We start from the raw sequence: 72,089 nt of genomic DNA on the forward strand, positions 1-72,089 counted from the left end.
ACTTCATCATTTGCTCCCGGGGATACATATGCAGAGTTATAGCTGACAGAATTTTGCCTCTCTCCTAACCATTATAATTCATAACATTATTGCGCCTTATTTTTTTCTCTGTGTTTCTAAGACACCACATACTCTTCCACTCGGTCGTGATGAAGGGACGTCAGTTGCTGTAAACTACACAGCACTTATGCTTAAGAAGCTGTTTAGATTACAACGAATCTGTATCACAGGAGCTCTGTTCATAAGTAAACTACAATACATATTCTGATTAATGAAGTCTTCGATTCCACCCGTTTTTCAACTGTGTGTTTTTTAATCTAATAATCAACAAGTGAACCTTTGGTATTGTAACCTGTTGTAACTGCGACCAGAATGGTCACGGGTGGCTGAGAAAGCGCAGGGGACCAAATGGAGAACGGCCCACGAACGGAAAAGACGAACACGAAACAACAACAGACGGCGGAGAGAGACCTTATGACGACAACACGCAAGAAGCAATGAAGTGACAGAGACAACCAAACGAATCCAAGACGTTCACTAATAATGAAAACAAGGAACAGTAAACACGCTGTCTACTGTTCAGGTGATATGTCAAGACTCATGCAACGATTAGACTGGCTGCTGAGCGAGAGGCAGGCCATTAAATACTCTATTGGGGGCGCTGCAATTGGCCGCTGGAACCACGTGTTCCACTTTTTTTTTCTTTATTGTTATTTTAATCACCTTATGCAAAGGTGGGCTGTCAACAGCATAGTATGCTGCTCTTAAGCCGCGAGTGGTACAATAAATATGACAGAAAGGTGGTACAGGTAATACAATAAAAATGGCGGGCAAAAACGGCAGACATGAAAAACAATAAACATGAAGCCGTTCACACTGGATGAGAAAAAACACTAAAACCCGTTGACACGGCGCACAAAACACGGACGACTGCGACGGCACAGGTGAACAGTGGTGGCGTGACGGCGAAAGAACACTAAACACAAAACGAAGGCACATACACGAGACACAGATGGCGATGATCTCCAGCGCGCGAATGTCCACTGAGCGTGCACGAGTCTGGGGACCTGCCAAGAGAGGAGGAGGGGGGTGTGAGAGGGAGAGGGGAGAGCAGAGATGCCAAGGGCAGGGGAGATAGGGGAAGGGAGGAAGGGGGAGAGGAAGCCCAGGCGAAGAGGGGTGGAGGAAGGGTGGATGGGGGGAAAAGGAGAGAGAAGGGAGGGAGTGTGCCCAAAGGAAAAGACACAGGAAGTGGGAGGGGAGGATCAAAGATGATAGGAGGGATAGATGGAGGGGAGGAGGACATCATCAGGGAGGGGGAGCTGGCGGAAGCCACCTTGGGAGACGGTAAGGAGGGTGGAGAGATGGAGACCGGGTGGGACGTGGGAATACAGTCGTGGCAGCGGGCGGGGGTGGGAGAGGATTGGGGAGACAAGCGGGTGAGGAGGATCGAGTTTTCAGGAGGTCTACAGGATCCATATCCGTTCAAGGAGAAGGAGGAGGCGGGGGAACGGAATGAGGTCGTACAGGATCCGAGTGGGGGAGGGGACACGGATGCGATAGGCGAGGCGGAGAGCATGGCATTCAAGGATCGGAAGGGATTTGTAAAAGGTAGGGGGGGGGGGGGGCGGAGATCCAGGCAGGATGGGCGTAACAGAGGATGGGGCGGATGAGGGATTTATAGGTGTGGAGTATGGAGGAGGGATCCAGACCCCACGTACAGCCGGAAAGGAGCTTGAGGAGACGGAGTCAGGAGCGTGCCTTGGCTTGGATTGTCCGGAGATGGGGGGCCAGGAGAGGCGACGGTCGAGGGTGACGCCAAGGTGAGGGCGATAGGACGGCCATAGATGGTGAGATAGAAATCAAGGAGGCGGACGGAAGGGGTGGTTTTGCCTACAATGATCGCCTGAGTTTTGGAGGGATTGACCTTGAGCAACCACTGGTTGCACCAAGCGGTGAACCGGTCGAGATGGGATTGGAGAAGGTGTTGGGAACGCAGCAGGGTGGGGGTGATGGCAAGGAAGCCGGTGTCATCGGCAAACTGGAGAAGGTGGACGGGGGCGGCATGTCTGCCGTATACAAAAGGTACAGAAGGGGGGAGAGGACGGAGCCTTGGGGCACACCGGCGGAGGGAAAAAAGGTGTAGGAATCCGTGTTATGGATGGTGACATAGGAAGGACGGTGGGAGAGAAAGGAGCCGACGTAGTTAATGGGAAGGGCGAAGGTTTGGAACTTGAAGAGGAGACCGGAATGCCATACGCGGTCATAGGCACGTTCGAGGTCCAGGGAGAGGAAGATTGCGGAGCGACGGGAATTTAGCTGTTCGGAAAGGAGATGAGTGAGGTGGAGGAGAAGGTCATCAGAAGAGCAGGACGGTCGAAAGCCACACTTGGTAACGGGAAGGAGGCGGTGCTGGTGGAGATGCTGGTGGATGCGTCGGGTGAGGATGGACACGTGTTCCACTGTGGCGCCCTCCCACTAAAAGCGGGCCAGGAGACGTGCGCCGCCATAGCTTACGGCGCGACGGTGTAGAGACCGCTAGGGGTCTTCGACGTCCATGACGTCTGGCGGGGATTCAAATTCCGCGGCGCACGGTACCAGATTTGGCATCGATGTATTGTTAAGAACATTTATTAGAAATTTGTTTCTTTTTCATATTCTCTGTAATGTTTTGGAAAGCCATTTTTATCTTTCACTTTCAAAAAAGTTAATATTCCTATAAATTTCAATTCTTTCGAATGAAAACTGGCAAGTATTTTACATTATGAAATACTTAATTACAAAAGTCCATGATAACATTTCACTATCCATAAAAATAAAAACTGTAACAATTTTCATTAACACCAGAAAAGATGGTAATGTTAATATCGTAAGAATATGTCTTTGATGCTTTGCACCAACTGGTTGTGTTAGCTTGGTTTAATCCCAAGTAGTGGTCTTTGGGAGTGATGGGCAGGCGACAGTCGTAAAAAGTCAAGTGTTGGACTAATTTTCTTGTAAGATGGAGTAATACATTATTTCATGAGCCGATAATTGTGAATACCGTGCCTAACAAAAATTTCAATTTTTATAATTGTACAAAGAAGAAAAGAAATGCCATATTATCAATTACGAAATCAGTGATTATTAAGAAGAGACCGTCTGTAACAAGATTTGCTTTATTTCAAAAAGGGAAGTGAATAGTCGGATAAATTTAACTTGGCAATAAATAACGATGCTTTATTATCCGCTAGTTAATATCTTTGCTGAAACTTATGAAACTTGGGCGTCTTGAAGAATCATGCCCCAAAATATACTGGATGACGAACTGAGCCACGAATTTATTCGAAATATCTGGATGAGTATTATTATTGACTTCTAGTTTATGCAACAACCAACACTGGAACTTCTATTCTACAGTGTCATTTCCCATCGCATACTTACATACATTTACATGTCTCATAGCGCAGACGAAATGTTACTGTTAAAATTAGAGAATTTCAGTAATTGCTCTTTGACTGGTCTTTGCGGCGAAATTGTTTCCATCCGCCACCATTCGAAACTTTCCGCGTCACATTGACGTGCGTTTTTGTAGTCACTCGGCTCACAATATTGTTTTTAACACAATTAATGTAATAAAATTCTCTACACAACAAGATATGCTTATACTTGCGTAGGTCTTTCTATCACTATTTTAATTAATCCAATTATTGATACAAGAACTAAGCCCATACTCAGTGGACAGACATACCACTACCACGTGTCAAGGATTTGCATAGTTGAGTAAAATTTTGAAAACTTCAGTTGGTAATGCACGAGACATGAAAAGCAGGTCAGCACGGAACTGACAGGCAGAGAAGGACTGTTGATGTTGCAAGTAATACAGCCGCAAGGCAGAGTTAACTGCTACACACCATAAGAGCTGGATGTTCAATGTGCCACTGCAGCAGAGTGACTTCATAGAGAGAGAAGGACGCCGTCATTGCGTTGCCCAGACCATGCAGAGTGGAAGAATAACCATTCAGTATACTGACTTCGCAGAATCTGTTCGCCACTGCTCCTGGACGGTGAAGTTCAGGAACACTTCAGCTGCAACTAAGGTAATCAGAGTGGCTCACCAGATGAAAAAAGCATACCCAGTGATGTCATGGTTGCCCCACAGTGGCATATCACACGGTAATTTATACATATTACTCCTGTTGCAGTCGAACAATGCTAATCTGCAGCCAATGAGCCCAGAGGCGGGACCTGTGTCGGTCTGGAATGTACTCAGTTCGCAGCTGTCCAGCCTGGTGGTTGGACATGTCGGTATAACTCCTGCTCACCTAGCTGTCTGAAGTCTTCGATGGAGCAACAAGTCCTATCTGAGGATCACAGCTGCCGTGAGCGCCACAGCCGTCGACCGAGTCAAGACTAATGGGGTGTTGCTATCCGCTTGGCTTTCTGGTGGCCTAACCAGCAGGCCCAAGACCAACATCTGTCATTATGAGGGCCCCTCACCTGTCTGGAGGCCACAGGATAACTCATGACGAATACACAAACTTCTAGCAGAGTTTGTAAGTCTCTTCCTGGATGACATCTACAATGTGATCGAGCATGACCCCGTGTCCAGCCTGGTGGTTGGACATGTCGGTATAACTCCTGCTCACCTAGCTGTCTGAAGTCTTCGATGGAGCAACAAGTCCTATCTGAGGATCACAGCTGCCATGAGCGCCACAGCCGTCGACCGAGTCAAGACTAATGGGGTGTTGCTATCCGCTTGGCTTTCTGGTGGCCTAACCAGCAGGCCCAAGACCAACATCTGTCATTATGAGGGCCCCTCACCTGTCTGGAGGCCACAGGATAACTCATGACGAATACACAAACTTCTAGCAGAGTTTGTAAGTCTCTTCCTGGATGACATCTACAATGTGATCGAGCATGACCCCGTTACCCACTTTCTACGGCTGCTTGCGACCGTGGAGAGCACGGATGACAACGCCAATACGGCATCGCCAGAGCAGCCCCATGATGTCACTGGACGCTGTCCAAGTGGCTCCCTCTGCCGTTGCATTCGAGGCAGCGTGTCTCATCCTGGTGTCACCATATTCCGATGAGGCATGTCCCACCTCTGCCCCGTCATTGCTGCAAGCAGCCCGTAAATAAAGTCAACTGTGTATCTTTGAACAGTAAATGTCTACTACGATAACGATGTTTCATTAGTGGTTCCGGGTGCCAGAAAGGCGATCTCACACATAGCCAGTGTTACCCGACGTCCAGGGGTGGTGGTCCATCAAGATCCTGACCTCGACGACCTACCACCATCATCAGGGCCCCGGCCGTTACAGTTTTCTCATTTAATGAGGTTTCATACATCCAGATTTGCAATGGACTGGATTTGCGGGCAGTTTTTGAGATATGCCTCAACATTGCAGTTTGAAGAGCAGTCGCAGTTAAAGGTACAGATGTGGATCCCAAAAGGGTTTCGGTAACCAACATCCAGACTGTATAAACATTCACATCATCTTACTCAGCATTACTGCCAAAGATAACTTAAATAACAGTAGTAAAATTATTTGTTTCTCGTGCCAGGCAACACTTGCCGAAGGGGCAGAGTTATAGTGTTCCGTTATAGAGTTTATTAATACAGTCAAAAACATAAATGTACAAAAACAATTAACACAAAAGAAATTGTAAGGCAAAAACTTGATTTTCGAACACAGTGTGAAAACAAAGTGATGGAAAAGAAAAGGGTACGCGTAATGAGCGATATGTTTGTGCCACTTCTTCCTACTGAAAGGTTTCAGATTCGTCAGAAGAACACATGAGTCCATATGAGATGAATAGCTGCTGCTGAAGCACATGTGATATAATGTCTTCGTGACTAGCTCCGCTTTGTCAGTTTCAGCTGTATGCCGTCAGCAGAACCCAGGTTGAAGGATTTCGCGCTGAAGCGCAGATTCGCTCTCGTCTTGTCGCAGGTCTCAACGTTGAACTTGGAGAGTATCTGCACTAGGCCTACTTTGGTTTGTAGCAGACCAAATCGCATTCCTGGAACAAAAAGATTATTTCAGCACAGTTATTTGAGCATCCCATCGATCTTAACCGCGATTTTTCGCTATGATATGGAACGAGACAGTTTCACAACTATTGGTTTATAGCAGGCTTCTTAATTTAAAAATATGGCATAATGCTTACCATTTACATGATCGTCCGAAGTAACTTTTTTAGACACAGTAATTTACACTTAACAGTGTTCAAACTCGCTCTATATCTCTCTCAAACATATATTCAGAAATTCTTCAGTGGAGCAGAACGAGTAATCAAGAAGATATTACTTCAATTTATGTGTGAAGTTAATTTTTTATCTACTAGCTTACAAACTCAGCATTGCCCGAGTATTCGTTTTGGCAATTTAGTATTAGAAACTAAAACAAAAATTAACTGTGTTTCTAGTGAAGTACCGAAAAAATTTCGTTTCCATTTTCGCCTACAACCGTCTGCGCTTAGCAGTTGAATACAGTCAGAAGCACTGCCAGGTGTCAAGAATTTTCTTTATTTGACTCGACTGTCGAGTGTCTTAGTAGTGAAGAATAAATCTATTCAAACTTCATGCATGCTGCGGCAATTTTTCAAGATCTCAGTGCTCATGACGTCATATCCGCTGATCTATGTCTTATATAATGATATAATTTTGTGGGTATATTCAGCAGCATATGCGGATACTGTCTGCAAATTATGTTGTGAATGGAGTTGGGAGCAAAATATTTAAACGTCAAGCATGATGCGGCAGTTTCTCGCGCATCTCATAGTTTATGACTTCATACTTTTGATCTATATGTCATAGAATGATGTAATTTTGTAGGTACATTCTGCGGCATATGTGGATACTGTTGGAAAAATGTGTTGAGAACAGAGTTAGTAGAAAAGAAGAAATAAATGTAAACATCATGGACGATGCGACTGTCTTTTACGCATCTCTTGAACTATTTGTGGTACCATGATATACTTTTGTAGGTGCATTTGACGGCATATGTGGACACTGTGAAATTTATTGCGAATACAGTTGGTAGTACAGAAGTAATACGTTTAAAGGTCATGCACGATGCGGCAATTTTTCGTTATTTATGACTTCATGTCTCTTGAACTGTTTTAGGTAGCTGGTTCTTGCCCCACAACGATTGTTCCCTGGCAGTGAAGGATAAGTTTGGTTGAAATCGCTACACACACACACACACACACACACACACACACACACACATAATATGTGTGGATTAACCTATTAAATTCTTTACATCAGTGGATGGGTGGTCAGAGTCTTATTGCTAAATAGTTCATTCTTGCTGTGTCATGCTAAGACTACGTGAAGGGCAGTGTAAGTCATCTGCCGTTCTACAATTATAATTACTTATAAATGTTGCTGTTATCAAACTGAGGGACTGTTGACAACAAGCTTCAAGTGGGTGTAAATGTACAGTAAGGCTGCTGTAAGTATGCCCAGCTGTTAAAAGAGTTTTCTAGAGAATTTTGCAGATTGGACACCACTAAGGGCTTCAGTGGACACGAGAGCATAATAGTTAATCAAACAGGCTGTTCGACGATGATAAATCTGTGGTATGTTTAGAAAAGAAAAGCTGAAGCCGTCACAAAACTATGAAATCATTGGTTGTGCACAAAAATTTTATACACTACTGGCCATTAAAATTGCTACACCACGAACATGACGTGCTACAGACGCGAAATTTAACCGACAGGAAGAAGATGATGTGATATGGAAATGGTTAGCTTTTCAGAGCATTCACACAAGGTTGGAGCCGGTGGCGACACCTACAACGTGCTGACATGAGGAAAGTTTCCAACCGATTTCTCATACACAAACAGCAGTTGACTGGCGTTGCTTGGTAAAACGTTGTTGTGATGCCTTGTGTAAAGAGGAGAAATGCGTACCATCATGTTTCCGACTTTGATAAAGGTCGGATTGTAGCCTATCGCGATTGCGGTGTATCGTATCGTGACATTGCTGCTCGCGTTGGTCGAGATACAATGATTGTTAGCAGAATGTGGAATCGGTGGTTTCAGGAGGGTAATACGGAACGCCGTGCTGGATCCCAACGGCCTCGTATCACTAGCAGTCGAGATGACAGGCATCTTATCCGCATGGCTGTAACGGATCGTGCAGCGAAGTCTCGATCCCCGAGTCAACAGATGGGGACGTTTGCAAGACAACAACCATCTGCACTAACTGTTCGACGACGTTTGCAGCAGCATGGACTATCAGCTCGGAGGCCATGGCACCCCATACCATCACGCCAGGTGATACGCCAGTATGGCGATGAGGAATACACGCTTCCAATGTGCGTTCACTGCGATGTCGCCAAACACGGATGCGACCATCATGATGCTGTAAACAGAACCTGGATTCATCGGAAAAAATGACGTTTTGCCATTCGTGCACCCAGGTTCGTCGTTGAGTACACCATCGCAGGCGCTTCTGTCTGTGATGCAGCGTCAAGGGTAACCGCAGCCATGGTCTCTGAGCTGATGGTCCATGCTGCTGCAAACGACGTCGAACTGTTTGTGCAGATGGTTGCTGTCTTGCAAACGCCACCATGTGTTGACTCAGGGATCGAGACGTGGCTGCACGATCCGTTACAGCCATGCGGATAAGATGCCTGTCATAGATATAGACTGGGACACTCAGATGTTTAGGACGGGTGGTAGGGACAGAGCATCGAGTGACATTATACTGAGTGCACTATCCGAAAATTACCTCGAGCAATTAAACAGAGAACCGACTCGTGGAGATAACATATTGGACCTACTGATAACAAACAGACCCGAACTTTTCGAATCTGTATGTACAGAACAGGGAATCAGTGATCATAAGGCCGTTGCAGCATCCCTGAATATGGAAGTTAATAGGAATATAAAAAAAGGGAGGAAGGTTTATCTGTTTAGCAAGAGTAATAGAAGGCAGATTTCAGACTACCTAACAGATCAAAACGAAAATTTCTGTTCCGACACTGACAATGTTGAGTGTTTATGGAAAAAGTTCAAGGCAATCGTAAAATGCGTTTTAGACAGGTACGTGCCGAGTAAAACTGTGAGGGACGGGAAAAACCCACCGTGGTACAACAACAAAGTTAGGAAACTACTGCGAAAGCAAAGAGAGCTCCACTCCAAGTTTAAACGCAGCCAAAACCTCTCAGACAAACAGAAGCTAAACGATGTCAAAGTTAGCGTAAGGAGGGCTATGCGTGAAGCGTTCATTGAATTCGAAAGTAAAATTCTATGTACCGACTTGACAGAAAATCCTAGGAAGTTCTGGTCTTACGTTAAATCAGTAAGTGGCTCGAAACAGCATATCCAGACACTACGGGATGGTGATGGCATTGAAACAGAGGATGACACGCGTAAAGCTGAAATACTAAACACCTTTTTCCAAAGCTGTTTCACAGAGGAAGACCGCACTGCAGTTCCTTCTCTAAATCCTCGCACAAACGGAAAAATGGCTGACATCGAAATAAGTGTCCAAGGAATAGAAAAGCAACTGGAATCACTCAATAGAGGAAAGTCCACTGGACCTGACGGGATACCAATTCGATTCTACACAGAGTACGCGAAAGAACTTGCCCCCCTTCTAACAGCCGTGTACCGCAAGTCTCTAGAGGAACGGAGGGTTCCAAATGATTGGAAAAGAGCACAGATAGTCCCAGTCTTCAAGAAGGGTCGTCGAGCAGATGCGCAAAACTATAGACCTATATCTCTTACGTCGATCTCTTGTAGAATTTTAGAACATGTTTTTTGCTCGCGTATCATGTCATTTCTGGAAACCCAGAATCTACTATGTAGGAATCAACATGGATTCCGGAAACAGCGATCGTGTGAGACCCAACTCGCCTTATTTGTTCATGAGACCCAGAAAATATTAGATACAGGCTCCCAGGTAGATGCTATTTTTCTTGACTTCCGGAAGGCGTTCGATACAGTTCCGCACTGTCGCCTGATAAACAAAGTAAGAGCCTACGGAATATCAGACCAGCTGTGTGGCTGGATTGAAGAGTTTTTAGCAAACAGAACACAGCATGTTGTTATCAATGGAGAGACGTCTACAGACGTTAAAGTAACCTCTGGCGTGCCACAGGGGAGTGTCATGGGACCATTGCTTTTCACAATATATATAAATGACCTAGTAGATAGTGTCGGAAGTTCCATGCGGCTTTTCGCGGATGATGCTGTAGTATACAGAGAAGTTGCTGCATTAGAAAATTGTAGCGAAATACAGGAAGATCTGCAGCGGATAGGCACTTGGTGCAGGGAGTGGCAACTGACCCTTAACATAGACAAATGTAATGTATTGCGAATACATAGAAAGAAGGATCCTTTATTGTATGATTATATGATAGCGGAACAAACACTGGTAGCAGTTACTTCTGTAAAATATCTGGGAGTATGCGTACGGAACGATTTGAAGTGGAATGATCATATAAAACTAATTGTTGGTAAGGCGGGTACCAGGTTGAGATTCATTGGGAGAGTGCTTAGAAAATGTAGTCCATCAACAAAGGAGGTGGCTTACAAAACACTCGTTCGACCTATACTTGAGTATTGCTCATCAGTGTGGGATCCGTACCAGGTCGGGTTGACGGAGGAGATAGAGAAGATCCAAAGAAGAGCGACGCGTTTCGTCACTGGGTTATTTGGTAACCGTGATAGCGTTACGGAGATGTTTAATAAACTCAAGTGGCAGACTCTGCAAGAGAGGCGCTCTGCATCGCGGTGTAGCTTGCTCGCCAGGTTTCGAGAGGGTGCGTTTCTGGATGAGGTATCGAATATATTGCTTCCCCCTACTTATACTTCCCGAGGAGATCACGAATGTAAAATTAGAGAGATTAGAGCGCGCACGGAGGCTTTCAGACAGTCGTTCTTCCCGCGAACCATACGCGACTGGAACAGGAAAGGGAGGTAATGACAGTGGCACGTAAAGTGCCCTCCGCCACACACCGTTGGGTGGCTTGCGGAGTATCAATGTAGAAGTAGATGTAGATGTAGATCTCGACTGCTAGTGGTACGAGGCCGTTAGGCTCCAGCACGGCGTTCCGTATTACCCTCCTGAACCTACCGATTCCATATTATGCTAACAGTCATTGGATCTCGACCAACGCGAGCAGCAATGTCGCGATACGATAAACCGCAATCGCGATAGGCTACAATCCGACCTTTATCAAAGTCGGAAACGTGATGGTACGCATTTCTCCTCCTTACACGAGGCATCACAACAACGTTTCACCAGGCAACGCCGGTCAACTGCTGTTTGTGTATGAGAAATCGGTTGGAAACTTTCCTCATGTCAGCACGTTGTAGGTGTCGCCACCGGCGCCAACCTTGTGTGAATGCTCTGAAAAGCTAATCATTTGCATATCACAGCATCTTCTTCCTGTCGGTTAAATTTCGCGTCTGTAGCACCTCATCTTCGTGGTGTAGCAATTTTAATGGCCAGTAGTGTAATAATTTTACTTCATGTTTAGTTCTCGTGCGGTATTACGCTGATAGCCTTAATTGAAATGTGAGTACTCACCTATGCAGTTTCTCGGGCCCTCTCCAAACGGAATGTAGACGTAGGGATGCCTCTTGGCCTTCGCCTCTTCAGTGAACCTCTCGGGGTCGAAGCGCTCTGGGTCCGGGTAGTGCTCGGGGTCTCGGTGAAGCCCAAATACGGAGATCATCACCGGCGTGCCCTTGGGGATGACCATGTTGCTGCCGGCGAACTTGTAGTCCACGCCGCACTCGCGATTCAGTATCGGCACAATGGGGTACTTCCGCAGCGTCTCTGCGATTCACATATACAATATTTATTGTTATTAGCAGCCACTAACTAAAAACCAATTTTGGGACAAACTCACTGGAAACAACAATGACCATAGAATACCTAGGAGTAACCATCCGGAGCGACCTGAAGTGGAAAGACTTCATCCACAGTTGTAGGTAAAGCAGTTGTCAGGCTAACATTCATTGGAAGAATCTTCAGGAGTTATAATTCATCCACGAAAGAAATGGAGTGTAAAACATGTGTTCGACGAATTCTTTTACTCATCAGTATGGGACCCTTATTATATTGGACCGATAGGAGATGGTGAAGATCCGAGGAATTGGGCACGTTTCGTGACGGAAACCTATATTCGGTGCGAGAGCGTTATGGGGATGCTCAACAGACTCTAGTGGCAGATGATACAAGAGAGACATTGTGCATCACTGGGAGGTTTACTGTGCGTATTCTGAGAGTGCTGTAATCCCCCAACTCCTTCCTTCTTCCAACTATTGTCCACATTAAACAACGCCCAGTCCAAGTAATGAATACGCAAAGTCTTTTATGAAGATTTGAGACGAGCGAAGGTTACAATGAACTTTCAAGTTTAGTTGACTTGTCATGTTGAGATGGCTCCAGTTCTACTTGTCTAGGCGTCTGATTCTTGAAGCTGAAAATCTATTATTAGGTCCTCACGGTTGGTTTGGACTAGATAAATTGGAAGACTGCGGTTGCAGAATTTTCTACATAAATGTTTTTTCCGCTGATTTTAGTATGTCATAACAGTATTTTGATTTCTCACATTAACAAAGCCGAAGTTACATTGTTCGCACCTAGTATACAAAAAATACGTCCGATCACATCAGAGGCAAGCTTACGACTCCCACACTATGTGGAAATAAGAATAATCCAAAGGATTTACAATTTTTCTTCACAAATGAATTCCTGCTAGCTTTCGTTACATTATTGATTTCGATTATTATTTCAGAAATGAATCCAGAAGTAAACATAGCAAACAGTACAGGATTGCGTAATTAATAATAGAAATTTTAAGTTTGCAAAGAATTCGTAATTTCAAATGTTTGTAAAATAAATAATTTTAACTGTACATTCAGAACTAGTACTTACCGATTATAACATCGAAACTAAAATATTTTATGAAGTAATTCCTTTTCATAAATTTTAGTTGAAATATAACATACCGTGTATAAAGTTTTCAGAAAAGCAACTGAGATAATAATAACGTGTCCAAAATTCTAAAAAAAAAATAATACTGGTATCGGCAAGTACTGTTGAGGAAAAGTAATGCTAGAGGAGGATGTCACGTTACAGAGTACTTTCGAAGAATAGTAGAGCATATTACCGTATTTTAATGTACAAGCTTCCGCTTCGCAAATTCCCCTCTCCTACGATTTTTTATTTATTTTATTAATATCGCGCTTAATTCCCTCTCCTGGTTCGTTCTTCCTGGAGCGGCCTTCAAATGACTTGACAATGAACAACAGTGGACACAGCGATACTCGGCATAAAAGTATTTCCGTTGTCACAACATACAGTAAATTTTAAAAGTGAGATTGCAGCCGTATTTCTAGGTCAGTTTGTTACAAGTCGTCATAATGTCGAAACAATTTTTAAACTACACGGCAAAATTTAAATTTAATGTGTTATCTTACGCCGATACAAACGGAGTGAAAGATGCAGGAAGACATTTCTCCGTTGATCCTAATTCAACGCGGTGTTGGCGGAGACAAAAAGATACATACGTGGCTGCAAAGAAAAGCTCCAAAACTTTCCGTGGGCTTAAAACAGAGAAATATAACAAAATTGATAATGGTGTAATTGCTTATGTCAATGAACTTCGGAATGATGGTTGTGCTGTCACTTGCGAAATGATTCAGAACAAAGCTCGCGAGATAGCTGCCACGCTAAACATTGACAGAAAGGATTTTAAAGCAGGTATTGGTTGGGTTGATTTGTTTTACAAGAGAGCAAAATTTCAGTCAGGAGAATATCTTTGTGCCAGCGTTCACCTCGAGACTACACAGATAAGGTAATCGAGTTCCATTGTTACGTAATACAAGTGCGACAGCAATATGACTATTCGCTCTCCCAGGCTGGTAACGCTGACCCGACACCAGTGTTTTTTGATATGCCATATAATACCACCATTGCTCCAACTGGCTCCAAAAGTGTCCCTGTGAAGACGACTGGGGAGGAGAAACTAAGATGCACAGTGATGATGTGCATTACAGCAGGTGGCAGTAAACTTCCACCGTATGCCATCTTTAAAAGGAAGACATTATCAAAGGACACCATCCAGTAAAAAATTCACTGACGAATTCAGGAAAAAGTCAGGATGACAGCAGATTTGATGGTGGATTGGTTGGAGAAAGTTTGGGGATGACGACCAGAGGCATTATTGCAAAAGAAGTCCCACCTCGTCCTGGTCGGTTTACGGGGTCATCTGGTAGACACTGTAAAGCAGAAAATGAAACGGATGAATTCCCATCCAGTCATCATTCCTGGAGATTTAACGTCCATTCTTCAACCTTTAGGTGTCAGCTTCAACAAACCTTTCAAAGAACATCTGTATTCAGAATGGATGGCGTGGGGATCTAATCAGCTGACTCCAAGGGTCGAGATAAGGAAGCCATCAATACCGAAGATGTGAGTGTATAATAGGCGCATGGCAGAAAATTAGTGTAGATGTTGTTAAGAAGAGTTTTATAAAAACTGGAAGTTCTTGTGCCATTGACGGTTCTGAGGCCTACATGTTGTGAAATAGTGAAACTGGAGAAGATGATGTGTTATCTGAGCCTGAAAATAGTGACGATTTTGACGAAAGCGAGGCCGCAGAATAGTGAGAGAAAAGAAACAATGAAACAATGCACTGCTGCTCTTCATTGTAGGCATAATGAATCCGTAGTATGAATCCAGTTATTTCGTGTTAATCGAAAACAAATACCCGTAGGTACCACTTTTCACAAATTACCGTAAATATAACTTTTACCAACCTAATGCATCAATTCCCTTCCTTTCTAGATTCATAGAAGCACCATTCTACTACTCGCATAATTTTCTCCCAATTTTTTATAAGAAAATGCTTCGAGAAAAAAAGGAAGGGAATTACCCGATAAGATACCGTACATTGTCCCTCATACCATTCGTGAAATCGGAGAAAGAAGATGCAGTAGGCGAACATGGAAAGTCGGCAGTGGCTGAACGTTGCTGGAGAACAGATATAAAATACAAATTTAAAAGACGAATATTATGGCCTTTGCTTCTTTATAAGAAGACTTAATTACAAAATAGGCACGCGAGATTAGATTAATTTGCAATATTTTCAAAGGAAACCGAGGTACACGGCTTGGGGGCAAGCTCTGGTCACAAATGGAAACAAAGGCAAACAGGGAGGTGGAAGAGGCAATTTCAGTCGTGGCACCGGCCCCTCGTTCCAACTGACGTCACGAATTTTCACTGCGCGCTTGAGCTGCCAGAAGCTGGAATGCTCCAGGCACTGCTTACATGCCTATACAGGGTGGTCCATTGATAGTGACCGGGCCAAATATCTCACGAAATAAGCATCAAACGAAAAAACTACGAAGAGCGAAACTCGTCTAGCTTGAAGGGGGAAGCCAGACGGCGCTATGGTTGGCCCGCTAGATGGCGCTGCCACAGGTCAAACGGATATCAACTGCGTTTTTTAAAATAGGAACCCCCATTTTTATTACATATTCGTGTAGTACGTAAGGAAATACGAATGTTTTAGTTGGACCACTTTTTTCGCTTTGTGATAGATGGCACTGTAATAGTCACAAACGTATAAGTACGTGGTATCACGTAACATTCCTCCAGTGCGGACGGCATTTGCTTCGTGATACATTACCCATGTTAAAATGGGCCGTTTACCAACTGCGGGAAAGGTCGATATCGTGTTGATGTATGGCTATTGTGATCAAAATGCCCAACGGGCGTGTGCTATGTATGCTGCTCAGTATCCTGGACGACATCATCCAAGTGTCCGGACCGTTCGCCGGATAGTTACGTTATTTAAGGAAGCAGGAAGTGTTCAGCCACATGTGAGTCAACCACGACCTGCAACAAATGATGATGCCCAAGTAGGTGTTTTAGTTGCTGTCGCGGCTAATCCGCACATCAGTAGCAGACAAATTGCGCGAGAATCGGGAATCTCAAAAACGTCGGTGTTGAGAATGCTACATCAACATCGATTGCACCCGTATCATATTTCTATGCACCAGGAATTGCATGGCGACGACTTTGAACGTCGTGTACAGTTCTGCCACTGGGCATAAGAGAAATTACGGGACGATGACAGATTTTTTGCACGCGTTCTATTTAGCGACGAAGCGTCATGCACCAACAGCGGTAACGTAAACCGCCATAATATGCACTATTAGGCAACGGAAAATCCACGATGGCTGCGACAAGTGGAACATCAGCGACCTTGGCGGGTTAATGTATGGTGCGGCATTATGGGAGGAAGGATAATTGGCCACCATTTTATCGATGGCAATCTAAATGGTGCATGTATGCTGATTTCCAAAGTAATATTCTACCGATGTTACTACAAGGTGTTTCACTGCATGACAGAATGGCGATGTACTTCCAACATGATGGATGTCCGGCACGTAGCTCGCGTGCGGTTGAAGCGGTATTGAATATCATATTTCATGGCAGGTGGATTGGTCGTCGAAGCACCATACCATGGCCCGCACGTTCACCGAATCTCACGTCCCTGGATTTCTTTTTGTGGGGAAAGTTGAAGGATATTTGCTATCGCGATCCACCGACAACGCCTGACAACATGCGTCAGCGCATTGTCAATGCATGTGCGAACATTACGGAAGGCGAAATACTCGCTGTTGACAGGAATGTCGTTACACGTACTGCCAAATGCATTGAGGTTGACGGACATCATTTTGAGCATTTCTTGCATTAATGTGGTATTTACAGGTAATCACGCTGTAACAGCATGCGTTCTCAGAAAAGATAAGTTCACAAAGGTACATTGGAACAACCGAAATAAAATTTTCAAACGTACCTACGTTCTGTATTTTAATTTAAAAAACCTACCTGTTACCAACTTTTCGTCTAAAATTGTGAGCCAAATGTTTGTGATTATTACAGCGCCATCTATCACAAAGCGAAACAAGTGATCCAACTAAAACATTCATATTTCTTTTCGTACTATACGAATATGTAATAAAAAATGGGGGTTCCTATCTAAAAAAAAAACGCAGGTTATATCCGCTTGACCTATGGCAGCGCCATCTAGCGGGTCAACCATAGCGCCATCTGGTTCCCCACTTCAAGCTAGACAAGTTTCGTTGTTTGTAGTTTTCTCGTTTGACGCTTATTTCATGAGATATTTGGCCCGGTCACGATCAATGGACTACCCTTTATAAGCGGAACGTCATGTCAACTATGACAGTCTGTGGTTTTTTACTACTGATGGCGAGGGCAGAGACAACTGTCGAAAGCTCGAGATTCTTATTGAAAAAGCTCCACTCGAGGAGTTTTTTCTTGCATCAAGTTCTCACACTGAACTGCAAAATGACTTAGACTACTTTTAGCTCATTTTTACAGACCATTGTGCTAATACTGGGGCGATTTCCAGTTTCTATTCGAATTAAGCAAGCTACTGTAACACAAAACAATATATAACACTTATTGCACAATGCATGGGCAACGTATGTACTCGATTTTTAATGTAGTTTCAAGTCCAGGCAATAATAAAGCTAGTGATTCAGTTTCGTGAATCCACCACTTTTTTATATTCAGAATTCGGTAATAAGCACACGATAACTAACTGACCGATTACTTTAAATATTATGCTGTTTGGTTTGTAACTTAAATTTATACATACTAGAAGATGGTTCTGATGTAGCATGACATGCACTGTCGACTGCAGCGAGCAACTGTTACTAATCATCCTGAGGTTGAAGGTCTTCTACTGTGTTTGCTTTCAAACACATTTGATTTTGGAGAGGGTCCGCCTTGAGCAAAACACAATTTTTATCTTTTCTTTTATTTCCTAGAAATGTTTCACTGAAGTTTCAGCATCATCAGTAGGCTTTTATTTTTTTCTGGTTCCCCATTATCTTCACTGTGAAGTCCTGCTCAAAGTAGCTTTCACTGTGACTGTAATTTGTAAACAGTGACAGTGAAAGTTACTTAGTGGAGGTCTTCACAGTGATGAAAATGCGGGAACCAGCAAAAAATGATAAACAGTGAAAGAAAACAACTGCAATAAAAAACTCAAAATTCCTGGATAACCACAGCGTGTGGTAACAAGAAAGGTAATAAAAACACCCTAATGATGCTCAAATTTCGATATTACATGTCTGGGAAATAAAAGAAGGTATGGGGTTGAAGCTTGCGACGTGATTTGTAGGGCTCATTTCAATAGTGGTACAAGTCCATTTTTGTTCATTCTGAGATACAGAGTCCTAAAGTTGAATGAACGCTGAAAAATCCGCAGTTGAGATACCAGAAATATTCAAGTATATATAGCTGAGTATTTCTGGTGTCTCAACTGCAGATTTTTCAGTACTCATTTAACTTTAGGACTCTGTATCTCAGAATGAACAAAAATGGACTTGTACCACTATTGAAAGAAGCCTTTCATTTGTGCTAGGCGCATAACTCGAGTACCTGTCAGATTAACATCTGACAGTCGAAGTTTTTAAGTAGAGATGGGTAGACAGTGACTGAAGCAAGGCTTAAAGTCTAAACGTGAAGTGAAGAAGAAAAAATGTTGATGCTGCACTTTATAAAAACATTGTGCCTGTTGCAGTCCCGCGTTAGACAATATAATTTTCGGAAACAGTAGAAGAAAAAACTAATGTAATTCAATAAATACTACTTACTGCAAAATGTTTTCTGTATTGCAATACTGTTCACGAGTACTATTTCCGTAAAAGTAAATTTTGCATCGACACATTGTTTTTAGGAGACGGAAGTAAAAGGTTAAAACAAGTTTGTATCATTGATAAAGAAAGAAAACTTAAATTTTATAAAATAGTACCAAATTGTACAAAATTCCAATATTTCTGTACTGTGTTTGATCCATGGATCGTCTTCAAAGCTGATGAAAGTAAAACTCATGCAGTAGAAACGAAATTTATGAATGTCAAAAGACGTACGCTGTTACATCATACTCGCATTAATATCAAAATTGAAAAAATTAGGGTGAAATAATTGCTAAACCAGATCTAAGCAAATAAAGTCACGCTCCCTACCTACAACATATATGAAAGTTTGAAGAATAACAAAGTGTCGACTACCTAGAGAAAGAGGAATAAGCAGACACTCAAGCAATGGAGTGAGTTTCTAAAGAGGAACACCCTAATCCTTGAAGGAAGAAGATGCATAGAATGATGATGTATGTTAAAGATTTATAAAGCATTAATTCGTATAAGGATTGGGCATGTATTAGGCAAGGGCAATTGTCCATAAGGAGATCTATGTCTCTTACCAGATACGACCTTCTCGAGGTAGCTCATCTGGCTGATGGCATCATACGTCAGGCCCTGTCCCCCCTTCTCCAGGACACTGTCGATTTCCTCCTGTAGCTTCCGCTGGATGCCTGGGTTGACCGCCAGCTCGTGCAGGGCGAAACTCATTGTGGTGGATGACGTCTCGAAGCCGCCGAGGTAAAACGCGAAAGCTTGGGCCGCTATGTCGTCCAGTGTCAGCTCTGAAATAAATGTGCTTCTTTGTAACTTCATTACTTTACTGGTAATTGCTCATGAGTTGAAAAACTATAACATTCCATAATTGCTGTAGGACGAGATTTGTGGCTTAAGCTAGAAACAAGAACGAAATTTTCCTCTGTAATTAATCTGCTTCTGACTGGAAATAAATTACTACTCGTGTCCCACAAGGTTCAATACTGAGACCATTCTTGTATGTAAATAACGTTCCATCTTACACTGATAAAGTAGAAATAGTGCTCTTTGGTGAAGATGTAAACCCTCTACAGGTTTCACAGTACAATAGACAAGAACTGAAAGAATCAGAAACTTTTTTATTTGTTCTTGGTAAACGGCCTCTCACTTAGAAAAAACACAATTCATTGAATTCTGTATAAAGCAGGATGCATCACCATCAGCCACAGAGCATGGGGAAAAGGAAACATATGAAACCGAATGTACAAAGTACCTTAACATGCAAACCGATCTTATGTTGAACTGAACACCACACAACAGATCTTTTCAAATGTTGGAGTTCAGTAATATTTGTCTTACGTATGACTGCTGATTTTAGTGATGAAAGCACCATAATAAAGTTCTCTTTTTTGTTTACTATGCTCAGTTCCGTTCATAAATATCGTGTGGATTGATTTTCTATAGAAATTCCAGACGTGGCAAAAAGTATTTACTGCGTAGAAAAATCCTGTAAGGACAATATGTAGCGTCCATCCTGGAACATCATGTAGGCAACTGTTTGAAAAACTTGGCATCTGAACAGCAGCTTCAAATATATGAGATTACTCTCTTACGAAATTGGTTATGAAGAACTCATACTTTGAAAAAAAAAATGACAAAGTCGTAAATATAGCACAAGGAATAAAAAATGATTTCCGCTGTAGACGAAGTAACATTTCTCCAATAAAAAAGTTCACAACCATAAAAATACTGTAGCTGCCCTTGTGGATTAAAGTTAGTGGCAGCTATGAAAATTTGGAAATCAAATTGATTTAGTATTTATTCGATGCTCCTTATATTCAAACATCTATGAATGGATAATATCTGTTCTTGTAGGATTATATTTCTTAAAGTTTATTGTTGGTCAAGATTAAAGTAAAAATGCAATTATGTAACTATTCAGTGTGTATTCATGATTGATAACATCCGTATATACTTGTATTAAATCTTACTGTCCAATAAAAGGAAAGTACAACCATGTTTTAGAACAATAGTCCCATCTTCCAGTGCATCTGAAAAATTAAAAGTAAATGTGACGACCTTTAATATTATGTGACTCTAAGAAAACTAAAAAAATATGTAATAACATAAAGAGGATACCACAATACGTACAGAATATACATACAAGTCAGCTATTAGGGGGTGACGCAGTGATTGTCTGTTACATAGCATGTACTCAGAAAATTCATCTCATATATTCTACGGCCGCGTGGAGAGAACTCTCGAGGAACTGGGCCTACATAAAACACAATTGAGCTACATATGTATACGGATACTCTGTACGTATTGTGGTACCCTCTGTATAATATTACTATAGTTTTAATTGGTTTTCTTTGAGTTTGAAAATAGTCATCACATTTGGTTGTAACATTTCAAATGTTCCTGAAGATGAGACTGTTCTCATGAAAGCTGGTTGTGCTTTCCTTTTATTGAGCAATAAAGTTTAATAGAAATATATGCAGTTGTCATCAGCCACGAATGATCTCTACAACAGCCGTGGATATCCTATCAAGGGGAAGCCAGTATCTAGTCGTACTTTTACAGAAAAAAATGTTTCTCATTTACACCTCCAGATATGTTCTACATTACAGAGTTTTCGACAGCAAGATCCACGGAATGTGCAAATAGATCCACGTGCGGGCCCGTTCTATTTGAGTGATACTGTGTTCCATCAAGTAAACTCAAAGGTTGAATTAAATCTCCTCTTTGGCCGTTATAAAAATGAACATACTTTCAATTTGTTCGAACGCTTACACATGCTTGCAGTCTGCGATAATATATGTATATCTGCTCTAAAGAAAAGAGAAAATTCAGAAAATAAAGGATGTTCTGGGTACAATTACGCAGATTTCAATTCTGTTCTGAAGAGAAAATGAGACATTTTTCGGCATATCCTTGTTATCCGTCTCTGCACTTGATTAAAAAAAAGATATGCACGTCCTCATCTGATTGCTCGAATGCTAGAACACTGTGGCGAGAAAAATTGGCAAATATTCTCGTATTAGCAGCGTCCAGCGTATTTTACGGCATTCCGCGGCTGTACAGTCACTCTGCATATGGGTACAAAAACGGATGGCTATCTACAGCATGATACACGACTGTTTCTTTTTTCTGTTAAACTCCTGCGTGTTTCACGTAAGAAATCTGCGACCCTGACTTGCAGAAATGATGTGACTCTATGTTTCATCTGATTTGGCAGCAGTCGCCTGTCATTGATCCTCCTTACAAATGGTAATGACCTTTCATCAGTTACGTTGTCAGACAATAAGATTGTTTGGTTTTCACTTCATACAAATATTATGACAAATAACAAGTCAGATGCAAATTTAGAAACGGCTCCTAATGATATTTTCTAAGAATTAATAAATCATTTGTAAAGAATTCATTATCAATAAACTTCGAAAAGACTCCTTATTTGTACTTCAGAGCCTGTAACAGCGTAAGTATAAATATAGGGACGTGGTGGTAGAAGAGGGTGATACCTCTCAATTATATTAAATAGATATGAAACTTTCTGGCAGATTAGAACTGTGTGCCGCACCGAGTCTCGAATTCGGGACATTCGTCTTTCGCGAGCAAGTGCTCTACCGACTGAGCTACCCAAGCACGACTCACGACCTCTCCTCAAAGCCTTAATTCCACCAGTACCTCGTCTCCCAAACTTCACAGAAGCTCTCCTGCCAACCTTTCTTCCAGGAATACAAGGTTCGCAGGAGAGCTTCTGTGAAGTTTGGAAGGTGGGAGCGGGGTGCTGGCGGAATTAAGACTGTGAAGAGGGGTCGTGAGTCGTGCTTGGGTAGCTCAGTCGGTAGAACACTTGCCCGTGAAAGGGAAAGGCCCCGAGTTCGAGTCTCGGTCCGGCACACAGTTTTAATCTGCCAGGAAGTTTCATGTCAGCGCACATTCCGTTGCAGAGTGAAAATGTCATTCTGGATATTAAATAGAGCTTGATAACACAATCAGATGAGGAAGACTATGAACCACGAACCTGTTGAAACTCTTAAACAAATCATTATTAGCAACGCAGATATTGTCAATCAAAGGTGACAAAAAGATGCAAACCTGGTATAATTTCCTTGTATTGTATTGTATGTATTATATTGTATGGTAACTGGAGACCTTGAAACGACGGAGAGGCTCCGTCCCCGCCGCAGTCCACTGCACCCCTCCGCCGCCCCACACCGAACCCAGGGTTATTGTGCGGTTCGGCCCCGGTGGACCCCCTCCCCCCCCCCCCCCCCCCCCCACCGCCAGGGAACGTCTCACATCAGACGAGTGTAACCCCTATGTTTGCGTGGTAATGGTGGTGTACGATTACGTGGACAACTTGTTTGCCCAGCTATCGCCGACATAGTGTAGCTGAGGCGGAATAAGGGGAACAAGCCCGCATTCGCCGAGGCAGATGGTAAACCGCCTAAAAACCATTAACAGACTGGCTGGGTCATCAGACCTCGACACAAGTCCGCTGGGCGTATTCGTGCCGGGGACCAGGCGATCCTTCCCACTCCGGAAAGCTGTGCGTTAGACCGCTCGGCTAACCGGGCGGGCTGTATAATTTCCTCACTTTCGTTCCCAAATAGTGTGGCACGTCGTATATGAATTCAAGCAGCTTCTATAGAAAGCTATAAAAATCGAAGGACGAGCTAGATCAAGTAACATAACACACTGGGTAGTAGGTGGAAGTTAATGAAAGTGCGGGGCCGTGTTGCCAGAGGTCTCGCAGTCGAGCACTGAAAGTTGGACGCCACAATAGGCTTGAGTTTAGCATAACGACAGTGCCAGATAGGGCTGGCCTCGCAACACGCAACAGTCGGAGGACTGGGGAAAGACAGTGAATGTCAATCAGCGAGCAGCTACTGTACAATCTGATGGTGTTCTTCATTACAACATGATTCGGGGGGAAAAATTGGTTAACTCCATACTGTGAAAATCATCGGGAGCCTGGAAGAAGGACGAAGTGTGATGAGTGTAGCCTAGGAGTCTGGTGCTGCTCACAGCATTGTTTCACGTGCGTGGAGAGCATTCCGAACCACAGGCACTGCTACCCAAAGGAGAGGAGATGGTCGACTACGGTATCGGATGACTGTTACATTGTGTAACAGGCAAGAAGGGCGCGACGTCAAGCAGCGTGTCCAATTGCAACCACATTTAGCAGTACTGCAAGGCACGCGGTCTCACTCTCCATGGTGGCGCGGCGACTGCTTGGAGGTGGTCCCTCTGCCCGACGCCCAGTACGTTGTGTTCCATTTGACTGCCGTACATCAGCGGCACCTTTTGCTGTGGTGTCAGGAGCACAGGGACTGGAGCAAAGAGGAGCGCGATAGCGCACTCTACTCGGACGAGAACAGATTCGGTACAAGTAGTTAATCTGGACGCACCCCCATATGGCGAGAGGTGGGAGCATGTAATGCACCCTTTGTCGAAAGTTATTGTTTGGTGGCCCAGCTGTTATGGAGTGGGCAGGCATAATGTTGCATTGGCGTTTCCACCTCCAAATCTCTGAGGTACGGCGCACGCCTGGTCAACGTTCTTGCGACACGGTACTCCTTCCCTATGTGCGACCTTCAGGAGAGTATTCAGCCATGAGTTCATTTTCTTGGATGACAGCGCGCGACCACATGCAACAACGACCTGCCAGCAGTTGTCAACCACACTGGTGGAGGAATGCAACGCACTTACCACAAGAACTCTGTACCAACCTCACGACCAGCATGGGAGCAAGCAGCATAGCTTGCATTACTGTCTTTGTTGCCACACACCCTTGTAAGAACCACGTCACGCCTTTTGTAATGTGCAGGGGGCTACCATAAATCGTGGTAAATGCAGCGTAATTATTTTCTTTGAATAAAAGTGTCATTACTGTTCGTTTAATTCGTCTATTTCTTTCAGTTACCTTCCGTACCAGCCATTGATCTTGCCGCAGTGGTAACACCGATTCCCATCAGATAACCAAAGTTCAGCAGCGTCGGGCTTGGCTAGCACTCAGATGGGTCACCATCCGGATCTGCCGAGTGCTGTTGGCAAGCGGGGTGCACTCACCCACCTGGTTAGGTTAGGTTAGTGTTGTTTAACGTCCCGTCGACAACGAGGTCATTAGAGACGGAGCGCAAGCTCGGGTTAGGGAAGGATGGGGAAGGAAATCGGCCGTGCCCTTTCAAAGGAACCATTCCGGCATTTGCCTGAAACGATTTAGGGAAATCACGGAAAACCTAAATCTGGATGGCTGGAGACGGGATTGAACCGTCGTCCTCCCGAATTCACCCTTCTGAGGACAATTGAGGAGCTACTTGTTGAGAAGAAGCGGCACCTGTCACGAAAGCTGACAACGGGTGGGAGAGTGGTGTGCTGACCATATGCCCCTCTGTATCCGCATCAGGTGACGCATAAGGGCTGAGGATGACACGGCAGAATAACTCGAAAAATAAGCTTCACACGAAAAAATGTGTGGGATCCAAAGTTGATCATTTTCGAGGGGGACATCTGCTGGTGCTAAAATTAGACCGCCACTCCAGCCCACTGTGGTCGGGGCGGGAGGCAACTTAAAAATTTCAAATCGGAACCCCCATTTTTTATTGCAGGATCAGATTCTACATAAAAAAAACTACGTACATTTTGTCTTAAACATTTGTTTTGATTCTTGGTAGTTGGCGCTGTAATTCAAGAAAATCCATGTTCTCATTTTTGCGTGGAAAATGTTTACAGGTAAATAAAAAATACTCATTTACTTCGTAAATTTTGATTCGCTATAACTAAAACTCTCCCTCTCTCCCCATAGGGTGGGGTTTGAGAGAGAGAGTAATTAGAGATTTACGAATGTTGACCCGCATATTAATTTTTTCCTCGGATTCGGATAAGTTTTGTTTGTTTCGTGGTCCTCACTCTCAACCCACCCACACTAGTTTTAGTGAATCAAAATTTACGAAGTAAATAAGTATTATTTATTTATCTGTAACCATTTTCCACGCAAAAAATGAGAACATGGATTTTCTTGAATTACAGCCCCAACTACCAAGGATCAAAACAAATGTTTAAGACAAAATGTACGTAGTTTTTTTTATGTAGAATATGATTCTACAATAAAAAATAGGGGCGGGCTAATTTTAGCACCAGCAGACGTCCCCCTCGAAAATAATAAACTTTGGATTCTACACATTTTTTTCGTGTGAAGCTTATTTTTCGAGTTATTCTGGTTTGTCAACTTAAAATTTACACCCTGTATATTACAGCAGTTGTTCCTGTGTACGGTCCAAGTTTCACCGAGCTATGATACACAACACGCAAAAGGTACTTTGGACTTGAAGTTTTGTACACCAGTGTGCTGACTTCTGAGTCTGAACAATTTCTTGTTAATAAGATTACACTTTTTTCCATGAAGAGTTCAGTTGTGGAAGGAAAAAAACTTATACAGATGTATAACTACACAGTTGCCCATTAGTCGTGGAGACCCATTTTTATTTTGGAGCAATCATACAGAGTTAAAGATACCAATACAGTAAAATGTAATATGAGTCTGAGGAACAATATTTTCCGCTTCATTTAATTCCTTCACACCTTGTTTATCTCCCTTTACTTGGCTGTCTCGTAGAATACTCACTCCATCGGGCAGCATCTGCGTCCGCTCCGGCGCTGGCCGCTTTGTCATCCTCCACGGAACCGACGTTCTTCAGCTGGATCAGCAGGTGCATGAAGTCGTTCCTCGTCACGTTGTTTGTCTCGCGATACTTGACAGTGTCGCTTACCATTTTCCGGAAATGATCCGTCACGGGAGGCTCGTTAGAGCGGCTAAACCTGTCCCGGACAACACCAGCAATCATAATTCATTCAATGAATGCAAAATAACTTCCATAAACTACTGTGATACATGTGGGTATATGCCTCTTTAGCAAGGGTAAGTCTGCGCAATTTGTGATCGGATCATTCTGTAAATACACTACTGGCCATTAAAATTGCTACACCAAGAAGATGACGTGCTACAGACGCGAAATTTAACCGACAGGAAGAAGATGCTGTGATATGCAAATGATTAGCTTTTCAGAGCATTCACACAAGGTTGGAGCCGGTGGCGACACCTACAACGTGCTGACATGAGGAACGCTTCCAACCGATTTCTCATACACAAACAGCAGTTGACCGGCGTTGCCTGGAGAAACGTCGTTCTGAAACTTCGTGTAAGGAGGGGAAATGCGTACCATCACGTTTCCGACTTTGATAAAGGTCCGATTGTAGCCTATCGCGATTGCGGTTTATCGTACCGCGACATTGCTGCTCGCGTTGGTCGAGATCTAATGACTGTTAGCAGAATATGGAATCGGTGGGTTCAGGAGGGTAACACGGAACGCCGTGCTGGATCCCAACGGCCTCTTATCACTAGCAGTCGAGATGACAGGCATCTTATCCGCATGAATGTAACGGATCGTCCAGTCACGTCTCGATCCCTGAGGCAACAGATGGGGACCTTTGCAACAGCCGGCCGGGGTGGCCGAGCGGTTCTAGGCGCTACAGTCTGGAACCGCGAGACCGCTACGATCGCAGGTTCGAATCCTGCCTCAGGTATGGATGTGTGTGATGTCCTTAGGTTAGTTAGGGGACTGATGACCTCAGAAGTTAAGTCCCATAGTGCTCACAGCCATTTGAACCTTTGCGAGACAACAAACATCTGCACGAACAGTTCGACGACGTTTGCAGCAGCATGGACTACCAGCTCGGAGACCATGGCTGCGGTTACCCTTGACGCTGCATCACAGACAGGAGCGCCTGCGATGGTGCACTCAACGACGAACCTGGGAGCACGAATGGCAAAACATCACTTTTTCGGATGAATCCAGGTTCTGTTTACAGCATCATGATGGTCGCATCTGTGTTTGGCGACATCGCGATGAACGCACATTGGAATCATGTATTCGTCATCATCATACTGACGTATCACCCGGCGTGATGGTATGGGGTGCCATTGGTTACACGTCTCGGTCACCTCTTGTTCGCATTGACGGCACTTTGAACAGTGGACGTTACATTTCAGATGTGTTACCACCCGTGGCTCCACCCTTCATTCGATCCCTGCGAAACCCTACATTTCAGCAGGATAATGCACGACCGCATGTTGCAGGTCCTGTATGGGCCTTTATGGATACAGAAAATGTCGACTGCTGCCCTGGCCAACACATTCTCCAGATCTCTCACCAACTGAAAACGTCTGATCAATGGTATCGGAGCAACTGGCTCGTCGCAATACGCCAGTCAGTGCTCTTGATGAATTGTGGTATCGTGTTGAAGCTGCATGGCAGCTGTACCTGTACACGCCATCCAAGCTGTGTTTGACTCAATGCCCAGGCGTATCAAGGCCATTATTACGGCCAGAGGTTGTTGTTCTGGGTACTGATTTCTCAGGATCTGTGCACCCAAATTGCGTGAAAATGTAATCACATGTCAGTTCTAGTATAATGTATTTGTCCAATGAATACCCGTTTATCATCTGCATTTCTTCTTGGTGTAGCAATTTTAATGGACAGTAGAGTAGTTATGACATCCTGGCTGTTACGAAACACAAGAGTTGTAGGTAGAACCTGAAATGCAGTGACAAATGTTTCATCATTCTATAAAAACAGGTTTTTAGGAATAATCAGTTCCAATTGACTTAGTTGTTTCTTTAAAGAAACACCCACAAACGCTGAGTATTATTTACCTTTCGTCATTTTAAAAACGAAAGTGTTCAAAGATTCTTTTTCACTGTAAAGTTTAGTTACAGGCTAATGCTGATAATGGAGAAGCGAGGTGGGAGAGGAGGGGTGGTATTAGTTAATATCTGATGGCACTCAGGGCTAACGGTCTCATTAAGATCGAGTACCACCATCAATTTTTAACACCGTCAAAGGAATGTAGGCCTAAGTAAGAAACATAAATTTCAACTTGATGCGTCTATCCTTTCCCCCAGAAAAGGGGATTTCTACAGTCGGACGAACAAACAGAGAGCCAGATGGAGAACTAAATGACTTTACAAGGGTCCCGTTTCTATCGGTTAAGATACGGAATCCTAATAAACGTATCGATTCCACCTGTCCAGACACTCTGTGGCCGTAATGGCGGCGCAATGGAGAACGGCACAGAGAAGTCCTGAACGCTTGTTCCCAAAACCGAGTCACGAACTTCAAAGTGACAAATGTGTAAACAAGTGACCACTGGACAGAAAACCAACTACCGCATCTCAACAGAGGAGAGGACACGGGACCTGATGGGACAGCAGTACTATGCAACACAGAGTTTGTGAAAAAAACACGATCCTCTGCTAGCAGTCGTGTACCGCTGGTTCCAATGATTGCAAAAAGCCTTACAAGGAGAGGTCCCCAGCCTGGCGATCGACTTCTTGAAACTATCTAGACGGTGATGTAGGTTAAGGTCCCAGGTATCACGCATTGCAGCTATTCACCCTCTTGGGATCTCCTTTGCCAGTAATTGACGAAAAAAAATTCGGCCTTTTGTGCGACAATAACATTACAACAGTTGTGTCATATAGCCTGGTTGCTTGATAGGATAACAGCTACAGGTGGAGGAGGTTGTGGGTTCGAATCTCGTCAGGTGCACAGATTTTTTTTTATCTTTAAATCTTTATCGAAATTACTTCGATCATTATTTTTGTACATTTAATTGGTTTAACACTTATTTTTTGTAACTATTCCTTCGCTACATAATTTTAATCACCATATGAACTTCATTTCTATCATTTTTTCTTTATATCATTATTTTTCCAATCGGAATTTTCGTGAATATGAATTTAATTATATTTGTCTCATAACATCCATTTTTTGAAAATTATGACCTACCAGTTAAAAAACAAAAGACGAAATATCTATTTATCCTTGTGCAATGGTGTGAAAAATGTATTTTTGTTACCAGATGTGCAGTTTATTTGCACAGTAATTGTATCACAAACATTTGAAATATGGCGTAAATACCTGCTGCACTACGGACAAAATAACGCAGAAGAAAATTGAAATCAAAGTCGGGTTTATAAGTAAAACGAAATTCAAGCAAAAGGAGAAATAGATATAATGAACGCAATATTGTGGACAAAAAAACTGGGTGATAAAACAAAAGAAGTTAAATCGAAATTAAGACGTAAAATTAATTAAAAACACATGAACAGAGATTTTAATTGGAGAAAGACCGATAGGAAGAAAAATGAGAGCAAATGAAGAATTTGAAATTATGGTTCAGATTAGCTGACAAAGGAATGGAATTAAAAATTACATTTAAATCAATTAATTGAATAAAAATGATGATCGAAGTCACTTCGAAAAGATTTAAAAATATAAAGAAGCTTACTCCACCTGCTGAGATTCGAGTCCCCAACCTTCTGCATTTATAGCTGTCATCCTATCCATTACACCACGCAACCACACTGCATACTGCCATTTCTTTAACACTATTGAGTGTCGCACAAAATTCCGGATTTTTTTCCTCAATTAGTCGCAAGCGAGGACCTGCCACAGTGAATGGCTGTAGTGTGTGATACGTGGGATATTAACCTACATCATCGTATAGATAGTTTCCGAAAGTCGATCGCACCGTTGAGGACCTTTCCTTGCTAGAAGGGTAGTCGAATAGACACACATAAATCTTGACAGTCTGACGTAGAATTCTGGAACTTGCTTTACGCTCTTATGTTTTGATATTTCTGGGGACCGAAAACCTGCTATATAGGAATCAATAAGGATTCCAACATTAACTATCGTGTGTAACGCAGCCGCCCATCCATGACACCCAAAAATCAGTAGATACAGGCGCCCAAACTGAGCCGTGTTCCATAACTTCCGGAAGGCATTCGTTACAATTCCGCACTGTCGCCTAATGAACAAAACAACAGCGCACGTTATAACAGACCAACTGTGTGACTGAGATGAAGAGTTTCGGCAAACGAAGTCGCTACTGTAGGAAGATTGTAGCGAAATGCAGGTCTTCCTGGGAGTTAGTGTTCGGAGTGATTTAAAGAGGAACGACCACATAAAATCTCAAGTGACTTAGGTGCTGGAAGAGATTTATTGGAAAAATTCTCAGAAAGTGTAGTTCATCCACAAAGGGGGTAACTTACAAAAAACCCCTTCAATCTATAGTTGAACACTGTTCGTCAGTCTGGAATGGGAGTGACAGTGGAAATAGAGAAGATCCAAAGGATAGTAGCGAGTTTCGCTATAGGCTCATGTAGTAAGAACGAAAGCGTCACGGAGATGCTCATCCATCAGTGGGAGACATTGTAGGAGACCACGGAGTGGTTTACTCGTAAAATTCCGAGAGCGTACGTTCCTAGAAGAGTCAGTCAGTATACAGTCTTAGACAAAACAAAAAGGACGCACCGCAAATGGCTTATCGAACAGGACGGCAATCAGTGGATATGATGTACATGTACAGACAAACAAGTGATTAAAATTTCAAAAATTTGGATAATTTGTTCAAGAGAAAGAGCTTTACAAACGGAAGAAATCAATAACACGTTAACACGATAGTCCACCTTTAGCTCTTATACAGTAGTTATTCGGCTTGGCACTGGTTGACAGAGTTGTTGGATGTCTTCCGGAAGGATATCGTGCCAAATTCAGTCCAATTGGATCTTTAAATCGTCAAAATCACGAGATGGCTGGACGGCTCTGCCAATACTGCTGCAAACGTTCTCAATTGGGAGGAGATCCGGCGACCTTGCTGGCTAAGGTAGGGTTTGGCAAGCACGAAGACAAACAGCAGGAACTCTCCCAGTGTGCGGGCGGGCTTTATCTTGCTGAAATGTAAGCCCAGAATGGCTTACCATGGAGGGTAACGAAACGAGACGTAAAATATCGTCAGTCTACCGCTGTGCTGTAAGGGTACCGCGGATGACAACCAAAGGGGTCCTGCTACGAAAGCAAATGTCAACCCAGACCATCACTCCTGGTTGTCAGGCCGTATGACGAGCCACTGTCATTTTGGAATCTCACTGTTGTCTGCAATGACTCCAGCCACCTCTTCGTTGGTCATCAGGGCTCATCACTGAAGGCAATTCTACTCCATTCAAAGTGATTCCAGGCCGAAGATGTGCCTGCAGACACCCTGGACAGCGTTGGGGTACCAAGCTGATTGTCGCCTACCATACAGTCGGACAACCAGGAGCGATGGTCTGCGGTTCAATTTCTTTAATAGCATGATCCCTTTGCTTATCATTCGCAGAACCCGTACATTATGGCGGTATATCAAAAAGATTTTACTCTCTGTTTTGTTACCTTTCATTACGATTCATCCTAGGCTTAAGTTTCAGCAAGATAATGCCCGGCCGCACACGGCAGGAGTTTCTACTGCTTGCCTTCGTGCTTGCCAAACGCTACATTGAAATGATAAGTAAACCAAGAAACCAAGCTGTCGACAGCCGTTGATATACATCAACTGGGACAGTTGAAAATGTGTTCCCCGACCGGGACTCGAACCCAGGATCTCCTGCTTACATGGCAGATGCTCTATCCATCTGAGCCACTGAGGGCACAGAGGATACTGCGACTGCACGGATTTATCCCTTGCACACTCCCCGTGAGACCCACATTGCAAACGTAATATCCGCATACTACATTCGTAGTGCCCCTGCCCGTTACACTCATTACTCGTGGCAGACAATCTTACCGAGTCCTGTAAGAGTTCGGGCAATGCGTGTGCATCCAGCACAGAAGAAGAAGGTCATGTCCGAAAGAACAGATACCATCTTCATATATTTAAGGCTAACCGGCCATTGACCTTCTTCTTCTGTGCTGGATGCACAAGCATTGCTCGAACTCTTACAGGACTCTGTAAGATTGTCTGCCGCGAGTAATGAGTGTATTGGGCAGGGGCACTACGAATGTAATGTGCGGATATTACGTTTGCAATGTGGGTCTCACGGGGAGTGTGCAAGGGATAAATCCGTGCAGTCGCAGTATCCTCTGTGCCCTCAGTGGCTCAGATGAATAGAGCATCTGCCATGTAAGCAGGAGATCCTGGGTTCGAGTCCCGGTCGGGGACCACATTTTCAACTGTCCCAGTTGATGTATATCAACGTCTGTCGACAGCTTAGGGTATTGATTTAATTATCGTTTCATTCTAAGAGAGATGCAGGATCACCGATGGCATCACAGATATCATCTTCATAAACCCTACAGGGCCAGCAGGGTCGCCAGACCTCTACCCAGTTGAGAACGTTTGGAGCATTAGAGGCCTGACCCTTTAACCAACTAGAGATTTTGACGATCTAACGCACCAGTTGGTCAGAATTTGGTACGATATCCCTCAGGAGTACATCCAGCAACACTATCAATCAGTGCCAAGCCGAATAACTGGTTGTATGAGGGTCAGAGGTGGATCAACGTGTTATTGACTTACTCAGTTTGTGAAGCGCTTTGTTTTGAATAAATCACCCAGTTTTCATGCAAATTGTAATTATTTGTTATGTCTGTACATGTAAATCACATTTACCGATTTCCGCCCCATTTGGATAGGTCCTTCGTGGTGCCTTGCTACTTTTTTTTCTTCGAGTGTATTGCTTCCAACTGTGTATATCTCGAGAGAAGATCGTGAACATAAAAGTCAGACATGAGAGCTAACTCGGAAGCTTACCAGCAACGGTTCTCCCTGTGAACCATTCACAATTGGAAGGAGGAAGGGGGAAAGTGACGGCTGTACTTAACGTACTTCCCACCGGACACCAAAGGGTGGTTACGTCGGAGTATTAAGTTTCTTACTTGAGAAGCTTGCCCAGTGCTGGGGCGAGGAAGTGAGCGATGATGGTGATCGTCTTGGTGAAGGACGGCTCGAAGATCTTGCGGCCCCACTGGCGGAACTCGGAGTCCGGGTTCTGCAGGCAGTTGGCGTTGATGCCGAAGGCGACGGAAGCGATGACGTCAGTGGTGTAGCGCGCCACCAGTTCGCGCATCTCTTCCGCCTCGCCCTTGGCTGCTGTCTTCTCCAGCACCGACACCAGCTCGCGGCCACAGTCTGTCATAGTCTGCAATCAGTTTCATGCGAGCGAAATTAAAAACACGGTTTTTAGGGGAAAGAGGGTTGACAGTGAATAATAATGCGTGTGCTAAGATGATGCTGTTGTTGGTGTTGTGGTAATCAGTCCGAAGACCTATTTTATGCAGCTCACCATGCTACTATATTCTGTGCAAGCCTCTTAATCTCCGAACAAGTATCCCTGGCCTTCTGCTACGATTTTTGATCCCCACATTCCATTACGAAACTGAGGATAGGTTCTCGCCGCAGGAGGTATCCTATCAACTGATCCTGTCTTTTGGTCAAATTGTGCCGTAAGTATCTTTTTTCCCCATTCGATTCAGTACCTCCTCATCACTTACTCAATTTACCAATCTGATCTTTAGCAGTCTTCTGTAGGACCACATTTCAAAAGCTTGTAGTCTCTTCTTGTCTGAACTGCTTATTTGCTAAGCTAATTCCCTCAGCATCATCTGATTTACACCCATAAAAAGAAAAATTTTAAAAACGACGAAGGAATTATCCAAATGGGACGGAAATTGGTAGATGTGAAGTACATGTATGGTGAATCAAATTATTACAATTTCAGAAAAATTGAATGGTTTATTCAAGAGAAAGAGCTTCACAAAGTGAACAAGTCAGTAACATGTCGGTCCACCTCTGACCCTTATAAAACAGTTATTCGGCTTGGAATTGGTTGACAGAGATGCTGGGTGTCCTTTTGTGGGGCTAGTACTAAATGCTCTCCAATTGGCGCATTAGATCGTCAATACTCCTAGCTGGCTGAAGGACCATCCCCAGAATGCTCCAAATGGTCTTAGTTGGGGTGAGATCTGGTGACCTTGCTGGCCACAGTAGGGTTTGGTAAGCGCGAAAACATGAAGTAGAAATTCTCTCTGTGTGGGGACGCGAATTATTTTGCTGAAATATAGGCCCATGATTGCCTGCTATGAAGGTCAACAAAATGGGTCGCAGAATATTGCCGACGAGTGCGGTAAGGATGCCGCGAAGACCTCTTTGTACAGCCTGTGATTCCCGTTTTGGAAGACCGCAACTTTGTGGAAACCACTGTTCCCATGCAGGCTGGTTCATAATAAAATCAACATTATGCCATTCTCACTCGTTTGACCTTTCTCCCCACATGCTGCTCCTAACCCATTACATTTGTGAACATTTCTATACGGCTATCTTGCATTCACAGCGTCAGATTTGCACCTGGTGGCCAAAATTGGAACTAATGGGTCGCACGTTAACTGATTAGCATATCTACCAACTTCCGCTGCCATACGATAGTTACACCCCACGCTGCACCTCCGTGAGTAGCTGCACTTTAACTGTAAAAACTTGGTACTAAGAGAATTCGTGGCTACTCACGAGGCCAGCCAATAGGATTTAGGAGTGGATGAACTGAAGAAGGTGTGACAAAACGGCAGCGGGGCGGTCATAACACAGCAATGGACCTCACACAGCAGAGTGGTTTCAGAATGTGACATCACATATCGATACCATCCCAAGGGCGTCAATGTTGGCAACAGAATTGAAAGGTTGATAGCGGTCGTGCGGGATCTGAAGGATCCATTGGAGCACGCCGGGTGAGCTACGCCTCCAGCAGCTCTGTATCATGAACGCCCACTGCTGCCATGATATGTAGGATAGCTGGCAGCAGCCTTGGAGCCATACCACTACATGATGTTATGCAGACGCCACCCAACCGCTACATGATGTTATGCAGACGCCACCCAACCACAGCTTAGACACCACAGTTCGTGCTGTTGTTCAGAGAACCTCATTCTTGTCGTTATTGAGATGGCTGAGTCCAATTTCTTTCGTCATTATTTGTAAAGAGTCTTTGTACGCTTGGAGAGATATGAGTTGAGAAAATCTTCCGTTTCCTGTGTTAACTTGCTGAGTCTAATCATTTCTGTTACTGTCCAGCTTTCGTTCGACGATAGTTACCGCAACACACTGTAGCCCACCTCTACTAGCCGTTGTTTACAAAGCAGTACACAACACAGAACATACAGTCCGGACATGCGCTGAGTTGTCCCTTCAGTTCATTGGCTATCGGGACGTCCTAGCACACGGTATTCTGACTCTCTTGGATAGTACCAATGACACGTCCAGAACTTTGATGCTCTCGAGTTTTACTCATCTGAATACGCACTGCATTTGAAATTTTAGCAGTTTCCAAAAGTCGGGTCTTCAACGGATGGCTTTTGTGGGACCAGTCATGACGCCTGTGAAAATTGGGTCATTCTGTGAAAGTCTTGACACTTGGGAACACTAGTAAGAAGTGAAAGTGCGATGAGATGAAGAACATTAATTCAGGGTAAAACGAGAGTAATGATAAGTCATTAGGTCTAAGGAAGTTTCTTTCGCATTTGATTGCTTCGAGTGTTCAAGATTTACAACTATCGCTGCAATGATTAAAAGAGTAGTTGTTCTACAGGAGACTCATCTAAACTTCAGAACTTTTCATGGGGTAATTTTAAGAAATGAATTTGAAAGGAAAGTCCCGCGAAAAATTTATGAGCCCGTGAGAGTGACAGAGCTGGAGAGTAAGGTACAACCTTGAAATACAATAGCTTATAAAAGAGAAGGATCTAGGGAAATTTGTTGAATCTCAAAGAATAGCTGGTTAGGGCATATGGAGAGGATGACACATGACAGGACGCCCAAACCATTAGCGATAGACAGATTGTCCTCCGTCAGAAGGCCGACCCAGAGCTAGATGGCTGGATAACGTGTTGGCTGACCTTATCACGACGGAGATGAGAGGATGGATGAGAAAAGCAGAGAAGAGGGCTGTGTGGAGGGTGATCGCTGAGGAGGCCAAGGCCTATCAAGGGCTGCAGGGCCAAAGAAGAAGTAGTTGAAGAATGGCGCTAATCTCAGTGAAGTGGGATTGTAAAGGCAAAGGCGAGTATGAGAGTGGCCTGAAATATTGTTAGGATAAAACTGTTGTCTAATAAATGGTGACTATAACTGCAAATGTCGTTCATCAGAATTACTGAATATAAAGCATGTGCCCGCATCTCGTGGTCGTGCGGTAGCGTTCTCGCTTCCCACGCCCGGGTTCCCGGGTTCGATTCCCGGCGGGGTCAGGGATTTTCTCTGCCTCGTGATGGCTGGGTGTTGTGTGCTGTCCTTAGGTTAGTTAGGTTTAAGTAGTTCTAAGTTCTAGGGGACTTATGACCACAGCAGTTGAGTCCCATAGTGCTCAGAGCCATTTGAACCATTTTTTATAAAGTATGTGCTTCCTACAATTATGAAATTGCAGTATAATCAGCCTATGTTACAACAGAAATTTGGAAGCGACGCTTGGCACACGGTCACAGCTGTTATTTGAGGTTTTCATCAGGTGAGAACCAACAGCCATTTAGTACTTTAGAAAATTCATTTTCACTGTCAGCTATTTTATTTGACATATATGTCATCTACTGGTTTCGGTCATAGACCATCATCACTGGATATAAGGTAAAACAGATCAGTTAAAAACATACCTCATTTGACTTTTAAGCTGACATAACATCAGGGTTGTCACAGAGAAACCACCCAAACAACTATCGTTACCCTTGCTTCAAACACTAACGAACGTATGTTACAACGCTTAAAGTCAAATGTGTGGTGGGGTGGAAGTTTTTTCGCTCTCTGAATTTTCCTAGTTCAAACGAGAAAGGTTGATCACATCTATCCATATGAAGTTTGCACGGTCATTAATTACTATTAACCCTTTAACGCCGAGCGTCCCGAATTCGTGTCATACCATAGCGACGCTAATAAATGGAGCGCCATTGATGGTATTTGTAGATCAACACGAACCTAACACCGTCACTGACATGAGCTTCCCTCTCCTGAGCGTTTCGAATACTTCTAGAGCGACTTGCTGTTCGCGTGTTTGCACACGGCACAAACACGAGTAATTATTGTCATTGTTTACATCATTACAGCTAGATAAAGAGGAAAGTTCATTTCTGAAAATTATTTATATGTTCTATAGTATTTGTGACGTGATGCAAATCACAGTTTGATTTATTAAACTAGTTGTAGGTGTAAGCTAATTCGAAAATACTGTTTGTGTAAAATATGTACCATTAGGCGTTTGTGAACTCTTGTGTCAGTGTGCAGGAGATGAAATCAACTGAAGTCAAAGCAGATCTTTCCGTTGATCTGTACCACCAGAATACTCCAGTGACCAATTGTGTTCATTATTTACATATGCATACTTAAATTCACTACAAGTTCCCGCCGGCCGGGGTGGCCGAGCGGTTCTAGGCGGTACAGTCTGGATCCGCGCGACCGCTACGGTCGCAGGTTCGAATCCTGCCTCGGGCATGGATGTGTGTGATGTCCTTAGGTTAGTTAGGTTTAATTAGTGCTAAGTCCTAGGGGACTGATGACCTTAGAGGTTAAGTCCCATAGTGCTCAGAGCCATTTGAACCATTTGCACTACAAGTTACCAGTAAATCATGTTGTATTGTACGGCATCAACACTGTTTTGACTGATTACATTTCGCTTTTATTGCGTTATGCAAACTTTATGAATTGCCAATACCCTGAAGCTTTTCTTTTATTAGCAATGGATCCCTGGAGTTTTATGCTCCACGAAATACAATTTAAGATTTCAAAGCTCCTGTACCAACTGAGGAGAGGGACTACGACAGTTTCAAAACTCTCAGTTACGAACAAAATGCTTAACAAGAATTCAAATCCAAAATAGCAGAGATACTCTCCAATCATCCCTACGCAAGAAGCATCAGCGTTCAACAAAACCGGTTCCAGATAAGTTTGCCTGGTCTGATGTAATATGTCATTGGCCTCACGTTAAAGACACAAGGCAAAACTGTAAAAGACCAACTTGTAAAAACAGACAGCATTTGTGTGTAGCAAGTGTAATGTTCATCTGTCTCTAAACAAGACAATACACTGTTTCCGAGATTTTCACGAATTTTGTGAAATCGTACCGGGTGTTTCAAAAGGAATGGACTGATGACAAATCTCCATATTTACTGATAAAAACATACTACAAACACGGGAACAGTTGCAAAATACAAAATCTTGAAGTGTTAGCTATGCTATTACAAATGCTCTATGTGTCCTCCAGCAACAGCACGAACAATATCTAGACTATAGCTAAATTCTTCATAAACTGTACACAGTGTGTCTGCTTTTACAGAAGTTATGGCGGCTGTTATTCTCTTCACTTCTTCTACGTCTCGAGGTAAACGTGAGATGAACACACTTTCCTTCATGTATCCCCACAAGAAAAAATTCTCGTGTCTGGCGGTTTTGAAGGCCACGAAAGCGGGGCAGTATCTCGGGGTCCCAAGCGCTCTAACCATGTTGAACTATCTTCAAATGCTGTAAAATTGTTTTTTTTCTACCCCTTCAGGAGGGCTCCGATGACTTCATTTTCCGACTGGATGGAGCTGCACAACACTGTCACAATAAAGTACGTTACTTTCTCAATGACACTCTGCACCAAAGCTGGACAGGGGGCACGGGACTCCGAGACACTGCCCTGCATTCCTGGCGTCCAAGATCGCCAGACGTGACCCCATGCGAATTTTTTCTTGTGGTGATACGTGAAGGAAAGTGTGTTTATCTCCCCTTTACTTCGTGGCGTAGAAGAAGTGAAGGACAGACTAACAGCCGCCACAGTTTCAGTGAAAGCAGGTACATTGTGTAAAGTTATGACGAATTTTAGCCATCGTCTAGATGTTGTTCGTGCAGCTGCTGGTGGACGCTCAGAACATTTCTAACAGCATAGCTATAACTTTAAGATTTTGTGAGCATTTTGAAACTGATCCCATTTTTAGTATGTTTTTATCAATAAATATGGAATTTTGAAATCAGGTCATTCTCTTTGAATTTTTTTGGAAATTTATGGTAATTTCCTATGGGACCAAACCGCTGAGATCATCGGTCCCAAGACTTACATATTACTTAATCTAACTTAAACCGTCTTACGCTAAGGGAAACACACACACCCATGCCCGAGAGAGGACTCGAACCTCCGACGAGGCGAGCCGCGCGAACCGTGGTAAGGCGCTCCACACCGCACGGCTACTCCGCGCGGCTCAGTCTCTTTGAAGCACCCTGTATTATACATAATCATTTAAAATGCATGCCTCCACGTATTCTTCATTTTTGATCATGGAAATCCTATCAACGTACCGTCGAAATGTTAAATTAAAAATATTTTACTAAATGATCTACGTGTTAATTTCTTGAATGCCTGTTGCAGCAAGTTTACGACATACCAAGTTGTACCTAACAGGTATAACTGACCTTATCTACTCTATAACGCTTCATTAATGGTTACAAAGTATGATTTCTTTTATTTTTTCATTCAAGTAGAAATTTATTTCGGTATTAAGTGGCTAATCTCTGTATAGTAAACAGAATCTGAACGTCACTTTGAATCGAGAAACGCTCTAGCTTTAGGTAAACTTACAGAGAACATCATCTTGAGCTTCCCTGAAGTGAAGGTGGGAGTGAGCTTGACCCTCAGCCTCTTCCACTCGTTTCCAGTCAAGGCGAAGAGGTGCCTGTTGATGGGGTCCCTCTTGTCCATGGTGACACCGCGGTCTTGGAACGCCTGGAAGTCCTTCACCAGCACGGTTCGCACCAGGTCTGGGTCCCTGACAACCAGCGCTGGTCGCTGAAGAGCGTAGATGCCAACGATCTTTTTGCCTGAAAAGTACAATAGTTGGTAAACCGAGAAAATTAGTAATGTCACAACAGGGAACAGGACTAACAGGAAAACAAATGACGGAGAGAAGAGGGAGTGATGCGCAGACAGAGCTGTGGTGTAAGCCTAGTAGAACGGGCGCTCTGCGGAAAGAAGCTGAGAGAGAAGCGAATTGTGACAGCGATGTGATGGGATATCAGTGGAAAACAGGGGCCTGTACGTTGCCCTGACGTCCTGGAGTAAGAAGCAAAAGATTTTTGCCGGACCGGGAATCGAATCCAGATACTTGTCTTTCGTGAGTTGGGTGCTACGTAAGCTTCAACTTCTCACTGCAATTTCTCTAACCTCAAGCTTAGGCAGGTCGATAAGGCATACTTGAGTAGCACTACTGGTACGAACCCTGTCCTTAACACTAATGATACAGGTTACAGTCTGTATCTTGTCTCAGATGTTCAGCACATCATATATTTGCTAATTCATCCTGGTTTGAGAGTTAGCTACAAACTGTATCAGTTACTACCTATATTACAAATATGGATGGAATGAGCCTAAGTTGAATAGTACACCACAGAAGCGCTTTTAATTGTCCGTCGATGTTGCTGTACTACCACTACAGCTCAAAATAAAAAAATGGCTCCGAGCACTATGGGACTTAACATCTGAGGTCATCAGTCCCCTAGAACTTAGAACTACTTAAACCTAACTAACCTAAGGACATCACACACATCCATGCCCGAGGCAAGATCCGAACCTGCGACCGGAGTGGTCGCGCGGTTCCGGACTGTAGTGTCTAGAACCGCTCGGCCACACCGGCCGGCACCACTACAGCCTCTTTTGTTGTTGTGGTCTTCAGTCCTGAGACTGGTTTGATGCAAGCTGTCCTGTGCAAGCTTTTTCATCTCCCAGTACTTACCGCAACCTACATCCTTCTGAATCTGCTTAGTGTATTCATCTCTTGGTCTCCCTCTACGATTTTTACCCTCCACGCTGGCCTCCAATGCTAAATTTGTGATCCCTTGATGCCCACCAACCGGTCCCTTCTTCTTGTCAAGTTGTGCCACAAACTCCTCTTCTCCCCAATCCTATTCAATACCTCCTCATTAGTTACGTGATCTACCCATCTAATCTTCAGCATTCTTCTGTAGCACCACATTTTGAAAGCTTCTATTCTCTTCTTGTCCAACCTGTTAATCGTCAATGTTTCACTTCCATACATGGCTACACTCCATAAAAATACTTTCAGAAACGACTTCCTTACACTTAAATCTATACTCGATGTTAACAAATTTCTCTTCTTCAGAAACGCTTTCCTTGCCATTGCCGGTCTACATTTTATATCCTCTCTACTTCTACCATCATCAGTCATTTTGCTCCCCAAATAGCAAAACTCCTTTACTACTTTAAGTGTCTCATTTCCTAATTTAATTCCCTTAGAATCACCCGACGTAAGCCTCTCTCATTGTTCGTGAAATTAAATTTTTTTTTTGTCACCGTCTACGCACAACAGCCAGGTACACGAGCGTGATCCAAGACTGCTGCAGAAGCTTAACTTTTTTAACAGCCTCAGATGAATGAACTGCAACGTGCCTCGATAGAGACAAGTCAATCAGGGAGATTCCTCTCTGGTCATATGATAACGCTCGGTAGCATTAAAGTGGACCCACACTGAAAAATAACGGAAAAGGACTTCGCCATCAAACGGTGATATGTTCAGAGGAGGCGGAACGTCAACATAGCGTCATATCGCTTAACCCAGTAATGAACGGTAAAACTGAGCTTATGCGGAAACTGCCCGTCTTATAAAACGACGGAAACTTATATCTACAAACACAGAAATGGAGTACATAACGGCTTTTTAGGGTTCCTTACCCCAACCAGTAAAAACGGAACCCATATAGGATCACTTTGTTGTCCACCTCTGTCTATATATTTGTCTGTCCGACAGTTAAGACACCTTTTTCTCAGGAACAGGTAGAGATTTCAAGTTAAAATTTATGTCACATGCTGAGGTCTATGGTCCCTTGGCGGTGTAAAATATTGAAGCTTCTAAGACAATGAAATCAAAAGATGCGGCTACTTACGTCACATATTTTGATACTCGCAAACTCACTCATCAAAAGCTATAGGGTACTTCCCGTTGACCTAGAATCATGAAATTTGCCAAGAAGCAAGATTTCACAGTATAACCAAAGGGAAAAATCCGAAAGCTATCAACTTGTTGTTATATCACAAGACTTTTTTTCAGTTTTTGATATCAAGATTGTCTATCTGTCTGTTACGACCCAGTTTTCTCGGTAATGGACCGACGTGTCAAGTTGAAATTTATGTCACATACTATGTCTGTGGTCCCTTAACGGTATAATAAACGTTAGCTTCTAAGTCAATGAAATCAAAAGGTACGTCCATTTACGTAACATATTTTGGTACTCGCAAACTCACTCATCGAAACCTGTAGGGTACTTCCCGTTGACCTAGAATCATGAAATTTGGCAAGAAGCAAGGTTTCATGGTACAAGTAAAGGGTAACAAAATCTGAAAATTGTCCATTTATAATTATATCACAAGAAAAAAATATTTCCTTTGCCATTTGTTATCTGATGTCAAACTTGAATTTGAAACAATCAGTACTTTTGCATTCAGGCTGAGTGGGCGCAATGGTGAAAGTCAAACGTTAGGTAAGGAACGACTTTTCTTGTTCATATGGCACATTTCGGAATTTATCCATCATCAGACATCCATGAGGGAAAAATGGCCTAAAAGAAACTAGAGGTAAACTGCACACCTGTATAGTGTTGTTTTGAGTGGTGGGTGCAGTGACGAAGATTTTGTTACAGCTGCATGTACAATGTCTTCAGTAATTAAGGAATATTCTCGGTACTATTGACGTGAGGGTCAGAACAGGAATCCTTGAGGCGGCTAGCGCGTCCTTGCGCGCTGTCACGTATGGAGTCACTCGTAAAGAGTGGCGCTCGTAAGTGACACGAAGCAGTAATTACGTCTCACATGTTACTAAAATTAACTTTATACTTTTCTTAACAACTTTCTCTCCGGAAGCTTTTACAGGGTCAAACACAACGCAGATTCGTCAGGGACGGCGATTTTTGTCACCCATGTGAGACGTTTCACACCTCTTACGGTATTTTTTTTTTTTATATCTGAATAGTTCTACATTTTCACGGTAGTATATGTATTAGATGTATTTATAAACTTTGAGAACCTTCCTGCATTTTTTGAGTGTAAATATGTTAGTGTTTCTGACTTTTTCCTCAGACTGAAGTAAAAAACTAGATATCTTTACGAGCTCTTGTAAAGTTATTTTTTCGTTTTATCGTAAGGACTGCTAAGAATTTTCTTTTGGAAAGTACTCCAACATAAAGATGTGTGACTTTTTTTGAAGTTTTTGCTAATATTTGAAATTGTCATTAACAGGAAATATTGTAAATGATACAGATGACCTGCCTGCCTTCGCGACAACCACTATAGCACTTTTTATCCAATAGTAGTGAATGATCGCTGAAACCCACCCTGGCTGAAAGCTTTGTGAAAATGTTGCAGAGCTCCGATTCTGGAGTGCTGGCCGAGGTAAGGCTAAGTGCAATTTGAGACGCGTATAGCACGTGCCAAGTGAAGTGCTACGCGCGCTGACAGAAGCGAAGTGTGCACCCTGTAATCTTTCTCGAACTACTTTGAAGAAACTATCCGGTAAATATATTTGATTTTGATGTTACTTCTAGCTTTATATGTCAGCTTCACGGTGAAGTGCCCATCATCTCTCTAATTGTTATATTTACAGCGATATACGTCTTTAAGTAAGACATTGCTCAAAATTAGAAAAGTCTGCAATGAAAATTAGGGATCGCTACGATTTTGCGTTTGGTGTATATTACTGCATACCAAAATTTAGCTGACGTATTGAATTTTTCTTTAGACTTGGGAGAAGGTCTCTATCTGTCTTTGATCTCTAGAAAAAGGATTGTATGTAGCATATTCACTCCTGTTCGCACGCGCGAGAATGAAATATTCGTAACGTCACTCATATCTCCTAAATCGGTCGAGATATCGGAATGAGATTTTGGCACATTATAGCACACTAGGAGGAGAGTATTTTGCCAAAGCATTAACACACGAAACTTTCTTATCTATGGTGATATAGTAGTATCTATACTTTTTATTTTATTTTCAAACCAGTAATTATTATGAGTCACCGACATCTAGTGAAAAGAGAATTTGCTAACATGGAAATAAACATGATATTTCTTCTCACTGGAAACCGACACAATGAGGTTTTCTGTAAGCTATTGACCTTTCTGGTCACCATTTGCTTGTTTAATGAGACACTGTTTGAGAATTCTGCCGCAAAAGCTTCAGCAAGATGATTTTGTGGAAATTATACTATGTTTTGACAAAAGAAGCACAATTAAACGTGTTAACAAGAGTAGTAGAGCCGTTACTCATAAATGACGATGCTTCTTCAAATTAGAAAAAGTAAACAATTCAGGCAAAGATAAATCGCCGATTCTGTTCAGGTTTCGGCGGAATCCTCGTAACCCATCGTATTTTTAATAGGGAACGACTAGAATGGTAATTTGCCGTAGGCTTTTCTTCCTGTGCTTCATATGAGCAATATGAAGGTACCAACGAGCTTATCATTCAGCCGGAGTGACGCGCAAATGTGAGACGCTGGTTACTCGCCTTGTCCTGTCAAACTGACAATGTGTGACTCCCGAATAAAATAGTTACTATTGAGAGAAGCAAACCATTGATCCACCGCACAACACGACGCGACAGGAAAGCAGAAGCTAGTCAGGTGTGCCTCGTGAATGAAAGAGTTTTCGTCATTCGAAAAAGATTGTCGTGTCTTTTTTAGTAATACATTTCAGCAAATTAAATATATTATATCAGCTGACTCTTTCAGGACACTCATATTTTCGGAATAATATCGACCACATCCTTCATTTTTGTATCCAATGAAGTTTCTCGTCACTATACGCCAATAAAACATTGTCATTTGTGGGTGTTTATCGATTGTTTCTAGCTTACAGCGAAGATGTGATGCCCCCATGCACTCTCATTACATCACATTGAAGTAATCACAATGAAACTTACATATTTCATATACTGAACACAAAGGGAATACATCTGTGGAATTTCCCAGATTTAGAATTTTTGTAACAGATTGTACATTCACACCAGCATAATAGGCAGCACTTAGACAACCTTATTTAACTGTGTAAGATTTAAAATTTCTTGCCTTGTTTCTTGAACCAGATGATTTTATAATATTACTTCCGATTTCACTATTCTCACGATGAATCTTCTGTGCCTTATTGCGGTTTGAAGACATTGTGGAGCCACTAGGTATAATCTCAATGTCTAATGGTTCACCAATCATTGAATTGTCCATTGTTCTTGAAAAAGGAAAAACAATAACGCAACCAAACAACAAAACTATACGGAAATAAATAATTGAAAAATATAATGTACTAATGAAAAAAGACCGAAATGGGGAAAAACGAAACGCTACTCGGTGACAATAAGGTTCTGTAGTAAGGCAATATTTATCGGACGCCCGAGACTACCTTTGTCCACGTGCGTGGTGCCGAAAGGATCATAAGCGAGGACTGTTTTCCCGGTCCCCATCTCGCCTCTCCCACAGTGGCGCGCGGCGCGAGTAGCTCTGCCACAACAACAATGGCACGCCACTTGTCACAGATGTGTGTCGCATCACCATTACGACGCTCCCAGTTTGCGCAGACGCACTTGAATCTGCCTCCAGTTTTTTCACGTAAGTAACATATATTCGGGAATGCCTATTATGAAACTATCATTTTCAAATGTAGTGCACTGAAGCACCAAAGAAACTGGTAAAGGCATGCGTATTCAAATACAGACATATTTAAACAGGCAGAATACGGCGCTGCGGTCGGTAACGCCAATGCAGTCTAACGCAGTTGTTAAACCCGGTTACTGCTGCTACAATGGCTGGTAATCAAGGTTTAAGTGAGTTTGAACATGGTGTTATAAGACGCGCACGAGCGATGGGACACAGCATGATCAAGGTAGCGATGAAGTGGGGATTTTCCCGTACGACCATTTCACGAGCCTACCGTCAATATCCCCGACCCCCTTCCCCCATGAACCATAGACCTTGCCGTTGGTGGGGAGGCTTGCGTGCCTCAGCGATACAGATGGCCGTACCGTAGGTGCAACCACAACGGAGGGGTATCTGTTGAGAGGCCAGACAAACATGTGGTTCCTGAAGAGGGGCAGCAGCCTTTTCAGTAGTTGCAGGGGCAACAGTCCGGATGATTGACTGATGTGGCTTTGTAACACTAACCAAAAAGGCTTTGCTGTGCTGGTACTGCGAACGGTTGGAAGCAAGGGGAAATTACAGCCGTAATTTTTTCCGAGGGCATGCAGCTTTACTGTATGGTTAAATGATGATGGCGTCCTCTTGGGTAAAATATTCCAGAGGTAAAACAGTCCCCCATTCGGATCTCCGGGCGGCGACTACTCAGGAGGACGTTGTTGTCAGGAGAAAGAGAACTGGCGTTCTACGGATCGGAGCGAGGAATGTCAGATCCTTAATCGGGCAGGTAGGTTAGAAAATTTAAAAAAGGGAAATGGATAGGTTAAAGTTAGATATAGCGGAAATTAGTGAAGTTCGGTGGCAGGAGGAACAAGACTGCTGGTCAGATGAATACAGGGTTATAAATACAAAATCAAATAGGTGTAATGCAGGAGTAGGTTTAATAATGAATAGGAAAATAGAAATGCGGGTAAGCTACCACAAACAGCATAGTGAACGCATTATTGTAGCCAAGATAGATACGAAGCCTACGCCTACCACATGCCAACTAGCTGCGCAGATGACGAAGATGTTGATGAAATGTATGATAAGATAAAAGAAATTATTCAGATAGTGGAGGGAGACGAAAATTTAATAGTCATGGGTGATTGGAACTCGATATTAGGAAAAGGAAGAGACGGAATCGTAGTAGGTGAATATGGAATGGGAGGAAGGAATGAAAGAGGAAGCCGTCTGGTATGCACAGAGCATAACTTAATCATAGTTAACACTTGGTTCAAGAATCATAAAAGGAGGTTGTATACATAGAAGAGGCATGGAGACACTGGAAGGTCTCAGATAGATTATATAATGGTAAGACAGAGATTCAGGAACCAGGTTTTAAATCGTAAGACATTTCCAGGGGCAGATGTGGACTCTGACCACAATCTATTGGTTATGAACTGTAGATTAAAACTGAAGAAACAGCAAAAAGGTGGGAATCTGAGGAGATGGGACCTGGATAAACTGAAAGAACCAGAGGTTGTAGAGAGCTTCAGGGAGAGCATTAGGGAACGATTGACAAGAATGGGGGAAAGAAATACAGTAGAAGAAGAATGGGTAGCTTTGAGAGATGAAGTAGTGAAGGTAGCAGAGGATCAAGTAGGTAAGAAGACGAGGGCTAATAGACATCCTTGGGTAACAGAATAGATCTTGAATTTAATTGATGAAAGGAGAAAATATAAAAATGCAGTAAATGAAAAAAAAATTGGCTCTGAGCACTATGCGACTTAACGTCTGAGGTCATCAGTCGCCTAGAAGTAGAACTAATTAAACATAACTAACCTAAGGACATCACACACATCCATGCCCGACGCAGGATTCGAACCTGCGACCGTAGCGGTCGCTCGGCTCCGAACTGTAGCGCGCAGAACCGCACGGCCACTCTGGCCGGCGCAGTAAATGAAGCAGGACACAAGGAATACAAACTTCTCAAAAATGAGATCGGCAGGAAGTGCAAAATGGCTAAGCAAGGATGGCTAGAGGACAAATGTAAGTATGTAGAGGCGCAAATCACTAGGGGTAGGATAGAGACTGCCTACAGGAAAATTAAAGAGTCCTTGGGAGAAAAGACAACCATTTGCATGAATATCAAGAACTCAGATGGAAACCCAGTTCTGAGCAAAGTAGGGAATGCAGGAAGGTGGAAGGAGTATATAGAGGGTCTATACAAGGGCGATGTTCTTGAGAACAATATTATAGAAATGGAAGAGAATGTAGATGAAGATGAAATAGGAGATATGATACTGCCTGAAGAGTTTGACAGAGCACTAAATGACCTAAGTCGAAACAAGGCCCCGGGAGTAGACAACTAGAGTAGAGAACTGCAGACAGCCTTGGGAGAGCCAGGCCTAAGAAGACTCTACCATCTGGTGAGCAAGATGTAGGAGACAGACGAAATACCCTCAGGCTTCAAGAAGAATATAATAATTCCAATCCCAAAGAAAGCAGGTGTTGACAGATGTGAAAATTACCGAACTATCAGTTTAATAAGCCACGGCTGCAAAATACTAACACGAATTATTTACAGACGAATGGAAAAACTGGATGAAGCCGACCTCGGGGAAGATCAGTTTGGATTCCGTAGAAAATAGATTATGGAAAGGTAAAACTACGTTTCTAGCATTTGTACACTGAGAGAAAGCTTTCGACAATGTTGATTGGAATACTCTCTTTCAAACTCTGAAGGGGCAGGCGTAAAATACAGAGAGCGAAATACTATTTACAAATTGTACAGAAACCAGATGGCACTTATAAGAGTCGAGGGGCATGAAAGGGAAGCAGTCGTTGGGAAGGGAGTGAGAAAGGGTTGTAGCCTATCCCCGATGCTATTCAATCTGTATATTGAGCAAACAGTAAAGGAAACGAAAGAAAAATTCGGAGGAGGAATTGAAATCCATGGAGAAGCAATAAAAACTTTGAGGTTCGCCGATGACATTGTAATTCTGTCAGAGACAGCAAAGGACTTGGAAGAGCAGTTCAACGGAATGGACAGTGTCTTGAAAGAAGGATATAAGATGAACATCAAAAAAAGAAAAACGAGGATAATGGAATGTAGTCGAATTAAGTCGGGTGATGCTGAGGGAATTAGATTAGGAAATGAGACACTTAAAGTAGTAAAGGAGTTTTGCTATTTGAGTAGCAAAATAACTGATGATGGTCGAAGTGAGAGGATATAAAATGTTGACTGGCAATGGCAAGGAAAGCGTTTCTGAAGAAGAAAAATTTGTTAACATCGAGTATAGATTTAAATCTCAGGAAGTCGTTTCTGAAAGTATTTGTATGGAGTGTAGCCACGTATGGAAGTGAAACGTGGACGATAAATAGCTTAGACAAGAAGAGAATAGAAGCTTTCGAAATGTGGTGCTACAGAAGAATGCTGAAGATCAGGTGGGTAGATCACATAACTATTGAGGAGATATTGAATAGAATTGGATAGAAGAGAAATTTGTGGTGCAACTTGACTAGAAGAAGGAATCGGATGGTAGGGCATATTCTGAGCCATCAAGGGATCACCAATTTAGTTTTGGAGGGCAGCGTGGAGGATAAAAATCGTAGAGGGAGACCAAGAGATGAATATACTAAACAGCTTCAGAAGAATGTAGGTTGCAGTAGGTACTGGGAGAAGAAGAAGCTTGCACGGGATAGAGTAGCATGGAGAGCTGCATCAAACCAGTCTCTGGACTGAAGACTACAACAACAACAACCGCCAATATCAGAAATTCCCTAAAATATCCAATCTCCGACATCGTTGCGGCCGAAAAATATCTTGCAAGAACGGGGCCAATGACGACTGAAGAGAATCGTTCAACTTGATAGAAGTGCAACCCTTCCGAAAATTGCTGCAGATTTCAATGCTGGGCTGTCAACAAGTGTCAGCGCGCCAACCACTCAACGAAACATTATCGATATGAGATTTAGGGGCCGAAGGCCTAGTCGTGTACCCTTTATATCAGGATGAAACACAGCCTTACGCCTCGCCTGGGCCCGTCAACACCGACATTGGACTGTTGATGACTGGAAACACTTTGCCTTGTCGGACGAGTCTCGTTTCAAATTGTATCGAGCGGATGGACGTGTGCGGGTATGGGGACAACCCCATGAATCCATGGACCCTGCATGTCAGCGGGGTGCTGTTCAAGCTGGTGGAGGCTCTATAATGGTATGGGGTGTGATATTGGGCCCCTGATACTTCTAGATTCGACCTTGACGGGTGACACGTACGTAAGCATCCTGTCTGGTCACCTGCGTCCAGTCATGTCCACTGTGTAGTCCGACGGATTTCGACAATTCCAGCAGGACAATGCGATACCGCACACGTCCAGAACTGCTACAGAGTGGCTCTAGGAACACTCTTCTGAGTTTAATCACTTCCGCTGGCCACCAGACTCCTCAGACATGAACATTATTGAGCATATCTAGGACGCCTTGCAAAGTGCTGTTCAGAAGAGATCTCCACCCCCTCGTACTCTTACGGATTTATGGACAGCCCTGCACTATTCTTGGCGTCAGTTCTCTCCATCAGTACTTCAGGCATTAGTCGAGTCCATGTCACGTCGTGTTGCGGCAGTTTTGCGCTCTCACGGGGACCCTGTACGATATTAGCCAAGTGTACCAGTTTCTTTGGCTCTTCATCGTACTTATCTGTAGCAAAGAACGTATATTAAACTAAATTTGTTACAATGAACGCAATGAGAAGAAGGAAAATGGCCAAGAATACCCTTACGCTAGCAACAATCATGAATAGAAGACAATCAACGCAAAGTGTTGCTATTCCTCGGAAGACAGTTTAGTGCAAACATTATGCGACCAATCCATAAACGACTAACACGCAGTCACATAATATTCCGTAAAATGAATCATTCCACATCATTACGATATATTGTAGAAAGTGACGTATGGGAATCAACTAATTCTTGTCCAGATAGCCACTCAAGAAGTTGGTGTGTTTTGTCGTTCTCTGTCTACCAGTCTTTCCCCATTCCGCTACATGTGGCCACGTTGAATGCCAACCTCAAGGTGTCTCGTGTACTGTGCGGCTCCTGGCCCACCGAGTTGGATTTCCGCGAAGTTGACAGGACAGCGACGAGTTCTGCCTCTCTGTCAGCGGTGCACCATACTAGTGAGCACTACCCCCTCTGTGTATGAGGGGCGTTCAGCAACTAATGCAACAAATTCTTGTTTTGTGAAAGCAAGTTGGTTTTATCCTGGATTCCAATACACAATATTATTCCCCACTCTTTTCTCTACAGAGGCAACCTCCTTGTCGCAGTGGATACACCGGTTCCCGTCAGATCACCGAAGTTAAGCGCTGTCGGACGTGGCTGGCACTTGGCTGGGTGACCATCCGGGCCGCCATGGGCTGTTGCCATTTTCAGGGGTGCCAATTGAGGAGCTACTCGACCGAATAGTAGCGGCTCCGGTCTCAGAAAACCATCCTAACGACCAGGAGAGCGCTGTGCTGACCACACGCCCCTACTATCCGCATCGTCAGCTGAGGATGACACGGCGGTCGGATGGTCCCGATGGGCCACTTGTTGCCTGACGACGGAATACTTTTTTTCTCTACAAAACCCCATTTTTCAACATAATCTCCCTTCAATGCGATTGCCTTACGCCACCTTACTGGGACGGGCCATATGCCCACATGGTACCACCCTACTGGTCGGCGTCGGAGCCAACGTCTTGCTGCATCAGTAACCTCCCCATCCTGCTCCACACGGAGTGCTTCCTTCATTAGGCCAAACAGTTGGAAGTCGGAAGGTGTGAAATCCGGGCTATAGGGTGGATGAGGAAGAACAGCCCAGTGAAGTTTTGTGAGCTCTTTTCCAGTGTCCAGAATGGTGTGAGGCCTTGCGTTGCCATGTACAGGGAGAAGTTCTTTTATATTTTTTGTGGCGACGAACACGCTGCACTTGCTTCTTAAATTTCCTGAGGGTAGCACAATAAACTTAAGAGTTGATCGTTGCGCCGTGAGGGAGAATATCAAGCAGAATAACCCGTAGAAAGCCCCAAAGACTATCCCCATGACTTCACCGGCTGAGGGTGCGGCTTTGAACTTTTTCTTTGGAGGAGAAGAGTGTGCCGTCCCAAGGATTGCCGTTTTGTTTCGAAGTGATGAACCCATTTTTCATCGGCCGTGACGATGTACGACGAAAATTTGTCATGATCGGCCTTCTAACACCCAAGCAGTTCCGCACAGATCGTCCTTCGTTGGTCTTGGCGAGGAACCCAGTGGGCCTTTGAGTATCCCAACTGGTGAACAAGTGTGACAGCACTATCAACAGAGGCATTTATAGTCCGACCCAGGAGCGATGGTGGTTCGCGCATGTCCAAGCACGGACGAGGATTGCATTGTTAACTATTCCAAGCGACAGCTGCATTAAGCGCATGCGCGTGCTTTCCGCTGGAAGAAAGTGTATATCCTGCAAATTATGTCTCTCCCTTGCTTATGCGGAATGTATCACTTACCACCACCACCAGCAATAACAAGTCGCAACAAATGGAATAAAAATTCACTAAACAACTCGATACGAACACGTTTAATGCTCGCATTAGCTACGGCATTCAGAACAGACCGCTCAGAGCACTACTGGACGCTCATTGGCTGTCGGAGAGTGAGTGACGTAGGTCTGCAGAACAAGCCTAAACTCGACCGCCATCGTTCGTGACTCCAACTATAGCAGAGCAGCGAGGTGTTTGATTGTGATCGTCGGTCACCTCGAATTAGAGTGTCCGCACGTTCCAGCATTGCAGGGTGTTACAGCTGACTGCGGTCGGCCGCCACGCGAGAGGTCGGACAGGTTTGCGCAGCCTTGTTGTGACGATGACAGACGCCTCACTCAACGACTCACCCTGCTTTTGTTCACCTTAGATATTCTGCAACGGCCTACGAATATTTGTGACACTCTGGTTTTCCGCGAAAAGAAACTCAGCGACTGTCTCTACCTGGAAGGCCCCTCCGTTACAGCCGGCCGATGTGGCCGAGCGGTTCTAGGCGCGTCAGTCTGGAATCGCGCGACCGCTACGGTTGCAGGTTCGAATCCTGCCTCGGGCATTGATTTGTGTAATGTCCTTAGGTTAGTTAGGTTTAAGTAGTTCTAAGTTCTAGGGGACTGATGACCTCAGATGTTAAGTCCCATAGTGCTCAGAGCCATTTGAACCCTCCGTTACATACTATTTCGAATGCTACATATAGCGTCGTGAACTGTCGCAACTTAGTGAAACTTCACGGGCTGAAGTAAGAAGAATCCACGATGTCCACAATAAATTCCACATTTTTTTCAACCGAAATTGGCTGAGAAAATAAACGTTTTGCATTAATTATTGAATGCCCCTTATAATTTACCGAGGACTACGCTTAGCCGGCCGCTGTGGCCGAGCGGTTCTAGGCGCTTCAGTCTGGAACCGCGCTGCTGCTACGGTCGCAGGTTCTAATCCTGCCTCAGGCATGGATGTGTGTGATGTCCTTAGGTTAGTTAGGTTTAAGTAGCTCTGAGTTCTAGGTGACTGATGACCTCAGATGTTAAGTCCCATCGTGCTTAGAGCCATTTGAACCATTTGACTACGGTTAACGTTGGCGAAGGAAAGAGGTTCTCTTATAATGACAAAGAAATGTCCATTTGAAATGAGGTAGACTTTTTCATATTCCTTTTTGGCATCTACATCCTGTGCAAAATTTTATCGATGCTATTCCTAAATTATTATTATTATTTTTGTTTTGTTTTGCTTGATACATTCCCCTTCTCATTGCATTTTCATGTTCACCTTTAATATATGAAAACAAATCAAACAGTATTGTGTACACTGTTGTCTTTCTCTGTCAAATATTTAACAAAAACCGATCGAAATGTTGCGTACGAGGGATGCGCTTCGCATCAAAATAACATCGTTATATTAGAGACGGCTTTACCGGAAAGAACCAAAAAGTTGCCTTCAAAACGAAAAAAAATATCCTACCTGGCGATAGAACAATTATCCGCGTCAGCTCGCCGCACTGTCGCCATCTTTGAGTCGCTAGGATCACAACACTCCCACAACACTTAGGAAAGCCATGGGTGTCTTTAACGGTAGAAACCTCAACATTATCGTGTATGTTACTCCTTCGGTTGTGGTAGACAAGCGATGCAACCATGCCAAGCCCAAATACAGTGTCTCATATTTTTTATATCCGATCAAGCTATGCCAGTACTCTTCAGGAACAACGAATAAATGACCTTTCAACGACTACTCTAACATGATAAAGGAGCGGGCAAAACTCGTCCGGGGCGACAAAATTTAGGGGCGCCACTTTGGCTGTAAATGTGACAAAAATTTCGACGTCTTAAGATCCAATTACAGAAAAGTATTAGTGCATACAAACATAAAATGTAAACAGTACTCATGCGAGTGGTTCCCGACTCATTGGTTATCTACATTTTCATTATTATGATGACGCCTCCCGCTGCGCGATCGAAAGCGTCCATCTGATCTTCGCCGCTCCCTGTTGTGGCGAAGTTTCTCTGCTCGCTGAGAGAAAACATTGTCGCAGTTGTGAGGCTTATTGTTATTTTGCTTGCGGTAAAGCGAGTGGAAGCTGTGCGCCATTCTCGGTGCGGAACCCTCAGGCCAGGAGACCTACCCGCCCTTAGCCGGATTTTTAAAAAAATAGGTACGTGTATAACTGAGCTGTTGTTTAGCTTGAGAGATACTAGTTTATCGTAATCGATTATCGAATTGAAACAATAGAAGCATTTTTAAATAAAATAAATATTTAATTTATTCAAAAAGGCTGTTAATTGAATCAATAAAATGTTATATCAAATTTGTGTAGGTATGATTGTTCATGTTCTTGTTTTATGAAAATATTTATTTCAGTTAATAATGTTAAGACATATACTATGTTCATTGTTTCGATAAAATGTGTTTTACAATAATATATTTGAGTAACTGAACTGAATGAAATCTGACAATCAAAATTATAGAATTGTTTTTAATAGTTATCTATAAGTTGCTGAAAATTTTCTTGTTATAAAATACTTGTATAAAACACTAGACTTTTATGTTAACAGCAATGAAAAGTATTTTTTGTAGGCCGTAAATATTTTCATGTCGATTAACAAAATCTAACTTTGAAGGCATGTAATTATGGTCCTAGCTTGTTTAGAACAAGGATAAATTTTTATTTTTTACAGTTTCCATTCCTTAATTTGATTTACGTGCATGCCTTTTCCATAATGTATAGCAGTCAAAGAAGGCTGGAAAAGGAAGCTGAAAGGCAAAACGCAAGCTGATACGTCAACAATTATATTCAAAGTTATACCAAAACAAATGAGGAGACAGACAATATATAAAACATCAATTATGGGCATAAAAGAAAATACGGGATCATCAACGGATGACAATGACAAGCAAACTACGATGCTTCTGAATCAACTGGAACTGGCTACGCTCTGATTCTCATCAGCAGATGAAATCAATGAAAAAATTGACACCAACTTGACACCCACAGGAAGCGTTCTACGAACTGTGAGTACGGCTCCACATCTGTGATAAAGAATTTTAGGAGACATCAAAACAAGTCTTTTAGTGAGACAAGGTCCAGCTAAACCATTGCATAATTACCAGTTTCCTACCAGTGACACTGGTCGACATTTAAGAGCAAATTATTGTAAACGAATTTTAAGCAATTGAGAGCAAGTTTCATGGCAGTGTCTAGTGCTTTTTTGAAATAAACTACGTTTACTATTTCGGGTTGCAAAAATTTTGGCTGCGTATATAGTTTTATTTCAAAGGACGATGCTAAAAGTTGGAAGTTCATCGGCAGAACTTAGAAAGAGCATGAAATTTCAAAAAATCATATTCAGGCCCAAAAATCGTAGCTAAGAATGAACCGAAGATTTAAGGCTTGTAAAACTACAGACATAGCCGTTGTGAATTTTAAAATTGTACGGGCATAGCCGTTCAAAGAATTATTAACAAAGAAACAAATTATGGGAACGAGAAGCTTCTAAGAATCGTAGCAATTCGTAAATTTCTTGGTAAAACTGGTCTGGCTTTTCAAGGTATAAGGGATAGGTTGTTCAAATGTAATACCCGTAATTTCTTAAAAATAATTGCTATCTGAATTTGATCCCATTATGGAAGAGGACGTTTGTAGAGATTTAAAAACAAGGAGAGACTAAACCTCACTACCTCGCAAAAAATATACAAAACAAGGTTATATGAGGAGTGTTCAAATGAAAAGGTACGAAAGGCCATAACAACCAAAGAGATAGAAATTTGCATGTGCCGCTTTGGGATAACGTACGCGCGATTTTATCACACTAAAATTTTTGTTCCCTTTATGACGTATCTGAATGGATAAACGTGTGGAGGTATAGCGCTATTCTTGTACTGTTTCATGTGATATGATGTTATTCTGGGAACTTGTGTTTCATTAATGTTTTGTAGACATTCATCTCAGGCTGGGATTATGCAACTTCTGTTTGAAGTATTCGTTGGTGGGTCGCAGCAGCCGATGTCGTGACGTCAGAGCAAGTCCAGAGAGACTGCAGCACCAAGAAATACGTGAGATGGAAAATTCATTGAACCCTAATGAACGATGCTGTAGAAGAGAACATCGAGCTTTAATGTATATTTTGAAGTATATTTGGGCCACACATAGTGTACTCAACACCACTGACAATAACTGCTGCGAAAGAAAAATAGAAAAAAAGCCGGTGTGGACCAATGAGAGAATAGCAGCGCTTGGAAAGAGTTTCAGATTGAAAATATCCAATTTATCATAAATTATTAAATAGAATTTTATGGAATTTATTTTTTCCGCAGTCTTGTGATAGATGCTCATTTCTTGGGCAGCATTGATACTTGTCTTAGGCAGCATATGGCCCACGGGCCGCGGGTTGGACACCTCTGGTCTAATGAGTGCAGAATATGGACTGAGAGTAAAGTGACGCAAAATGAAAGTAACGAGGAATAATGGGACTGAGCTTACCGATCAACTTACCAAAGTTGGGGGCCACGGACTGGTCGAAGTGAGGGAGGGAGTTCCATTACGTTTGAAGCAAAATAACACATGATGGATATAGGAAGGAGCACATAAAAACAGACTAGCACAGGAATAGATGGCATTCCTGTCCAAAAGAAGGTTACTTGTATCAAACATCGTCCTTAATTTGAGGAAGAAATTTTTGATAATGTATGTTTGGATTACAGAATTAAATGGACGTGAATAATGGGCTGTGAGGAAACCGAAAAATAAAAGAATCAAAGAGTATGAAATGGAGTGCAGCAGAAAAATGTTGAAAATGGTGGATTGATAGGGTATGAAATGAGGAGATTCTCTTCAGAAAGGCCGAGGAGAGGAAAATGTGGAACAAAAAGGGACGGGATGGCACGACATATGTCCGTCGTACTTGCGTGAGCTGTCGAGGGTAAAAACTGTATGGGAATACAGGATTTGGACTATATCCAACAAATAATTGAGTACGTTAAGTGCAAGGGCTATTATGAGATAAAGAGGGTGGCGCAGGGAGAAATTCGTGCAGTGAGAACGACTCAGAAGCGTGATGAAAAAAAAAAAGTGACCTAGCTGCTCACACTTCTCGACCATTCTGAAAAGTCTTCCCACCCTGTGCCCACTCAATACATTTCATTGCTCATCAGACACTGATTTCCTAAAAAAGCAGATAGTCTGCGGGTGTAATTATGACAACAGTTAATATATCTATTATGTTTTTTATGAATCTCACTTTATAACAGCAGAAATTCATTTTGTCCCTGGTTAAGACATGGTGCCTGACGGACTTGATGCACTGCTTACCTACCATTTTACGTACTCTAACAAAGTTGCATACAGTAACAAAGCTGCAACTACTAATAATAATATTAGCATTTGAATATAAGCAGTGAGAAGATAGCAGATGATGCCAGGCCTGGGAGATTTAGAGTTTAAAATTCTGAGGAGGGAAGAGGATGAATAGCGAAGTGCAGGTGCAGAAAGCTTACCTTTGTGTTTCCTGTAAACTTTGGCGATGGTCAAGCCCATCGAGAGCTTGCCAAAGAAGCTGTCACGCAGACTTCCGAAAGGGAATGTCGGCTCGTCGTAAGGTACGCCCCTGCTCTTCCAGAAGCGGTAGTGGATGAAGACGAACTTGAGGTAGATGTAGATTATCGGCAGTGAGAGCACCACCAGCAGCTCCGTGAGCCATGAGTCGAAGTAGATGCCCATCGTGATCTCTCTGGAAGAACGAAGGGATGTTGTTTCAGTGACACAGTTGCTGCTTATCGAATGCAATTCCGTACATATGTCACGTTACTACGAAACTTCTTTGCAACTTCATCATATTATTTCAATGTTTTTACAGAACGTTATGGTATCTGCGCATTTCTGCAAATTGTGTTATCTACTATTACGTCTGCTAAACTACACTATTTTCATTGTCGAGCGTTATGCTATATCTCGACAGAAAAAGCTATTTATACTTGCGCTATCTTACTAAGCACTGTTCAAGCATACTGTAGACGTCTTCCCCTTCATGGATTAACTAAGTTGCAGAAGAGCAGGACGGAAATCTGCCGAACGCAACTACTGTTATCGCTATTACTGTCAGTTGGAAGGAGCGGCGTCGTGGGACGATTGCAACTGAACACAGACGGTATGAATTCTCGGCTAAATCAACATCCCGATGATTAAACAGAGGAAGCAGTTACGAGGACAGAAGTTTAAGTATATGTGTAGTGTGTGTTCTTTCGGAAGTGTCGGAAAGAACGGGCAACATTTTCATCCTGCAGCAACTGTGAATCAAGACAAAAAGGAATTAATGACATTAGCTGCCAATGGGCATTGATTTAAATCAATGAGGAAAGCTGAAAACTTGTGCCAGACTGGGATGTGAAACCGGGCCATTTGCTTCCCAGTTGATTTAAATCAGTGCCGGCTGGCAGCTAAAATTAAGAACGTTACGTGTCGTCAAAATAGCAAATAGTTTCTTTCCCAAAATGCAACGTTTAAAAATCACCACACTCTGCTTTTAGCCCAGTACACTTGGTCCACAAGATCCAATTCCTCTTTTGCCACAGCGGGATAGTTCCTTTGAAACGACACACCCGATTTCCTTCCTCAGTCTTTCCTAATCAGAGCTTGTTCTCCGTCCCTAATGACCTAGTTGTCGACGAGACGTTAAACACTAACCCTCTTTTTCCCGTTAGTTATCGAAGAAATGGTAAATTCCAACTCTTCTCTAACTCATTCCAGACCCCGAGTGTCAGGCAACATACAAGGGTAGATTGACACGTTTGTAATACATACAAATCAAAATTTATTTTCCGATGTAATTCGCAGTCAGTGATCTCATTGAGTTTGTTTCGTCGAAATTTGAACCTTTTTATTTTCTCAGTAAAACAGTTTTATAGAATTATGATACTATCAGGGCTATCGGGCCATTCAGTACAGGATTTTGTGGGAGGGGTACTCGTATGTCCATACGTTACTATCGAGACGTGGGGTATCGCAATTTCGTGCATGGCTGTGGTTCTGCCAATCCAAGTAAACTTTAAAATAATGTGTATTGTAATCAGATTCTATTTTTTCTGCGTTATGTTCAAAAACTCGTAAACTGAATGAACTAGTTGGTTTCGTAACGTTAAATATTTTTAAATATTTATATCTTATACTGAAGTTCCGCGGACACCATTTTGCAGATGAAAATTGCATCTGTTTTTTTTTACTTCCTGTCAACTTCGGCAAATGCAGCTTTTGTGAAGTAGTCAGTACGCTCAGGGTGAGAAAAAGTTCTCGGACTGACCTCTTGGTGAGCGAATGTAATCAGATGCTTAATTTTCCGAAATAAAACGGAATCACTAACGAAAAATGTTTTCGGAAAAAATATTTTTAAAAATACCAATTACCAGGGAATAAATATTAAAAATGGATGTCAAGGATATGGCGAATTATCATTGAACTTAAACAATGGTGATCGCACTGGATAATTACAAAGGATAAGTAAATTTTCTGTTTATTCCCATTTTGCTTAGATAATTTCTTTTGCATAACATTGTGTTCATACATATCCACTATTCTCTTGGATACAGCAAAACATCTAACCACTGAATAATTAATGGCACTATTGGGAAGCTAAACAATTCTGATAATTCTAAATAATATTCATTTATAGCATGAATGGCCTATTCACTTGACGATAGTATATTCACTCCGAGTCAGGAAACCTATAAGACACTTGGGACAAAATCTGGTGCAACAGAGCGGACGGTAGAACTATTTAGAAGCATAGGTCGTGCACTTTTGTCATCGTAATGTGTAGGGTACGAGCACTTTTTCTACCGACAAAAGGATCCTCGCACGGGGCGGTGCGTTTTCACCTTAGCACACAACTTTAACGTTAATTGTAATTGGGGGGGGGGGGTCTACTTTTCGCTACTATCACCTCATGACGTCAGGCGCCTGCATGATTGTGCTTCAACGTTTCCAGTCGCAGTTCCGCAATCAAGATATACGTGACACTACGTGCTAACTGCTTCATAGTACGTACAATTTCAATTGGAGTGTTAGGCTCACATTCAAATAAGATGGGAGTGATCTCAAGAACCTCAGTGGTTTTCTATGACGATACCATCAACTGTGTGAACAATTTCCACAGAGGAATTCTCGATCGCGCCGATAGTAGTGGTTATAGGCTACGATTAAAGTCTTAGCAATAAACGGCCTTGGGTGCTGTTGCGGAATCCCCGTCCCCTCGCCCCTTTTTCCAACTCAGATTGTATGATGTTACCATCCATGACTTTCAATAATAATGTTTTATAAGTGCATTTTATTACTTTGTGTCTATTTCTATGAAACGTGTGACCGCTACCAACAAAGAACTACCCGGTCTATTTATTTTAACGTTTAAACAAATCGAAGAAACACACGTACCAACAGTAACAGTGTAACAAAATTTTCCACTGTTTCGTCGATTTACCACAAGCATCAATTACATTGAAGCGCCAGAGAAACTGGTATAGGCATGCGTATTCAAGTACAAAGGTTTCTTATCAGGCAGAATACGGCGCTGCGGTAAGACAAGTGTCTGGTGCAGTTGTTAGATCGGTTACTGCTGGTACAATTGCAGGTTATCAAGATTTAAGTGAGTTTGAACGTGGTGTTATAGTCGGCGCATGAGCGATGGGACGCAGCATCTCCGAGGAAGCGATGAAGTGGGGATTTTCCCGTACGCCCATTTCACGAATGTACCTTGAATGTCTGGAGTCCGCTAAACATCACATCCAGCTGATGGACGTGTCGGGTATGGAGACAACCTCGTGCATCCATGGACCCTGCATGTTAGCAGGAGACTGTAATGGTGTAGGGCGTGTGCAGTTGGAGTGATATGTGACCCCTGATACGTCTAGATACAACTCTGACAGGTGACTCGTACGTATGCATCCCGTCTGATCACCTGCATCCATTCATGTCCATTGTGCATTGGGCAAATCAGCGGGACAATGTGACATCCCACACGTCCAGAATTGCTACAGAGTAGCTCCAGGAACACTCTTCTGAGATTAAACATTTCCACTGGCCACCAAACTCCCCAGACATGAACATTATTGATCTGGGATGTCTTGCAACGTGCTGTTCAGAAGAGATCTCCACCCCCTCGTACTCTTACGGATTTATGGACAGTCGTGCAGGATTCATGGCATCAATTCCCTCCATCACTGCTTCAGACATTAGTCGAGTCCATGCAACGTCGTGTTGCAGCATTTCATTACGCTCGCGGGGGCCCAACACGATATAGGCAGATGTATCAGTTTCTTTGACTCTTCAGTGTAATTTACTGTTGCATTCTTTTAGTGGCCTCAGACCAAGTTCGAGACACCTAATATAACAATGTTAGACCTCTTTAATTAACGACGGGATCGTCATTATCATTATCAGTAATTTGATGTAGACTACAGGAAACTGGACTTCTATAGAATTCTCGATGCACTACTGTCTTCAACTATACGTATCCACTTTGTACCCACGTGTTTTCTTGTGTCACCCACCCAACTGCCATTGAGGTGACGTCTCATTTTCTCATCTCTTGTAACCCATCATAAGATTGCCCAGCTCTACTTTTCATTCTTTCGCCTGGCTACAAGTCCATGCCACTTTTGTTTTGTATTCAACACGTTTGTAATTACGGCTTCGTCTACAGTCCGTTCCCTTATGAACGGTATATGTTTTCTGTCCATCCCAGCATTTACCAACAGTTTAAAATTCCCGCAGCTGAAACCGTGACGTCTAGTTACAGTTCATGTACTCCTAGAGGTATCTACATCTACATCCATATATTGCAAACCATAGCGAAGTGCATGGCAGAGTGTACTTCCCAGTGTATCGGCGATTAGACCTCTCCCCGTTCCATTCATACTGGAACACACAGAGAATAATTGTTCCAGTGGCTTTCTGACCCTTGTAATTACCTCATAATACGGTGCACAGGGCGATGTACTTGCGGACAATATTATAGAAATGGAAGAGGATGTAGATGAAGATGAAATGGGAGATACGATACTGCGTGAAGAGTTTGACAGAGCACTGAAAGACCTGAGTCGAAACAAGGCCCCCGGAGTAGACAACATTCCATTGGAACTACTGACGGCCTTGGGAGAGCCAGTCCTGACAAAACTCTACCATCTGGTGAGCAAGATGTATGAAACAGGCAAGAAGAATATAATAATTCCAATCCCAAAGAAAGCAGGTGTTGACAGATGTGAAAATTACCGAACAATCGGTTTAATAAGCCACAGCTGCAAAATACTAACACGAATTCTTTACAGACGAATGGAAAAACTAGTAGAAGCTGACCTCGGGGAAGATCAGTTTGGATTCCGTAGAAATACTGGGACACGTGAGGCAATACTGACCTTACGACTTATCTTAGAAGAAAGATTAAGGAAAGGCAAACCTACGTTTCTAGCATTTGTAGACTTAGAGAAAGCTTTTGACAATGTTGACTGGAATACTCTCTTTCAAATTCTAAAGGTGACAGGGGTAAAATACAGGGAGCGAAAGGCTATTTACAATTTGTACAGAAACCAGATGGCAGTTATAAGAGTAGAGGGGCATGAAAGGGAAGCAGTGGTTGGGAAGGGAGTGAGACAGGGTTGTAGCCTCTCCCCGATGTTGTTCAATCTGTATATTGAGCAGGCAGTAAAGGAATCAAAAGAAAAGTTCGGAGTAGGTATTAAAATCTATGGAGAAGAAATAAAAACTTTGAGGTTCGCCGATGACATTGTAATTTTGTCAGAGACAGCAAAGGACTTGGAAGAGCAGTTGAACGGAATGGACAGTGTCTTGAAAGGAGGGTATAAGATGAACATCAACAAAAGCAAAACGAGGATAATGGAATGTAGTCGAATTAAGTCGGGTGATGCTGAGGGAATTAGATTAGGAAATGAGACACTTAAAGTAGTAACGGAGTTTTGCTATTTGGGGAGCAAAATAACTGATGATGGTCGAAGTAGAGAGGATATAAAATGTAGACTGGCAATGGCAAAGAAAGCGTTTCTGAAGAAGAGAAATTTGTTGACATAGAGTATAGATTTGAGTGTCAGGAAGTCATTTCTGAAAGTATTTGTATGGAGTGTAGCCATGTATGGAAGTGAAACATGGACGATAAATAGTTTGGACAAGAAGAGAATAGAAGCTTTCGAAATGTGGTGCTACAGAAGAATGCTGAAGATTAGATGGGTAGATCACATAACTAATGAGGAAGTATTGAATAGGATTGGGGAGAAGAGAAGTTTGTGGCACAATTTGACCAGAAGAAGGGATCGGTTGGTAGGACATGTTCTGAGGCATCAAGGGATCATCAATTTAGTATTGGAGGGCAGCGTGGAGGATAAAAATCGTAGAGGGAGACCAAGAGATGAATACACTAAGCAGATTCGGAAGGATGTAGGTTGCAGTAGGTACTGGGAGATGAAGAAGCTTGCACAGGATAGAGTAGCATGGAGAGCTGCATCAAACCAGTCTCAGGACTGAAGACCACAACAACAACAACAACGGTGCACAGTGGAAGGTACCTCGTACGACAACTAGTCATCCCCTTTCCTATTTCACTCGCAAATAGTGCGAGGGAAAAACGACTATCTGTACGCCTCCTACGAGCCCTAATTTCTCTCATCTTTTCTTCGTGGTCCTTACGTGAAATTTACGTTGGTGTCAGTAGAATCGTCCTGCAGTAAACCGCAAATGGCGTTTCTCTAAATTTTCTCAATACTGTTTCGCGACAAGAACGTCGCTATCCCTCCAGGGATTCCCATTTGATTTCCCGAACTATCTCCGTAATACGTCTGTGTTGTTCGAACCTATCGTTAAAAAATCTAGCGCCTTCGATGTGTTCCTTTCTTCGACCAGGTGGGGATCGCAAACTCTCGAGCAGTTCTCAAGAATAGGTCACATTAATGTTCTATACGCGGGCTCCTTAATAGATGAGCTCCACTTCAATAGAGTTCTCCAAATAAATCGAAGTCGACCATTTGCCCTCCCTACTACCGATCTCACGTGCTCCTCCCACTTGAGACCGCTTTTCAACGTTAGGCCTTGATATTTGAACGACTTTAAGCAGCACACCACAAAGACTGAATTCGAACATTACAGCTTTCTGTGATGTGTGTGATGTCCTTAGGTTAGTTAGGTTTAAGTAGTTCTAAGCTCTAGGGGACTGATGACCTCAGTTAAGTCCCATAGTGCTGAGAGCCATTTGAACCATTACAGCTTTGTTTTTCCTACTCATCTGCATTGAATTACGTTTTTCTACATCTAGAGCAAGCTGCCATTCCTCACATCGAATAGTAGTCACGTCTAAGTCGTCCTGTATCTCCTACAGCCCCTCCACGACAACTCTCTCCCGTACACTACAACGTCGTCATCAAACAGTCGCAGTGAGATCGTTTATGTATATAGAGAACATTTGCGGTCAAATCACGCTTCCCTAGGGCACTCTTGGCGGCACCTTTGTCCCTGATGAAGATTTGCCATCGACGATTACGTGTTAGGTTCTATTACTTAAGAAGTCTTCAATCCCTCACGTATCTGGAAACCTATTCCTTATGCTCGGACCTTCGTTAACGGTCTGCAGCCGGGGACTGTGTCGAAAGCTTTCCGGTAATCTAGGAATATTGAATCTGCCTGTTGCTCTTCATCCATGGGTCGCAAGATATCATGCAAGAAAACAACAAACGGAGTTTCGTACTAACGAGGCATTCTCAATCGTTGCACCACTCTGAAATCTTATCAAGATCCGACTGAATACTTGTGCAGCTTGTTTCAGGCAGTAGTTCATTACAGATAACTGTACCATCTGCAAAATGTCTGAGGTTATTATTAACATTGTCCGCGAGATCATTAACATACACTACTGGCCATTAAACTTGCTACACCACGAAGATGACGTGCTACAGATCCGAAATTTAACCGACAGGTGATATGAAAATGATTAGCTTTTCAGAGTATTCTCACAAGGTTGGTGCTGGTGGTGACACCTACAACGTGCTGACACGAGGAAAGTTTCCAACCGATTTCTCATACACAAGCAGAAGTTGACCGGCGTTGCCTGGTGAGACATTGTTGTGATGCCTCGTGTAAGGAGGAGAAATGCGTACCATCACGTTTCGGACTTTGATAAAGGTCAGATTCTAGCCTATCGCGATTGCGGTTTATCGTATCGCGACATTGCTGCTCGCGTTGGTCGAGATCCAATGACTGTTAGCAGCATATGGAATCGGTGAGTTCAGGAGGGTAATACGGAACGCCGTGCTGGATCCCAACGGCCTCGTATCACTAGCAGTCGAGATGTCAGGCATCGCCGGCCGTGGTGGCCGTGCGGTTCTAGGCGCTTCAGTCCGGAACCGCAAGACTGCTACGGTCGCAGGTTCGAATCCTGCCTCGGGCATGGATGTGTGTGATGTCCTTAGGTTAGTTAGGTTTAAGTAGTTCTAAGTTATAGGGGACTGATGACCTCAGAAGCTAAGTCCCATGGTTCTCAGAGTCATTTTGACAGGCATCTTATCCGCATGGCTGTAACGGATCGTGCAGCCACGTCTCGATCCCTGAGTCAACAGATGGGGACGTTTGCAAGACAACAACCATCTGTACGAACAGTTCGACGACGTTTGCAGCAGCATAGACTATCAGCTGGGAGACCATGGCTGCGGTTACCCTTGACGCTGCATCACAGACAGGAGCGCCTGCGATGGTGTACTCAATTACGAACCTGGGTGCACGAATGGCAGAACGTCACTTTTTCGGGTGAATCCAGGTACTGTTTACAGCATCATGATGGTCGCGTCCGTGTTTGGCGACATCGCGGTGAACGCACATTGGAAGCGTCCAATGAATACCCGTTTATCATCTGCATTTCTTCTTGGTGAAGCAATTTTAATGGCCAAGTAGTGTATAACACGAATGGCAAAAATCTCAACACACTTACCAGGGTCATATTAATTATATACACTTGTCGATGACTTTCCCGTTGAAGAATAACAGGCTGTGTCCTCTTTACCAAGAAATCCTCATTCCAGTCACAAATTTCGCGTCATGTCCCATGTGATCTATTTCGATGAAAATTAAGTGCTCGTATTGCGTTACTGGCCGGGAGGTGGGATTGTTCGGTCGCCAGCTGCAAGTCTTTCTATTTAACGCCACTTCGGCGACTTTCACGCTAATGAAAGTGAGGTGAAATGATTAGAACAACACAAGACACTCAGTCCCCAAGCGATGAAAATTTCCGACCCGGCCGGGAATCGAACGCAGGTGCCCGTTGTCTTGAGACAGCGAAACTAACCACTTTTTTTTTTCTTCATTTTGTTCGTCATTGTTCTCGTTATTTGGTCTGGGCGGATAATAAACTTAGATGACTGCTTTGCGCCGTAGTTTTCGGGAGTAATCGAAACTCAATAAAGTAAAAAAAAAAAAAAAAAAAAAAGCCATGGCTTTCAGGGGTATTAAGTTTTCCCATACTGGGAAAGAGCGTAGTTGAAAACCATTTCTACGTATACATTTGCATAGACTGAGTAAATTTCTCCGCACTGCAAAGCAGAGTAGCTGATGCGCGTCACTACATATGTTGCTACCGTAATCTTTCCAATAAGCTATTGGTTAGTACTCACCTGTGTGGCGCCTAACGTCTGTTGGTACTCCCAGTGTGCCTGCTCCCTGCATATAAACTGTGTATCTCGGTACCAGCAGTGGTGCAATATCCAGTTATCAGTCGTTATCTTTAAGGGCTGACATCCGCTGAGGTCGTTCCGATAACAAACGTTCTGTCACAAGATCTCGAGGTGATCAGCGGAAGTCGGCCATATTGCATTTGGAACACGTGATGAAACGGCAATCCAAAGAAAAATCGTCACGTTACTTCTTACGTTCCATGTTTCGTTACGCGTGTTCAGTACGAATTCCAACACTGATCGCTTCCATTGCCCCGCCATAACCGTATTCACCTTCTTGCATCGGTCTCTTTCAAGCCACCACTCGATCTTACGCCGTTTTTCTTCCTATACCGGGTGGTCCACTGACAGTGACCGGGCCAAATATCTCACGAAATAAGCATCAAACGAAAAAACTACAAAGAATGAAACTTGTCTACCTTGAAGGGGGAAACGAGATGGCTCTTTGGTTGGCCTGCTAGATGGCGCTGCCATAGGTCAAACGGATATCAACTGCGTTTTTTTTAAAATAGGAACCCCCATTTTTATTACATATTCGTGTAGTACGTAAAGAAATATGAATGTTTTAGTTGAACCACTTTTTTCGCTTTGTGGCAGATGGCAGATAGTCACAAACATATGGCTCACAATTTTAGACGAACTGTTGGTAACAGGTAGGTTTTTTAAATTAAAATACAGAACGTAGGCACGTTTGAAAATTTTATTTCGGTTTTTCCAATGTGATACATGTACCTTTGTAAACTTATCATTTCTGAGAACGCATGCTGTTACGGCGTGATTACCTGTAAATACCACGTTAATGCAATAAATGCTCAAATAAATGCTATATATATATATGAATACTTATGTCGAATGTATAGGGTTGCCGTAAGTTGTAGGCTATGTTCACCGTATGATCCACACTTGAACTATAAAAACCAATATTTGTAACTACCCTTTTATTTGCGAATCAGCATATACATCTAGATCAAACTTCAAGTTGCTGTTATTGCTCCATCCACACATAACAATACACTGTGAGTCTCTTAACGGGGTCCAATCTAAATAGTTCACAGTGAGCGCTTGGTAATACTGAAATGACTTGACTTTGAATTATTGAAACTACTACCGGGTCGTACTCGTTGCCGGCAGTCTCAAAAACTAAAGACATAGCTGATGTATGTCAGTGACCTGCATCAGATGATAACGATAATGATGGACGGCTTTTGAATGTTCAGCACCCTAGGTCGCAGTGCTAATCCTAAAATAATATAGAACGACACGAGTGAAATGGCTTTGTACAATTATACTGTCAAATTAGGTAAGCGTCAACAATGAAAATAATAAATTTATTTTAATGTTACTAAAAAGTTTTGAATAAATGAGCTGCCTTTTAAACTTTAAGAAACTCAGTTCATCCTGTTTTACGCCGTCAAAAATCTATTTTCTGCAATTCATGTATTGCAACAACAAGAACTAATAAACACAGTAGAAATTTTTAATCTCATGTATGAATGTAGCCAACAGCCTGAACTGAAAACATTCTAGATTACCTAATGCGATTATTCTGACCTAAGTTCATCACAAGAATAAATGGCAATTTTAGGAACGTATAAATCAGTGAGTTACACACTCTTGCTCATTGGCATATTATTTTGGCATAATTTCTCACTTAGACAACAAGTATCCAGTTTGCAAAATAAAGCAATTTGACTATGTGTGGCATTCATATAAGATGATATTGTAGGCATTTGTGTGACACGATTGGAATATTAACTGTAGCCTGACTACATTTATTCACTGATGAAAGCTATTTTCAGCAATTCATTTGCGTTTCAGTGTAACACTGAGAAACAGTGATTTTGTTAAATGATAAATTTTCACTAATTTTTGTGTATTTTGGGCTGCTGATTCTGAATATTAAGTTAGAACTGCTATATTGGGCTCCAGTTTTTTGTAAACCGTTTGGTCTGCTGAATATGAAGTTAGAATCGTTCTATTGAACTCCATTGTCTATCATAATGTGAATATATTTTCAACTAAATTGTTTATTATTGCATACTAACATTTTTTTGTTATTTGGAGCTAAATTAGTTATTATTGCATACCAACATTTGTTTCTGTTATTTGCAGGTACCACTATTGTTGTTGTTGTGGTCTTCAGTCCTGAGACTGGTTTGATGCAGCTCTCCATGCTACTCTATCCTGTGCAAGCTTTTTCATCTCCCAGTACCTACTGCAACCTACATCCTTCTGAATCTGCTTAGTGTATTCATCTCTTGGTCTCCCTCTACGATTTTTACCCTCCACGCTGCCCTCCAATACTAAATTGGTGATCCCTTGATGCCTCAGAACATGTCCTACCAACCGATCCCTTCTTCTGGTCAAGTTGTGCCACAAACTTCTCTTCTCCCCAATCCTATTCACTATACTGCAATAATATCTTCCTGTTAGAAGAGTATTTAACCAGAGACGCATATAGGTGAAATCAAAAACCTATGTTTGACATGTTATAAACTTTGTTAAGAAGTATGATTAAGAACGTCCCAAATTTTTGTTTTGTTGTCGCGTATAATGTTTGCATACTAACAATGCCATGTACATGTTAACCACCCAGACTGTTTTTGTTACATCTGTGGATAGATAACTCAAATCTTTCAAGAGAAATGTAACCCTACTGATAAGAAAATCATGTGAACGTTATTTTGACGGTAAAATAGGTGGTCAGGATAAGTCCTGGGCCCCATACATTTGTTGTGCTTCATGTGTGACGCTGTTAAGTAGATGGCTGAAAACTGGATCTCATCACATACGATTTGGAGAGCTATGGTTTGAAGAGAACCATAGAACCACACAACAGACTGCTGCTTCTACATTGCACAGATCTCTGGAGTAATCGTGAAGTCCATGCACGCTATCCAATATGTGATCTTGCGTAAGCTAGAAGGCCTATGCCTCACAGTTCAAGCCCACCCATTCCTCAAAGATCAGAAATATGGAGTATGGATACTGATGAGACCAAAGATGATAGATTTTTCGAGGCTGAGTTACATTCTGATAGTGAAAGACAGGACCCATTGTTTTTATACCTACACAAACATTTCAACTGAATCTCATATGATTACACAGTCTGAATTAAACGATCTCGTTCGTGATGCTGACTTATCAAAGAAACAAGCTGAGATTGTGGCTTTAAGGTTGAAAGGATGGAACGTTCTGGATAAAAATGCGAGGGCATACTATTTTCCGAAAAGACATCAACAGTTTGAACATCTTTTCTTCCAGTAAGATAACTGGGTGTACAGTAATGATGTGGAGTGTTTACTTGAAGTCATGGGGAATCCGCTCAATCGCAGTGAATGGCGACTTTTCTTTGAAGCTTTTTAGTTTCAAAACAGTCCTTCTGCACTATCTCAACCAATGTTTTCGATCCCTCTTGCAGTATGCTGCTTATATGATGGAATCGTTTGACAACGTGAAGCTTGTGCTGAACAGTATGAAATATGATACCTGTGAACGGCATATATGTGGTGATCTGAAGGTGAGAGTCCTGATTCTTGGGTTAAAACTAAGAGATACAAAGCTGTTTCCTTTGTGAGTGAGACAGTAAGGACAGAAAAAAATCACTACCTTTGGAAACAATGGCCACAGAGAGAAACTCTCACTGTTGAAACGAAAAATGTAGTTGTGAAGTCGGAGAACATCTTCCACCACTACACATCAAGCTGATGTTGATTAAGAATGTTGTCAAAGTGAGAGATCGTACTGGCAAAGATTTTGAGTTCCTCAGAATCATATTCCCTAGGGTCAGTGACGCCAAGATCAAAGAGCGCATGTTTATTGGTCCACAATTTAAGGAACTAATGAATGATCCTGCATTCGAAATGGCCCTGAACACTGTGGGACTTAACATCTGTGGTCATCAGTCCCCTAGAACTTAGAAGTACTTAAACCTAACTAACCTAAGGACATCACACACATCCATACCCGAGGCAGGATTCAAACCTGGCACCATAGCAGTCGCGCGGTTCCTGAATGAACGCCTAGAACCGCTCGGCCACCCGGCCCGGCGATCCTGCATTCGAAGAAAGTTTGAATGAAGCTGAGGCAGCTGCATGGAGATCCTTCCAAAACGTTGTAAGAAACTTCCTGGGAAACTATAAGGCTGATAACTATGAAGAACTGGTTAATTAACCAACTGAGAATTATAGGAAACTTGGCTGTAAAATGTCTGTAGATGAAGAGGGAGATTGGAATATGTTCAACAAATAATCAGAGAAGTTGAGTGTCAAGTGCGTTTCTCACACGAAGAGGTTGGAGTAGAAGAATTGTTAAGAAAGGTGGAAAGATATATTTGCTCAGCGAGGGTGACAGGATACAAATTTCAGAATATCTTAGCAGTCAGCATCAAATATTCGGAGATGAGGACGAAGATGTGGGTAGAAAATATGAAAAAATTCAATGGCATCGTCCAATATAACCTAGACAAGTATGTTCCGGGTAAGGTTTTAAGCGATGGAAAAGATCTATCATGGTTTAATAGCCAAGTTAGAAAAGCGCTATGTAAACAAAGAACACATTATTTCAGATTCAAGAGAAGTAAAAACCTCGCTGAAAAACAAAACCTGAACGAAGGGAAAATGAGCGTAAGGAGAGCAATGAGAGAAGCGTTCA

General features: G+C 42.8%; 1 protein-coding gene across 1 annotated transcript; it reads right to left on the reverse strand.

Moving 5' to 3' along the window:
* Positions 1 to 5,842: 5,842 nt before the first annotated feature.
* On the reverse strand, positions 5,843 to 58,446 carry LOC124798832 (cytochrome P450 6k1-like). Its single transcript, XM_047262362.1, has 7 exons — positions 58,224 to 58,446; positions 40,151 to 40,389; positions 33,441 to 33,703; positions 26,309 to 26,502; positions 19,263 to 19,517; positions 11,537 to 11,788; positions 5,843 to 6,009 (listed from the first exon to the last, which is right to left on the reverse strand). Exons 1-7 carry the CDS (start codon positions 58,444 to 58,446, stop codon positions 5,843 to 5,845), a joined length of 1,593 nt encoding a protein of 530 aa, XP_047118318.1.
* Between the last annotated feature and the right edge of the window lie 13,643 nt (positions 58,447 to 72,089).

This window comes from Schistocerca piceifrons, chromosome 5, assembly GCF_021461385.2.
Source record: "Schistocerca piceifrons isolate TAMUIC-IGC-003096 chromosome 5, iqSchPice1.1, whole genome shotgun sequence".
Classification (NCBI taxonomy): Eukaryota; Metazoa; Arthropoda; class Insecta; order Orthoptera; family Acrididae; genus Schistocerca; species Schistocerca piceifrons.

Excerpts from the sequence above, each read along its gene's own strand:
- LOC124798832 (XM_047262362.1), bottom strand. The coding sequence starts at position 58,446 with ATGGGCATCTACTTCGACTCATGGCTCACGGAGCTGCTGGTGGTGCTC. Across the intron at positions 26,503-33,440 it reads GCACTGGGCAAGCTTCTCAA|GTTTAGCCGCTCTAACGAGC; the intron begins GTAAGAAACTTA and ends TGTCCGGGACAG. Across the intron at positions 19,518-26,308 it reads CGCAGATGCTGCCCGATGGA|TAATGAAGTTACAAAGAAGC; the intron begins GTGAGTATTCTA and ends TTACCAGTAAAG.